Below are 72,089 nucleotides of genomic sequence, written 5' to 3'. Positions count from 1 at the left end.
CACGGCAGTTGCCTGGTCTGCTTTTTCCCACCTTCGGCAGGTCAGACAGCTTGCCCCCTGCCTCTCGACCCATGACCTAATGACAGCAGGGCTGGATCTAGGGTTGCTGGCACCCAGGGCAACCCAACTCTGGCCCCTTGTGCATGTGCAGAGCGCGCGCACTCCTGGTGCTGTGTGATGACATCACTTCCGTGACATCATCACACAGGGCAGAGTGTGCTACCTGTGCAGCAAGCCAGGTGTCCTGGCACGCCACGGATTTGGCGGAGGCAACACGGGGGGCTGGGAAGCTGCCCGCTCCATTCTCATGCCCTGCAGGACAGGGGGCGCACAGCAAGCCAGCCACCCCCTGTCCTGCGGGGCAGGCGAAAGCCTGCGTGGGGGGCTGGGAGGCTGCCCATGCTGCCGCCTGCGTGCTCCCGGCGGCTGGCAGCTGCACCCGGTGCCTCCTCCTTGGTGGCACTGGGAGCAGATTACCCCCCTGCCCCCCCTCGATCCAGCCCTGAATGACAGTGATCCATGCAGCCATCACTTCCAGGTTGGATTACTGTAAATTGCTCTATGCAGGGCTTCCCTTGGGTCTGATCCGGAAGTTACAGAGGATCCAAAATGCAGCTGCCCATGTCCTAACTGGCACCCCGTATGGGGCACATATCACTCCCATCTTGCAGCAGTTCAATGGGAATTCCATATCCAATTCAAGGTTTTGGTGTTGACCTATAAAGTTCTCAACGGACTGGGACCAGGGACAAGGTATAAATACAACCTGCACACACAGAAAATCCACAAAGCCAAGAGCAAAACACAGAGAACTGAAATTGCTGATAAATATAAAATATGCAAAGAAATGAATAATTCCCTTATCCCCTATCAAAATACTGTTGATAATAGACACATAATCCCCTCTCTAACAGTGCAATCCTAAAAAGAGTTACTCAATGGGCTTAGACTGGAGTAACTCTGCTTAGGGTTGCACTGTAAGTCTCTAAAGTGCAACCAGACTCAAATCTTGCTCTTCTACTGCAGACCAACACAAATCCCCACCTGAAATAATCCCCCCACTGCCCGGCACACACTCTGGTTATATTAGCAAATCCTTGCAGAGGAATATAATATTGACAGTTGGCATGTGTTCTAAAAATGCTGGGAAAAAGAACTGATGAGTGTGTGCAAGCAGACCAGGCCAGAAATATTAAAGACTGATTAGTTTGCAAGGATGCTTGTGTTTGGCTATATTCCCAACTGTTTTCATTAGCAAGTATTTTTGTTCCACACGTGAACCCTCTCATGGCTATTGTGTGTATTACAAGTTTATTCCCAAGATGCCTTCATTTCCCCCCCAGTCTTGTTAGCCACAAGAAATCCAGATAAAATAATTGACTGCCTGCATCAATATGACTGTGGAGGGATAATGGTAGCTGTCGGACTAAAGGTGACTCAGCAACTCTAGTCACTGAAATGGCAAAGTATAATCAACATAAAACAATTCAGACCTGGTGTGCCCAAGCAGTCCAGCCATTTCACAGGGCCAAGCTACAAGTGACGAATGACACTTGAACGGCAAGTGGATCGAGTGGAGGGCAAGTGAACAGGGAGAAACGCACTTGCTGTTCAAGTGTTATTCGTCACTCGTAGCTTGGCCCACAGTCTCTTCTGACTTTAATCAAGCCAGTTCCTTGGAGCTGAATGGACCTGCAGTTCTGTTTGCTCTTCCTGCGTGTGTCGTCTGTCCTCTTTCTTTCCAAGAGTTTCTTGTAGTTCCTAAAATATTGACGTATAGTTTCACAGTCCTTCTGAGGAAAGCTGCCTTCTACTTCAATCACTCTAGAAAGAATGTGATTTTTTTTTTCCTTAGATGGAATAACTTAGGTCTTTAGCCCCTTAGTGGAGGCAGGGTTGCCCTTAGAATGTCTGAAACACATCTTGGTACCAGCAAGAGAAGGAAAGTGTCTCCGTACCTTTAGAGGATATCCTGTGTTATATTATACATCAGGAAATTTTAACAGATATGCACAAGTTTTTGTCCACCCTAATTTTTAATAGTCTACTACAGCTACATTATAATGGGAAAAAAGATAAGTCCGATCATGTCTCTGCTAGCATCTTTTCTGATTAATTTTTTGTTCCAGGTAGCTTCAAGTTGGCTGAGGTGTACTCTTATCAGATATCCAGAGGAGTTAGCACTGTTACAGTGCAATCCTATGCAGAGTTACTCCAGTCTAAGCCCATTGAAGTCAATGGCCTTAGACTGGAGTAACTCTCCATAGGATTGCACTGTTAGTCTGTATCTGACAAAGAGAACTGTGATTCTCAAAAGCTTATGCTACAGTAAAGTTGGTTAGTCTTAAAGGTGCTACTGGACTCTTCTACTTTTCTTATGAGATATATTGATATTATTGAAGAAACTCAATATGCTTCTTATAGCTATTTATATAGTGAAGTGTCCAACCTCCATTGGTTTTCATTCTTTCTATTACATAATTTTATTGGGTCAAATTCTAGATCCGATCAACTGTGAAACCTGTTAACAGATACTATACTATACTATACTATACTATACTATACTATACTATACTATACTATACTATACTATACTATACTATACTATACTATACTATACTATACTATACTATACAAAAGGCTTTATAAACTTGTTATCACTCTGTATCAATGTGTATTGACAATCAATAACAAATTATTATTTGTTACAAGGTGGAATATAATCTTTAAAAGGTGAAATATCTAATAGTGAATGGAAGTTTACCTATGATTCCACTATTGCACAAGCAATTTACACCATTTTGAAAGAAAATTTCTACAAGGTTTTATGCATGTTGCATTTTATACTGCATGGTGCCTTCAAGTCATCACTAACTTATGGCGACCCCTAGTGGGATTTTCAAGGCAAGAGACCAACAGAAATGGGTTGCCATCACCTGCCTCTGCAACCCTGGTCTTCTTTGGAGGTCTCCCATCTAATTGCAAACCAGGTCCAACCTCACTTAGCTTCCAATTTCTGTCAAGATCGGGCTTGCCTGGGTTATCCAGGTCGTGGCTAATACTGGATAAGCTTGAGAAAATTTATTAAAAAAAACAAAATACACATCTTGAAAGAGATCAAAAGTATGACAGATAGAATCTAAAGACCTTAAAGTAATATTATGAGGACACCTGAGGAGTCATGTTTCTGCAAAACATCAATGAACAATTGCAGACTTACAACTGCTGCAAAGATAATTGCTAAAAATTGGCATGATATAAATTAAAGAATGGATTTAAAAGGTGTGGCAAATAGCTAAAATGTTCAAACTGAGTGTGTTCATTTAAAGGACAGTAGGCAAGGTAATCCTATCCCTGTTAACAAATAGAAACTTTTCATAGAATAATCAGTATTAAATCTTTTGTGACCAAGAGGTGCCATTAAGTCACGGCTGACTTATGGCGACCCCAGGAGGTTGTCAAGGCAAGAGGCCTTCAGAGGTGGTTCGCCATTGCTGTCCTCCAAGTAGTAACTCATGTCTTCCTTGGAGGTCTCCCATCCAAGTACTAACCAGGGCAGACTCTGCTTAGCTTCCATGATCTGCTAACCATGACCGTTTCCATACAGTCCGTCATTCCCACCCTTTTTCTGCTTTAGGTGTGTCTTTTGCTGAGTCGCTCTGACAACTCCTCCTCCACACACACTCCCCACACGTGCTTACCTTGAGCTGTGAGGTCACAGGACAGCTTCCAAACAGTCCCGAACAAAAGTGGTTTCGGAGGGGAGATCGGGCACTTTTGTCATTATAGCCTGAAATCACCTGCCTCCCTTTCATTTATTTTTTTTAACTTGGCACATGCGTGTTTGCGTTCAGCTTTTCGTGGAGGCTTCCATGACTGAACAGAAAGGGAAAGAGCTTCAAGGAAGGAACTAGGTGGTGATGGGTGGATTCTTCATATTCCAAAGAACAGAAAAAAGACGCTTTGTCAACCTGCAGAAGAAGAAAACACTAGAGAAACTAAGTACCCAGTAAACTTGCGGAAAAGGCAGTAATAAAACAGTATGCATACATTTTGCAAACGTAGACGTGAAGAAGCCTGCGGAAAAGCTGCCAAAGTTCTGTGGGTGCGCCGTGTGGAAATTGCCCGTGCCAGCGCTCAGTTTTTGCACACCCTCATTTTACTAGATAGTATACTACAGACGTGGGTAATTCTGAACAAAAAAAAATGTCTAAACATGTTCCCACTAGCATCCTTTCTATTTAATTTTTCAATCTAGATAGCCAATATAGATTAACGTTGGCTGAGGTACAATCTTACCAGATATACTGATATTATTGAAGAAGCGCGATCTGTTCTTATGACTCTTTACATAGTGAAATGCCAAACCTCCGTTGGTTTCAATACTTTCTATTGTATAATTTTATTGGACAGATTCAAGGCCCAGTCAGCTTATAGATTTCAAAAAGATAACTTAAAATATGAAAGACTCTATAATCAGGTTATCTGGTTTGTATCGATGTTTATCAAACATTGGTGGCAATTACCATTTGTTACAGGGTGGAATATAATCTTAAAAAATGCAATATCTGATAGTAAATAGAATCACTGCCGCACAGGCAATTTACACCAATTTGAAAGAAAATTTCTACAAGGTTTTATACACATAGTATAAGCTTGAGAAAATGTGTAAAAACAAACTACATATTTTAACTGGAATTGTGTTATCTAAAGACTCTCCTAAAGTAATATTAGGATATCTGAGGAATCAAGTTCCTGTAACATATCAACCAACAATTACAGACTTACTAAATGCTGGGAAGATGATAATCGCTTAAATTGGCAGGATACCAAAAATTCAACAATTAAAGTGTGGTTTTAAAAGGTATGGAAAATAGCTAAAATGTATGAACTGAGTGAGAGTGTTTATTTAAAGGATGGTAGACAAGGTAAACTGTATCTGTTAATGCATGGAACCCCTTTCCAGATTGCTGAAGATAGAATCTTAATTTACAGATTGACCTTTATAATGATTTAGGCAAACCGGATCTTGTCAGACCTCAGAAGATAAGCAGGGTTAGCCTTGGTTAGTAATTGGATGGGAGACCTCCAGCAAAGACCAGGCAATGGTAAACTACCTCTGTTGCTCTTGCCATGAAAACCCCACCAGGGGTCGCTGTAAATCAGCTGTGACTTGACAGCACCTTCGACCACCATTTTAATGTAATAGCTGAGAATGTGGACATAATATCTGTGATAGTAATTTAATAGTGGAGAATATGGATATTATATTTGTGGCAGCATGTGTATATAAATTTGCAAAAATATTGGCGTAAAAGTTATGTCACCATACCTTCTTGTAAATTTTGAGGTTTTTTTAAAAAGGAAAACTATATTTTTAAAAAAAAAATGTTTTCAATTTGCTCCTGAACCATACTCTAAAACAACTACCAAATGTGTTAAATAACAATGCGTAACATTCCACACTGGATTGTTTTTAGGACTACATTTTATAGGATGCTGCCCCTTTCCCCTGTGTGTTCTACATACCCCAACAAGCTCATCAGAAAGGAAATCCACTGAGTTGCATGGAAGACATCTAGAGCTGCTGACTTCCATGTGGTTGTTGCCCTGGATTGATGCAAAGAAACAGAAGACATGTCTTGAATTTGCCACGCAATGTCTTGATAAAGGGAAGAAAATAATACAGATGGGCAAGTCTTCCCTTGGATTCCTTTGAGACACTTCTAAATCGCCACTCAACTTTCCTCATGACCCTCTGCTCTAGAGCACAGCACTAGACTTCCCAGTTGCCCGCTGGTGGCAGGCAATCTTCCGGGGGTTTGATCTGTTGCCCGCCAATCGCTGGCAATCAGCAGGAGGTAGCAAACTCCCTGGTGATTTCCTGCTACTGGCGGGCTACCTGGGGAAGTGTGCACTGGGAAAGCTCCTGGCGGGGTCTGATGACATCACTTCTCAAAGCCACAGGCATACTCCGTCTCTTTGCTGGGGCCAATTTGGGCCCCAAACGGGCTGAATTGTCTCTGTGCAAAGCTTGGCAGCACATCCACAGCTAGTGTGATGATGTCAGTTCTGGGAAGTGATGTAATCGTGCCTTGTCAAGAGCTTTCGTGAGAAGACAACCCTCAGTAAGTCCCAGGTCCCCAGCCCTGCTAGGACGGTGTAGAGACCTAGGAACCCTACACATCACCCACTGGAACCAAAATACAAGTTTAGAAGTGTAATATAAACTGATGCAACTGCTGAAATGCATGAATGCTTGACTTTACTTCCAGCTTGGATCCAGAATAAACTCTCCAGAATCTTTCCGTTACTGATACCAAATATTCCTTGTGGAGGGAGACTGCTTCTTGTCTGGCGACTTTAAAAGCAAGGAATTCCTGCTAAATTCATCTGAACAACACATCATTTAACTACTTCCATTTTGTTTCTTTTATCAGCTTGCACAAAACGGCCCAACCTGATTCCCAGAGGCCAATAGGTCCCAAAGCCAGGCCTCCTTTCTTGGTTGTGTTTTCTCACTTAAATAGCAGGATGGGTGAGTGAAGGTGGAGCTATCTAGCAGTCACTGTATGATCTTTTAAAAAATATCTAAGCTTGCTGCACTAAGCCCCATTCGAAAATACTGACACCAGATGTTTCATTCTCGATGCTGATTTTGGGGGTGGAGGGGGACTGCTCTCCATAGGCCCCTTAATCTGGCAAATTGGGGCATGTAAACTGAGAAATCTCTCACAATGCCTCTGATCTTCTCAGTTGCCCTTTACAAAATGAGACACAGTTCTCCTCCAACATTTCAGAGACGAAAATGGCAATGCTCCCCCGTAAATGTTAACTGTCCTGATTTGCAAATCCAGCATTGCTACTTAATTATATGCAGAGATTCAGTGGTGAAGGATCCTCTCTACCAGGTCCCATAGGTCCTTTTTTAGGTGTTCAAAGCAACTGAAAGAACACACACTGGATTGTGATACCAGGTTCCACCCTCCAATTTACATGCGTTCGTTGCAGTATTTGTATAGTACCTATAAATTAGCAAATCTACACATTAGGGGTGTATGAATATGCCTCTGATCTTCTTGGGTGTTCTTTGCATTTCATCTCCAACATTTCAGAGCTCCATATGCACATTCCACTCCATATGCTCATGAGTTAGAGAGGCAAAACTTGGCACTGCGATCTCTATACCATATTCCCAGTCTAAATTATTCCTTCAAACTAAGATTTGTTCTAGATTGGAGCAACACTCTCATGGTACAGGCATGGTTTAGGGGTGTGCAAAACAAAACAAATGGACCAAAAATATGCCCGCAAATCACTGTTTTGTTTTGTTAAAGCAGCAAGCAGAACCATGAACCGAATCTGGGAAACCAAGTTATAACCCTTTGATTTTGGTCCGGTATGTCCCTTGCAATAGCAACAGGCAGGCAGAGGCTGGGCCAGTAGCATCCTGTTTTCCTTAACCAATCGGAACCCAAAAGGAGAGAGAGCCCTTGTGTTATGAATTAATCATGTTGGTGGGAAAGGAAATTGTACAGTATGTGTGAGTTCATCTATTATTTCCCGTTGATACCTCGGCAATGCAACTGTCTCCCTGCCTGTCAGTCTATGGAAGACAGGATACGTTGAAGGTGACTCCTGACCCTTGCAGCAAGAAATCCAAGCTCTCTTGAGTAAATAGCAAAATCAAAAAGAGTCCAGTAGCACCTTTAAGACTAACCAATTTTATTGTAGCATAAGCTTTCGAGAATCACGTTCTCTTCGTCAGATGCATGGTACAGAAACTGGTCAAATATAGAAGAGGAGGGGGGGGGAGGGGAGGAGAGAGAAGATGCAGTTAGGGGGGGAGGGGGAGGATGAAACCAAAACATTCCTTTGCTAGTAAATGTAAACATCTTCTTTTGGTGTGGGGGACAGTTGGCTTGGGTGAGGCTTCAAAGGAGTTTGCCATGTTAGTTTGCAGCAGTAAAACAGCTAGACCATCCAATTCCTATGTAGTATAAGCCTTCGATAACCACAGTTCTCCCCTTCAGATGCATCTGACAAAGAGAACTGTGGTCCCCAAAAGCCCACGCCAAGCACCACTGGGCTCCCCCAGAGCCCGCCTCTGTAAAGGAAATCTGTTACCTGTGATAATGTGATAATAACCATTCATAGTCCCTATTCAGTCCCAGCTTGACAGAGTCAAATTTGCATATGAATTCCAGTTCTGCAGCTTCCCGTTGGATTTTGTTTTTGAAAGGTTTCTGTTGAACTACAGCGACCTTTAAGTCTTTGATAGAATGTCCTGGTAGATTGAAGTGTTCTCCCACTGGTTTCTGGACATTTCCATTTCTAATGTCAGATTTGTGTCCATTTATTCTTTTGCATAGAGGTTGGCTGGTTTGTCCAATGTACAGAACAGAAGGACATAGTTGGCACATGAGGGCATATATCAGATTGGAGGATGAGCAGCTGTAAGAGCCAGAGACAGTGTAGTTGATGCCATTGGGTCCTGTAATTGTATTCCCTGGGTAGATATAGGGGCAGAGCTGGCATCTGGGTCTGTTGCAGGGCCTGGTACCTGTGCTGGTGACTCTGCTGGCCGATTCATGATTGTGGGTGAGAAGTCGTTTAAAGTTGGGGGGCTGTCTGTAGGCAAGGAAAGGTCTTCCACCCAGGGCTTCTGAGAGAGAGGTATCATTTTCCAGGATGGGTTGTAGCTCACTGATGATACGTTGGATGGGTTTGAGCTGGGAGCTATAGGTGACAACCAGTGGTGTTCTGTTGTTAGTTCCTTTAGGTTTGTCCTGGAGCAGACTGTTTCTGGGTACTAGTCTGGCCCTGTTGATTTGTTTCTTCAAACCAGCCAACCTCTATGGAGATAAGCTTCCCCAAGGCACGTTCGAAAGCCTAGCAAACACAACCTAGTGGTCAATGCAAAATGGCTGAGCTATCCAAGACCAAGGGAAACAGCCCCCACCTGTTCTGATTATTGTTTCTGGGGCCTCATCTGGCCAGAACTTAGCTGGGACATGGTGTGAGGAGTTGCAATCTAGCTCCGAGATAGGAACTAGAATTGCCAAGAGGCCTGGACATCCTATCCCTCTAACCAAGGTTTCATGTGTGGAAATGGGCAGTTGAAGCTTTTTCATGGCAGCAAAGTCAGTGACATCACTTGATAAATGGAGTGGTAGAGAGAGCCCTCAAGCCAGAGTTGACTTATGGTGATCCCTGGTAGAATTTTCGTGGCAAGAGTCTAATGAAGGTGGTTTGTCATTGCTGCTTCTGCAACCCTAGTCTTTGTTGGAGGTCTCCTATCCAATTACTAACCAAGACCGACCCTGCTTAGCTTTTGAGATCTGACAAGATCAGGCTCAACTGGGCCATCTAGGTAAGGGCCACTTGGGATGGACATTTTTCCCCCCTTCTCAAGCAGCTGGCAGTCCTAACTGAAGACCAGTTGCTCGTGGGCAAATATAAATAACAAGGAAAGGCCTTTGTGCCCAGCTTGTGAACGTCCCCTCGTTTTCTAACTCGCCTCATTGTGGGAAACCTAATGGTAGACTTGTTGGGTTTTTAGCATGTGTCACCCCTTCTGTTATGAAAGAGGTAAACTGACCTTTGTGTTTAGCTAGTGATAGTTAGTTTGCATAGGACCAATTAAAAAGAACAACATAGAGCTTAGATAGGCTATTTGTTATTTTCTGTCCATGTACCCTTTCCCCCTAATTTTGTAGTAAACTTCTTTATAGAAAAGATAAACACACCAGTGTCTGTGCAGCTTATTTCTGCTGTGTATTTTTATTCACTCTGTTACAATTTACCAACAAGACTAAGGGCCAAGCTACACATGACGAATGACACTTGAACGGCAAGTGGATTGAGTGGAGGGCAAGTGAACAGGAAGAAATACACTTGCTGTTCAAGTGTCATTCGTCATGTGTAGCTTGGCCCCAAGTTAAACCATTAGCCTAAGTTCGTGTAACCGCCCATCAGCATATCAGCCCAACTGGGTATATGCTGTAGGTGTGTGTTTGACCTCTCCTCTACCTTCCTTTTTGTCTTCTTCAAATATTGACACAAGTTGCTCACTACCCCAGTCCCTGATAACCCCTGGATTTGAGCCAACATTGGCTGTCACATTGTTTGATTGTTTTTCTCAAGGGTGCTAGGGTTGACGGAATTCTCTTGCTCTCTGCTTATCCTCAGCTAAGGAAATTTGGGCAGTTCAGCAACTGCACATTCTTCAGGAACCGTGCAAGGGATTGTGGGGGGAGAAAGTAATTAAACTGCAAGCTTTCCTCTCTGTCTTTTTCTTTTGGTCTTGTCTTTATTAAGAAACATTGCACACAGCTGTTTCGAGATCTTGTTTCTGTCTTCCAAGAATAAAAATTGGAAACCGTGAGGGTGAAATGACAGTTTGCCCAGGATTTCTGTGTAACAATTGAAAGCTTTGCAAGGTGAATGTTCAGTCTGCCTTCTGTGAATGTTCAGAGGACAAAGTTTACTTTTACAGGTGTGTATATGTGCCAGCAATTTGCAGCTGACTTATGGCGACTTTAGAAAGGGGATTTCAAGACAAGTGAAAAGCAGAGGTGCTTTGCTGTTGACTTCATCTGTAGAGTCTTCCTTGGTCATCACTAGAGGCGGGCACAAACCGAAATATGAACCAAAGTTTGTCACAACCCAGGCCAATTTGTGGTTTGCAAACTGGCGGCTCTTCAGAGCCCATTTGTGATGAACTGTCATGAACTTTAGGGCAGTTTGTTTGGTTCATTTTTTGGTTCATCGCCACAGACAGCCTGATGCCAATCAATCAGTTTCCTAGGCAATGGAGGAGGGGCTTTCTGCAGACCTTCTGCTGCCCTGGAAGTGATGTTTTCATGACCAGAAGTGACATTTTCACAAACCAAAAGAACCGGTTCACGAACCAGGGAAAGTTTGTGAAAGTTCATGGTTCATAGTTCATGAAACATGACAAACCACTAACTGTATGGTTCGAAACTTTCCCGGTTCGTGCCCACATCTACCCATTCAAGTACTGACCCGCTTAGTTTCCAAGAACTGATGGAAGTACAATATGATGAACTAGTACCATGTAGTCTGCTGCACAATATATGTGTTGGTTAGCACAGCTGTTTCAGTGTGTAAAGAGTGTCCAGCAGGGCTAGCTGTCTGCCCAGTATCCAAGCTGAAGACACCCACGCCGCAGAAACGGGAGGGCCTGTGCCAATATCAGACCACAGTTAAGTATTGTGTATAAAGGCAAGTAAAGGCCTCAGCCATAGGCCTGCCAGAACATTTCCATTTTACAGGTGCCACAAACCCACATCCAACTCAGGCTTAGGCTGACCTTCCCCTACCCTGAGGTAAAACTTCTCCTCTTTAAGCCTGTGAAGCTGTATACTGGGCTGGGAAGCCTCTGGTAGCGTGGTTGATGATAAGTTTCAACTTTCCTTCTTGTCCCACCCTTAAGAATTACTAAAAATGGTTACCCAGCCAAGTGTTAGTAGGGGACAGATCAGGGGGTTGCGCTTCCCTTTAGCAGAAACTGTCACACAAGGCTTGGGGAGGTTCAAAAGGTAACCGAAGGTTTATTTACAGTAGGTTAAAGTCAAAAGGCAGGTAGGCAGGTGTTTGAACTGAAGAAACAGAAAGGTTTTTGTACAGGAACTTCACTGGGGTGAGACACAAAACACTTGGTATAACACTAGGTTTCTGGCTTCTTTCAGAGGTTGACACTGCTTCACAGATGTTACACTTTATATACTCAGACACAAACACAGCACGACTTTCCCTCCTCTCCAGATTTAAGGGTGCTCCACTGAGACAAACCCTTCCTAGATACTGGGCAGGCGTTACAATTATGAGCTATAACCCTGTTCCTGGCACTGAAGGGGAGACTCCTCTCTACCCACTTCCTTGGCCCTCTATAATTCCCAGATCTCTTGAGTCTAAGTAGGAGTTAGTGCTGGTCTTCCCCACTTTAGTCTGAGGACTAACAGTGCTTCACAAACATTATTTCCTCTCACAGAGGGTTCTCTGGCTGACCCTCTCTGGTCTAAAGCCAGGCTCCAACTCCCTTTCACTCTCTTGTTTTCCCTCCAACTCCAACTGACATTTTCCCCATCATTCCATCCCCAACTGCCATTTCAGGCTAGCCCCATGGGGTGGGGGGGGGAGGAAACATGTCAATCATAGCTCACTGACTGGAAATCTCCATTTCTGAAGCTGAGTCCATCTCAACAGACCTCGTGGAATGGCAATATATCCCGCAGAGCTCAGATCTCCACTAGGAAAACATTCCACCAGGTCAGGGCCAATAAAGTCCTAGCCCTAGTTGCAGCCAGACAAATGTCCCTCGGGCCACATACACCTCAAATTCTAACTGTGAGACTGTTTATAATAGCGTCTATTTAGGCATCACATTGGACTATAGCTTAATTAAACCATGGTTTATAAACCGATTTATCTTGACATCAGAAGGCTGCCATCGATTTGGATCCAGCGTTGCGCAAATGGAAAAAGAAATCTACTTAGAGTAGTTCTGCTTGCAGAAGGCATTGCGCAGGATTGTGTGCAGTATCTCCTCATTCTGTCCCAGTTCGTTCATATACACAACATTGTGAGTGGGGGTGGGTGACAAGGGTTGCTAGCGAGACATCTCCTACCACAGAGACCTGGCAACCCTTTCTCACCTCCCTCATCGTTTGGTATTTCAGAATGTGGAATTATTTGGACCAGGCTGAGATGAGTAAATTTCTGACATTCTTGCCTAGCATCTTCTGCGCTAGCAGGCAGCATCTTTGCAAACGCTTCCCAGTAAGTGTGTGCCTCAGATGTGCTTCTCAGTCCCACAACCATTTCAGAGAACTGTGAAATGTTCTAATGGCCTCTGTAAATCACAGCCTAGCCAGAACGGGTCAGCAGGAAAACATCATCTAATGGAAATAAACAGCCTGCTAGGATGGAGATGTGGCTGTAAATGCAGCTCTATCTCTGCACAACACGCAGAATTCATCAACAGAGATTTTCTCCTCCCTCCCAAACTATTAAAAACATTCAGCTAAATAACCTTTGATTATTTATGCTGATTCATGCTGCTGATGTCTTTTCTACTTTCCTTCCATTGGATGGGAAAATAAAGTTAAAAGCCCATCAGTTACAGTTATTTATAAACTTTTCTCTAGGGTCATTCACTCTTTTAGCACAAACTATTTTCATGTCCAAGGGGTTGGGCTAAGGATTTTTAACAGAGAATTATTACCAAACTATAATCCTCCAGATTCTTTGGGAAATGTCACGGCAGTTAAACTGGTACAGAATCTGTATACCTGAGATGTGCAAATAAAGTTTACTTATTAACTAAAATATTTATAAGCCTTGCATGAAACCCCTGTCAAAAACTGGGATCCAAGATGGATGACAAATAACAGAATAAAAGCAATAATTTCCAGCACAGATGTATAACCCCCAAACACACATTCAAATAAAGTCTGCAAAATATAACTACCATGGGTCTCAGAGAGAATCATAAAATTTAGTGTGTATTTTATTTATTTTTTGGACTTCTGTACTGCCTCTCCACCATGTCTAGTGCTCAAGGCAGTTTACAACACAGTATCCCCAAGAACAAGCCCCAGTTTATGAACTTCACCGGGTCAAACTAGATGTGCAGGTTTTTAAATAGTTGTGTCCAGGTTCCCCCGACCCAACTTGGATTCTCTACAGCCAAACAGTATCTATGGGAAAAATGACTGTTAAAAAATAAAGGAGAGCCCAAAGGGCTTAAGAACGCCACTGCAGGCGAATGCCACCCCACAAGCCTTTTCCAATAAAAAGAATAGAATTCTCTTCATTGTTTGGAATTTACATCCCCAAAGTAATATTCTGCTTAACACCACCAAATAATAGTGAAAGGGACTTAAGAAAGGCCCAAGAGCTTCTTTAACATAGGGTTTCTAAGAGTAACTCTACATGAGACATCTGACACGTGAAGAACACGTGTCAGGAGATGCAATGTTAGCCTGGAAGGGTAGTTTAAAAAGACAGAGTCTGTGGCAGGGCAAAAGCTTTTCTATACACTGGAGCTGTGTGAAGGGGCTGTGAAATGCCAGAAGGGAAACTTCAGCCCATTAGAACCTCTCCAGGTCCAAGCTCAGCTCTGGAAGGCAGCTCCTGCCCATTTCCATTCCTGGCTGCCCTCTGGTTGTGTGATCTCACAGTTTTAGATGGGAGAGGTGAAACTGACAGAACCTTCCAGAAGGTGAAGATGAAATTAACAACCCTCTGAGAAGTGATCTCCACCAGCTCTGTTGTTTTAAACTACACTTCCCTGCTAACATTGCGTCTTCCTAGGTATCTCATATAGAAAGACACTAACTCTCCCCAAATTTCTGGAGATTTGGGGTGGATCCTGGAGATGTTGAAGTTTGAGGAAGGAAAGGAGCTCAGTAGAGATGTGATACCTTAGAGTATACATGGCAAAGCTGCTGTTTTCTCAAGGGGAACTGATCTCTGTGGTCTGCAGATCATTTTAACTCCAGCTCACACCCCCAAACCTGAGATCAAGTGCTGAATATTCAGTTCTGATCAGTGTTGCTATGTACAAAAATCAAAAGGTTGACATGGTTTGATTGAGGAAGGTCATCATGGGTGCGGATTGCTGAAAAATCCCTTTTGCTGTGTCTTGCACAGTGGAAACGGAAACACAGTGCGGTCAACTTGACTTAGCACTTGGCAATGACTTCCTTGTGTTTTTATTTGCACAAGAACTTTTATTTGAGCAGAAATGTTCCATACAATTGGATAAATGCTCACCTGCATTCACACTTGATACTATTACCTGTTTCCAGTCCAAGATTTTTTGGATCTCTTAAATGGGTCAGTTAAGGAGGGCTCATGAAATATGAACATGTGGCACTAGACTGAAATACAGTTTCAATTCAAGAAAGAAATAAGCCATACTAGAAACGGTGCAAGAATCCACACTTGTACACAGTTTATTTGTGTCTATGTAATTTAGAGATTTATACTCCACTTTTCTCTCCAGTGAAAAGCCAAAGGGGCTTATATCATTCTCCCGATCTCCATTTTATCCTGAGAACAACAACCTGAATGGTTAGAATGAGAGACAGTGACTGGCTCAAGGTCAACAAATGACTTCTCATGGCAGAATAAAGGTTCAAAACCAGTCCTCCCAGATCCAGCCCAATGCTCTAACCACTATACTACACTGTCGTGGTTTCTTTTACGGTAGGATCAGTCCTGCCACCAACATTTCTTTTTCAAAGATGGTTGAAATCCATTATATTTCCAACAGCTTTGAATATTGTCTCTTATGGAGCCGTCTTCATTGACAATCTGTGCTCACTGACCTTATTTCTTAAATATCTGTTTTAGTTTTTCTCTTCCCCGGGATGAGAAATAATTAACACCAGCAAGAACAATTTGTCCCTTAGTAAAGGAAGCACACATGGTGACTGCTGGCCATCTTTGAACCAGAGGGAAGCAGCAACGAATTCAATTGCTATGTGTTTGCAGCAGTCTCGGATATTCATTTTAGCCAAATGAGAAGGGACAGTTTCTTGGAAGGGGCGGATTTCATTTCCATGCAGCTTGTTTTGTAATTTGCAAAAAAACCCTCCACACCTGTAACTTCTCATGCCTCCCTGGAGCCGTAAATCTAACTCTGGCTGGAGAGCCACTGGAATTGCTATGTACAGTGTAAAACGGACCACCAGCAAAGTTTTAAACTCTGTTTTGTATTTCTGTTACCTGAAGAGCTCCTTGCAAGTGGAGGGGAATTAGCAGCAAGAAGTAAGGCTATGCAAGAGGGGTAACTGTGGGATAACTCCACCAATTTTTATGGGGTCCCTTCCCCAAGGTAGCAGATGAAGTGCGGTGCTTTTAAAGTCAAAGAGTAATTTTTATTGGCAGGAGAAAATACACACATGCACACACACACACAAGAGGCAACACACAAGCACACAGATTCCTAGTGGTGAAAGTGGAATAGATTTGAGGGATTTCAGGGTGATAATTACAGAAGCTGAATGATAAGTCCAGGTGGATAAATTGTCTTGAGCTTTGTTATCATTTGCAATTCTGCAGTCTCCCTTTCTAAGCTCAAAACAATGCATCCACCTGGACTGAATCAAGACAAAGGCTTCCTGGCTCATTAGCAATGCTGATTGCTCAACACCCACTACCCCTCTGCATACCCTACCTATCCAATCATGCCTGCTATTGTTATTCACTGCCTATTATCATTCAGCTTCTGTAATCATTCCACTTTCCACGGTATAAGAACAGATGGACTCGCATTCTAGCTGTATCTGAAGAAGTGAGCTGTGGCTCACGAAAGCTCATACCCTACCACAAATTTTGTTAGTCTTATAGGTGCTACTGGACTCTTGCTCTTTCCTACTGCTACAGACAGACTAACATGGCTACCCATTTTGATCTGCCTTTAGAAGGCGGTTACACAGATTCATGGAGCATAGAATATGGAGAGGTGCATCGGCAGCTACTAGCCATGGCAACTGAAGGCAGCTTCCGTCTACAAAGGCAGGAAAATTCTAAATCCCAGTGCTGGGACACGGCAGCAGCAAGGGAAGGTCTCGGCTTCTTCCGTGTGCTTGTTTGGTCCTCCGGGGCAACTGGCAACTGATTGGGAGCTTTGTGAAATTGAATGTTAGGCTAGATGGACCACTGGTCCGATCCAGCAGGGCTCTTCTGATGTTCTTATGAAATAACTGCTGGTGGGGAAAAAAAATCTCAGATGGAGCTGAGCAATGCAGTCGCCGGACTAGACTGGACCTGAATTTCCTACCAAGTGGAACAAATGAAATAATACCTTCCCACGGCTTAACCTTAACATGGGGCTAAGTGAAGAGCTCATAACAAGAAAGGGCAATTCTAACTCTTTAAAGGGGTTTGCAGTAGAAGGACACTGTGTACCTTGCTACAAGTTTTTACCAGTCTCATGTTGTGGTAGAGTCTGTGGATGAAATAAATGATCGGGGCTAATCTTTTTCTCACGTTCAAGGTAGCCTATCAGTTGCGAAGTCCTTTCACCCAAATCCCAGAATGGTTGCGATCGAAACTTTAAGAATACTGCTGCTGAAATCTCAGATTTCTTACCGCTTTGATAGGTTGCTTCATCTTGAAGCTTTTTTGCCAAAACATATTGCTTATGGGTAAACAAAGACAAAGATTAGCATGGATTGGCATCATGCCAAATATGGCAAATGGCTGCTAGATTTATTTCCTTCGTTGTTATGGGACATGAAAAGCTTACTTCAGCTTACATTTCTCCTCCATTTTATCCTCATAACAACCCTATGAGGTAGGTTAGGATGATAATGTGGGACAACAGTTGCCATCTAGGCCTGTCAACCAGCAAGAGACTGGAGGGGGAGCATGGGGAGACAGCGACCAGTGCTCATGTGGCATCACTTCTGGGAAAACCCTGGAAGTGATGTCATGCCTCTCTAGGAATCGCTAGAAACACTATGGTAAAACCATAGATTTTCCAGTGATCCCTACAGATGAAAGATATCACTTTCAGGTTTTCCCTGGAAGGGACATCATCCAGACAGCACTGTGGGCTATCCCCCACCCACATCGGGGAGGCAGACAAGCCTATGTATATATACATTTTCATGTCTGTAAGTAATTAGAAATAATTAGAAATAATTAGAAAGGGCTCATTTGGAGCCGGAACGCACAGGAACGGCATTCCGGAGGGTCTAAAAAGAGGTCACGATGGTTTTGGCCCCGCCCACGTGATTCCTTTCCCTCCGAGTGCAAGCAGAGTGGTGCTGGCCTGGGCTCCAAAGGAAGGCAAGGTGCTTGGATTAATTCTGCTGTGTTCTTTTGCTTTCATTTTTGACTGGGGGGGGGGAGAAAATGAATGCTGGGTGGTGCTGAGCTCCAATGGAACACAAGTTGCTTGGAATTCATGCCGCTTTATTTTCATTTGTGACTTGAGAGAGTGAGTGAGTGGGTGCAAGCAGGGCTGGCTCTCCAGAGGAGGATAAGCTGCTTTGAGTTCATTCTGCTTTAAGGAAATGCCTGGAGACTTTTGCGGGAAGGGGCTTGAAGGGTGGATGTTGCCTTCTGACACACTTCCGGTGATGCCAGGGGGTGTGGCATATGCTAATGAGTTATGCTAATAAGTTCCTGCAGTTCTTTTTCTAGGAAATGACCCCTGAGTAGAGATGGGCACGGACCGCATTACGGACCTAATTTTTCCACGGACTCACCCTGTTCGTGGTTCGCGAACACGCGGGCCGTGGGCTTGTGTTTTTCTCACGAAAGTGCCGAACATTGGGGCTTTCTGTCCGTGTGTCCGTTGCCCCTTAATGCCAGGATTCCCGCTCAAACAATTTCCTAGGCAACAGTGGAAACACCTTCCCCGTTTGGAACACACCAATCTTAGCTCAGGAAACCTTGATTGGCAGCTCTGTCAGCCAAACAGAGATCACCCTTTCTGTATAACAGACAACCTTGATTGGCAGCTCTGTCAGCCAAACAGATCACTCTTTCTGTATAACAGACAACACACGCAAAGCGTCGGCTCCATTCTCCTGGCGCGGGGACGCGAGTTAGTTCTAAGCTCAGCAACTGCTTGCTGTGGGGAATTTTTGTGTGCGTGTGTGTGTGTGAGAGAGAGCGCGGCTTGGGCTTCAGCTGCAAGAGAGCTTTCTCTTTTCTCCATTTCTCCTCCTTTCTATTCAGAGCACTTTAAAAAAAATCCTTTTACCGCGCTGATTTTTTCTGCGTTGGGAGTCCTTGGGTTCTTCTCGGGCTTAATCCCCCCTCCCCCCCCAAATCTCTTCCTTTTTTCTGGGTTTGCTGATGGGTTCTATTGTGCTGTGACACCACCCCACTCATAGACCCACAGTGGGTGCAAGGCAGCTTTGGGCGTTGTCTGCTTCAGTTCTTGCCATCTTTCCCGCACTTTTTTTTTTGGCTGCTGATGAGATGCAAGGGGAGGAAGACTGCTACTGGCCTCTGTGAAACACCTACTCTCTGGTGACCGGCAGCTCGCTTTGGGGGGGCTCTCTGCTTCATTCCTTTCAAAGCCTTTCACTCCCTCAATAGTGGGTGACTTGGGGGGACATTTCCAGCCTGGCTTTTGAGGTGCAGGGGGCAGACTGCTACTGGCCTCTGTGAAACACCTCCTCTCTGGGACCACTGGCAGCAGGTTTTGGGGGGCTCTGTCTGCTTGACTTCTTTCTAAGCCTTTTTCACTCCCTCAATAGTGGGTGACTTGGGGGGATATTTCCAGCCTGGCTTTTGAGGTGCAGGGGGCGATTGCTACTTGCCTCTGTGAAACACCTCCTCTCTGGGACCACTGGCAGCAGGTTTTGGGGGGCTCTGTCTGCTTCTTTCTAAGCCTTTTTCACTCCCTCAATAGTGGGTGACTTGGGGGGATATTTCCAGCCTGGCTTTTGAGGTGCAGGGGGCAGACTGCTACTGGCCTCTGTGAAACACCTACTCTCTGGTGACCAGCAGCTCGATTTGGGGGGGGCTCTCTGCTTCACTCCTTTCAAAGCTGAATGGATGTCCCTGGCATCCTCCTCCTTGTGACATGTTCTGTCCTTGGTATCCTCCACCTGACGACACATCCTGTCCCAGGTATCCTCCTGATGACAAGCCCTGTCCCTGGCGTCCTCCTCCTGATGACAAGCCCTATCCCTGGTATCCTCCTCCTAACGACAAGCCCTGTCCCTGGTATTCTCCTCTTGACCAGTTCTGCCCCTGGTATCCTCCTCCTGACAACACATCCTGTCCCTGGTGTCCTCCTTATGACGACAAGTTCTATCCCTGGTATCCTCCTCCTAACGACAAGTCCTGTCCCTGGTATCCTCCTCCTGGCGACACGTCCTGTCCCTGGCACCTTCTAAGTACCTCCTCTTGTTCTTTATAAACTCTACTGCTTCCATTACAATTTGTATGTTGAAGAAACAGTCTAAGGCACGACTGCTGTCCCTTTCTGGCGAGGCAGGAAGGTGGGTGAGGGCCGCTGCCGCCAAGTTTACGCTAAGCCGGAACTTCAGGTGTGGTCACCTGGTAGGTGTGGGATCAGGTTTCCCCTGGGTGAATGTGGCCTCCTTCCCCCACCCCCCTCGGTGGAAATACAAGCACACTGCATTTTGTCCTGTCGGGAACGGGGGGAAGCTCCCTCTCCCCCTCCTCGTGACAACACGTCCTGTCCCTGGTATCCTCCTCCTGATGACAAGCCCTGTCCCTGGTATCCTCCTCCTGATGACAAAGTCCTGTCTTCGTGGCCACCCTCTCTCCACTCACCCCCTACTGGGGCCAGTGAAGGGGGCCCCTGCAGGGAGGGGCAGCCGCCATCGAAACCCACCTCTCCGATGTGGCAGCTGCACTCTCGCCAGCCACTCGAACCCCAACTGGGGCCAGTGAAGGGGGCCCCCGCAGGGAGGGGTCGGCCGCCGCCAGCACCCACCTTCCTGTCTTCGCGGCCGCCCTCTCCCCACTCACCCCCAACCGGGGCCAGTGTAGGGGGCCCCCGCAGGGAGGGGCAGCCGCCGTGGAAACCCACCTCTCCATCGTGGTGGCCGCCCCCTCTTGCCCGCCACTCGAAGCCCAACCGGGGCCAGTGAAGGGGGCCCCCGCAGGGAGGGGTCGGCCGCCGCCAGCACCCACCTTCCTGTCTTCGCGGCTGCCCTCTCCCCACTCACCCCCAACCGGGGCCAGTGTAGGGGGCCCCCGCAGGGAGGGGCAGCCGCCGTGGAAACCCACCTCTCCGACGTGGTGGCCGCCTCCTCTGGGCCGGCCACTCGTACCCCAACCGGGGCAAGTGAAGGGGGGCCCTGCAGGGAGGGGCCGGCCGCCGCCAGAACCCACTTCCCTGTCTTGGCGGCAGCAAGCAAACACACAAGCCCTGTCCCTGGTGTCTTCCTCCTGACGACACGTCCTGTCCCTGGCACCTTCTAAGTACTCCTCTTATTCTTTATGAACTCTACTGCTTCCATTAGAATTTGTACGTTGAAGAAACAGTCTAAAGCACATGATGAGCTTCCTTGATTGACTGCATCACGTTCGGTGAAGTGGGTTTCGTCGGTGACCATCCTGCTCCCGCGAGCGCAAGGGCCCCTCTGAGGGTCAGTCCCCAAAGTCCGGTGACGAGGAGAGTGGCCCAGGTCAGAGCTCTGCCCCTAACCCAAGCAAGCAGACACACAAGGCCTTTCTGTGGCACCTTCTAAGTCCCTCCTCTTTTTCTTGATATGATTTCTGTCTTAACAAACCAGTGTAAGGCACATGATGACTGACTGAGCTTATACAAACATATATTATCCCCCTCCCAACTACAAGGCCTGTCCCTGGCACCTTCTAAGTACCTCCTCTTATTCTTTATGAACTCAATGACTTCCAGTATAATTTGTATGACAGAACAGGCTAAGGCACGACCGCTGTCCATCTCATCGTTTCTGGCGAGGCAGGAAGATGGGTGAGGTCGGCAGCTGCCGCCGAAATGTTCCTCGGGGGTGGGTCCCTGACTTCAGGATACTGGCCATTTGTGGTACTTCATGGTCCTCCCTCTCCTCCCGATGACACATCCAGTCCCTCCCTGAATCCTCCCAAGGGTGACACGCTCTGCCCCTTTCTGGAAATGCAGGAAGGTGTCAGGTCAGCTGCCTCCGAAGGATGCTAAGTCAGCAGTTGGCACTTCAGGTGCGGTCTCCCGATAGCGGGGGGGAATCAGGCCGCCCAAAGGGCAAATGTCAACTCTCCCCCAGTGACAGTACTGGCACACTCCCGTGGGACCAGACCACCCCGCACCACCTCCCTTCCTTTGCGGGGATTCCACCCCGCTCACCTTTGGCCCGGCGGCCGGGCACATGGGGGGTGCCGCCGGCGAGCGGCCAGACCCCCCGCCCCCTCAGGGGAGGCGGCTGGGCCCCGCCTCCCTGGGCCTGCTGGGCCCATTCTGCCCCGCTCTCCTTTGGCCCGGCGGCCGGGCACATGGGGGGTGCCGCCGGCGAGCGGCCAGACCCCCCGCTCCCTGCTATGCCCAGCAGCCGCTGCCAGCAGACACCTTCCTTCCTGGTGGGGAATACCACCCTTCTCCCCTCTTGCCCGCCACTCGAAGCCCAATCAGGGCCAGTGAAGGGGGCCCCCTCAGGGAGGGGGTGGCTGCCATCGAAACCCACCTCTCCCACATGGTGGCCGCCCTCTCGCCAGCCACTCGAACCCCAACCAGCATATCCTTCCTTTGACAACACTGCCACGTTCGGTGAAGTGGGTTTCGTCGGCGACTGTCCTGCTCCTGTGAGCGCAAGGGCCCCTCTGAGGGTCAATCCCCACAGTCCGGTGACAAGGAGGACAGTGGCCCAGGTCAGCTTGCTTGCTTGAAAGCAAGCAAGCTGACACACCACATCACTGAAATGGGACTCATTGTCCACTGCCCTAAGAGGCTCCTTCTGAACAGGGTAGCATGAGTTCCTTCCCTCAAGGTGTGGAAGACATCCTTTCCCTCCCTCGCGTGCCTTCCATTCCAGCAAGGGGCCTTTGAATTGCTGCATGATCTCCTGTTTTGGAGTTGGCTTTCGCTCAAGTCCATCCATTCATTTCCCATCATGGAGATGCCCCAGGAAGGGCATCTTTTGTTGATGCAGCCCCATGTAGGTGGGTTTTGTGTGCAGCCACCTCTCCTGGACAGGAGCACAAGTCTCCCTCCTTGCCCCAAGGGCGGGTAAGGGTCAGTCAGAATAGGGGAGGGGCAATTGTTTGTCTCTTTGGAAAAGTGCTAATTGAGGAGCGTTACATGAGAACCTTTGGTGGGGAAAGTCGCCTGAAGTGAAAATGTGTGGGAAAACCAGGCCTTTTCTGACCCGAACCGGTCCGTGGACCGGTTCGCGAACCGGGCCCGGTCCGTTAAAAGTTCATGGACCGTGGTCCGTGGAAGCCCACAAACCCCGGACCGGCGGTCCGTGGGAAAATGCCGGTCCGTGCCCACCTCTACCCCTGAGAATTACTATTGTTTCAATTCCAAATATTTAACCTTTAATTCTTCCTCTTTGAATTATGAATAACATCCTTAAGATGCCCCTTGCCTGCTTTAAGCATTGCAATGTGATCATGATATTGAAATGCAGATTTGTTTCAGACCCATCTGAGGGCCAAGCTACAAGTGACGAATGACACTTGAACAGCAAGTGGATTGAGTGGAGGGCAAGTGAACAGGGAGAAATACACTTGCCGTTCAAGTGTCATTCGTCACTTGTAGCTTGGCCCTCAGTCCCATCATGGTGGGAACGATCTTGAAAAAACCATCCTGAACCAGGGTTAGTGTAGGTTAGGCCAGCTCTGGGTAGGTCAACCTCTCATCTGCAGGGTGGACGCAGCTGCCAAGGACCTATAAGAGTGCAACTGGTTTGAAAATGGAAGCTAGCATGCCCTAACATGTTGTTTTTAGGGAGGAAAATTGGGCAAACCCACGAACTTAAGTGTAAAACTTTGACTGCATTATTACTCCCTTTAAACACAGAACCATGGCATGTGTAGACCCTTAGGAAGAAGTGTCAATGCCCCTGCAGTTTGACTTTGCTGCCATTAATGTGAGGTGGCCTTGAATTTCATGATGGTTTGGATGGAGAATGTAGGCAGAAGCACAGAGACAGAAATACTACAGTAAAACAACACTCATAGCCAGGGTTTTTTTTCTGGGAAAAGAGGTGGTGGAACTCAGTGATGGAACTCTGGACCACACAATGATGTCACTTTGGGTCAGCAGGAACAAGGGGGGAGTTTTTTAAAGTTTAAATCACTCTTGGCGAAAATGGTCACATGGCTGGTGGCCCCGCCCCCTGATCTCTAGACAGAGGGGAGTTTAGATTGCCCTCTGCGCCACATGGCGCAGAGGGCAATCTCAACTCCTCTCTGTCTGGAGATCAGGGGGCAGGGCCACCAGCCACGTGACCATTTTCAGGAGGTGCCGGAACTCCATTCCACCGCATTCCTGCTGAAGAAAAGCCCTGCTCATAACTTTCTAGTTTGAGCCAGAAAGTCCATCACTTTCCACCTAATCTCTGTTTGCTGTGTGGTGCCAGCCCCGTTTCCAGATGCAGATAAATCAAGCAATAAAAAGGCCGCATGGTCCCAAATTGGTCTTGATTGGTGGCTCGTGATGGAAACTTGACAATGCAAGGACACTATCTGGAATTATTGGTACTCCTCCTATGAACAAATTGACGTTCCAGGTCACACAGACAGCCTCGCCCCAGGCTCCTGCCTCTTGCAGACCTTCTTTGCGAGTTGGGCTGTTGGTTGGTGACGCTGTTGCCAAACTATCTATTTTATTCATCATACTTACTTTTCTCCTAGCATGGAAGATCCAAAGCAGCTAAAAATACACAGGAGAGGAAAAATCAAGAAAGGGAAAGCAATCTTCCAGTTCCTAAATGTCTCTCTGCCTGCTAGCTGACCTTTTTCTCAGTTCTAGACTCTAACCCTCAGGGTAAGAGCCAAAGGATAAGAGCTCTTTGCTTCTAGCCTGAGGCTTGCACCTCTGTATGCACCTGGGCCTTATATACACATGCAGAGAGGATAACAGAGAGATGCTATCTAGCCACTATGCCAAGCCTGTCTTGGTTTTCCACATGGCCCTTCTAAGTCGCCTCACCATACAGCATGGAGGGATTTTGTGTATTCTGCAATTCAAGTGCATAAAAGAGCACAGAATTTCGCATATGGTGTATAGTTTCCCATAGTGAATGTGTCATCTTTAACTTAACATACTGTGCAAGATTCTAGCCCTCTCGGTTACTTGAAACTATGCTGTGCTGTGTGCAGTTGCTAAAGTCAGTTTTATTTAATTTAGGCAATCTAGATTGCAGAACTCTTTTTTTCCTCCTTGGAACAGAGTTTGGGTTCCACTTAAAAGGATTTTGATTCTTTTAAAGGTACAGTGTAGACATAGTTCGGTCTATCTGCATCTTGCTAGACCCATACTGAGGTCTGCACTTGCATAGGTTGACCCGTCTTGCATTTCAGATACAAGGATGAACTGAAATGCCTTTCGTTGTTCGCATGTGTTTGATTCTTCAAATTCTGCAACCAGTGATCTCTTTTAAAGTGAATCGTCTTCAGAAGCCATCAGGTGCCCAAATCAAATTGTATTTGATGCCTCAAAATCTGCTCACTCTCAGTGTGAAAGTTTAACAAGATTATCCGCAATCCAAAAATAAAAGATAAAGAAACTGCTTCTTTTTTTGCTGTAGTTAAAAAAAAAAAATCCTCCCCTTTCTCCATCTTCCATTCATCTGTGTTGAGCAAGCAAGCATCACACATTTATATAAAAATCAAAATAATTAGATCATGTTTGCTCTGCCTGGTTTCTTTTCCCTTCTGTCGCACTTTAATTAAATCGTTACTATGAGAAATTTATCCTCTGGGCCATAGCTTGTGGATGTGCTTTAAATAAAGCTGTAAAGATGTTTTCCCAGATATGTGGAAGCTTTAATTATGATTTGCAACTTTTGCTGTTAACATCAAGATTATCTGGATTCTGCAATGAATTAAACAATCCACCTTTGAGGTGTACTTGTGGTTTCCCTTTTTCTCGTATCTAAAAAACAAGAAATGTGTTACTTTTACGGTATCAATTAGTATGCCCCAGGTATATTCACCTGTTATAACCAGAGATGGGCACGAACAGCAATACGAACAAAAAATAGCCACGAACAGCCCAATCTGCTGTTCGAGAACAAGCTGTTTGTGAGGCCTCATTCTAAATGAACAGGCGGTCGTTGCAAGACTGTTCGTCAAGCCAGACAGTTTGGCACCTGCAATCAATTCCCTTGGCAACGTAGGCAGGGATTGTCTGAACTTTGTCTGAACTCCTGCTGTTGCCCTGGAAACCCCAATCTAGGCCCTATTTAGCTTGATAGGCAGGTCTTCCTTCCAAGTGTGGAGCTCCAAATTTGTTACAAGAGAGCAAAGACCATGGGGGAGGGGGGGACTCCCAGCTCTGGCTAGTCTTTGCAGACAGTAGAGAGGGAGAGAAAGTTGCTGTTGGCATTTTGACAGAGAGACAGGGAGAGTGCATTGGAGCGTGAATTTTCTTTGTGTGTGGTGGGATATGGATTTACCCCTTCAGGTGCCAGGGCTGCTGCCAGCTCTGGGGCCAAGCTATTATTTATTATTGGTCCCTTTCTTGGTGCCTGCTCAGGTCAGGTTTCTGGGAGTGGTGCAGTAGGGATCTTGACCAAACTTGGATGATGGCTGGAGGAGAGCCTGCTGGCCCCCACGAACAATCAACCATGAACATGTTCGTGAACAGGGTCATATTCGTGGTTGTTCGTGAGTCCCTGTTCGTGGATGGCAACGAACAACGAACATCATGTTTGTTTGTTTTTTCTGTTCATGCCCATCTCTAGTTATAACTGTTCATCACTGCATGAATTGATTGAGTGTGAGTGAATCATTTGTGTGGATTGAGACCTGGGACAACCACTGCAAACATATCCAGTTCTGTTTATGTTACAAGTCTCAACAATAACGTGCTTGAAAATCAAAACTGCTGTGTGCTTTTTCTCTTGAGTCAGGTGCCTTGTGCCATCAAATTGCTGAGTTGTTCACAATTTAAAGCAAGCAGTTTTATATTTGCATCAGTACAAGAGGCATCATCCATCATCACAAAGATAGTCGCTGCAGGTGCATTTGAGAATGCACTGGATTGCTGGGGTTTGTGGGAACTGTAGTTTTTTAGCACTCCTGTTTGAGAGGTGGCAAATGTTAGAGTTCCTGTTAATCCCATCAAGGAGGCCAGCGAGTACAGGCAAAGAGTAATAATTGCAATCGCAATCGCAATCGTAATCATGATCATATTTGATTTATATACCCCCTTTCAGGACAACTTAACACCCACTCAGAGCAGTTTACAAAGTGTGTTATTATTATCCTCAAGACAATCACCCTGTGAGGTGGGTGGGGCTGAGAGCTTCTAAAAGCTGTGACTGACCCAAGGTCATCCAGCTGGCTTCAAGCAGAGGAGTGGGGAATCAAACCTGGCTCTCCAGATTAGAGTTCTGCTGCTCTTAACTACTACACCAAACTACACTGCACTGATTAACAGTGCAATCCTAAATAAAGTTACATGCTTGTAAGTCCATTGAAGTAAGGGTGTAACTAATAGGAGCCAGTTTGGCCCAACAAATGCTTAAAGAGCCATCATTCTTATCAGGTTATGTATGGATGTGCCATTAAGTTGCACCTGACTTACGGCAACTCCCATAATGAGATTTCAAGGCTAGTGATAGTAGTGAGAAGCAGAGGTGGTTTACCATTGCCTTCTTCTGCAAAGTCTTTCTTGGTGGTCCCTTGGTGGTACTTTAGCTTCTGAGATCTGATGAAATTGGCTGAGTTCCTTCTAGAAAGGTTGGATATATGGCTTGGGGGTCAAGAAAAAAGCTGAGAGAAACAAGCACAGACACATGTCTCTATTTGTCAATCTCTGCAGTTGTACGTATGTCATTTATAGTCTGTGTTTCTCACTGAGACTCAAGGCAGATTACACAGTATGAGATTAGTACAAGGACTAATTTTAATACAGTATCAAGGACATTTCCACAAACAATGCCATAGGGTAAACAGACACAAGTTTAAAAGACATAGCATTAGCAAGAATCCAATATAGAGTAGGAAAAAAAATACTGAAACAGAACATAATCAATTCTAGGTCTGACATTAGACAACATGGAGCACTGGTGGTACAAAGGAGTACATATTTAAAGCAACAGATAATATGTAAGGCAATATGGTGATGAAGTCTTCAGTCCATAACTCATTAGCGAAGCATCTGAGACCCCATCTGAAATACCCCCCCCAACTCACTTTTTTAAACAATAAAAAACTGTTTACTTGCAAGCATTAGAATAGAACAGAATGACTGGAAATGTCATACCCTAAGAAGTTATTGTAACGATCTAATAATATGCTAGGATAATAAGGGGAAAAATTTATTCAGGTAGCAAAAGTGTAAACACTGGTAAACAAATTCAACCATGTTACTGAAATGTATCTCTTTATCCCTCCTCCCATCTTTCATCTTCACTCATTCGTGCTCTTTGCCATTGGTTCAGTTATTCCTTTCATCTGAAGCTCCTTTTATCTCTGCATCAGAAGTCTAAAGTGTCCAATATGTTGCTCGTACATGGATGGGGAATGTCACTATAACAGCAATGGAGTCTGTTAGGCAGCATAGACAAGGCAAAGCCACCAAAGCCCATGCAACACATTCTGAACTGAACTAATTGAATGCTGAGCTGCATCTAGCATACTCGTTAATAGCATTGCTGTAACTAATCTGAACTGGGAAATTAATGACATTCAGTGACTCGCTGTCGCTGATGTCTTTCAACTCAACATGGGCAGAAGAAGAAAGAAGGAGATCAGGAATCTTGAGATGACAAGATAGTTTGGTGTAGTGGTTAAGAGCAGCAGGACTCTAATCTGGAAAACCAGGTTTGATTCCCCACTCCTCCGCTTAAAGCCAGCTGGGTGACCTTGGGTCAGCCACCGCTTCTCAGAGCTTTCTCAGCCCCACCCACCTCACAGAGTGTATGTTGTGGGGATAATAATAACACACTTTGTAAACCACTCTGAGTGGGCATTGAGTTGTTCTGAAGAGTGGTATATAAATCAAATATTATTATTGTTGTTATTGTTATTACTAGAGATGGGCACGAACCGGAAAAAAATCCAACCATGCGGTTTGTGGTTCATCACATTTCACAAACCACGAACTTTCATGAACCTGTCCCGGTTTGCAAATCGGTTTGTTTTGGTTCATGAAAATGTCACTTCGGGGCCAGCAAATCACCACTTCCGGGTCAGCAGAAGGTCTGCAGGAAGTCCTTTGCCTGTTGCCTAAGAAACTGATTGATTGGCACCAGGATGTCTACAGTGATGAACCAAAAAACAAACCAAACGAACCAGCCTAAAGTTTGTGGTGGTTTGTCAGAAATGGCTCTGATGAACCACTGGTTCACAAACCATGAACCGGCCTGGTTAGAGATGAATTTTGGTTCTTATTTTGGTTCATGCCCATCTCTAGTTATTACTAGGTCCCAGCACCAGACGGTTCTGCTGAACTGCTGCTTGATTTCTGTGCACAATCTTCCCTTTCTGCCAAGTCCTTTTTGAATCCCCAAGAAGCAAGGAATGCATCCTTGTCCCTGTATGGGTTGAGTACTTCCTTACTGGCAGATGAGTTTCTTGTGTGCTACATCCTGTCATTTTTACAACTGCTAAATTTTGTGTGAGAAAGCATCATTATTTTCCCCACCTTCTTTGGGAGCTCAATACCTCCCTGGCTAGAAGGTTACATGCATCCTGTTGATTTCACTGGCTCTCACTGCCCACAATCTTCTACATCTTTACCACATCTAATTTTTTCTTACTCACCCTGCAAAAACTTAACCGTTTGTTCAAAGGACAGGTTCACATGATAGAGGTGTTACAGCTGCTTCTTTGTGATGTCATTTCATATAATTCTTGTAGCATTAGAATAGTGACCTTGTGAAAGACTAATGATGAGAATACTTTCCATCACCCCCCCCACACACACACACACACCATGATCTCAAAGCTCCAACAGAGAAGTGCTCAATAGGGTGTGCACCAAGAAAGTTTCAGTTCCGCTGGGTTCCGGAATAATTCCATTCCATTACTAGTTCTGGATTGGCTGGTGTTGGCTCGGAACTGATCCTTTTTTTTTTTTTTGGTCCATTGCTCACATGTTGACTACATATGCGCAAATGCACACTGTTCTTTTTGGGGGTGGGGCGTGGGGGTGGGAAACAAGGCTCTGGAGCAGTTGTTGTTTTTCTTAACGATAAACAGCATCAGCCATTACTCCCCCTTGATCCACTGAGTTTTTCCTCAAGAACAACAATACATACACACAAAACAATAGACCCATAGAAGGCTAGTGTCGGTGGGTGGAGAAGTGGTAGCCGGGCGTTCCCAAATAGGAGACTGCTCCAACCATCGCAATCCAGCAATATTAAAAACAAGCTTGTTTTATGTTCACTTTTTCCTTTTTCTAAAGTGCCAATAACTCCATTCCCTTTGCATTCTGCTGGTTTCGTATTTCCACAATGAAGGCTGAATCCAAATAATTCCTTTTGATGCTCAGCGTTCCACTGCAAAATAGGGCATTCTCACTGCCAATCTTCTCCATCTCCCAAGTGCAGGGAGGCAGGCCGATTGATTGTCTGAACTCCCACCCCACCCCTATGTTTCACCCATAAGATTTTCCTTTTGCTGGGGGGCAGGCAGGATTGTTTTTGAAAGGGCAGAGTAGGAACATGTTTGGCATTTAACTCAGAAAAAGACAGAGCCCTGAAAGACTATGAAAGCAATCCTAAAAGGTCTACTCAGATGTAAGTCCCATGTTATTCAATAGTGCCTACTCCCAGAGAAGTGTCTTTCGAATTGCAGTCTTTGATTGAAACTGCCCTGCCAAATGTTTCCAAAGCTCATAGGAGGGTAGAAATCTCCCTTTACAAGGACTGGATTGGCAGGGAGGCAAAGAATGCCATTTTCTGGCTAGCTACAGGGTGGGAAGAGACACTCATGTACATTGGTCTCATCCCCCCTTCCTGCCAATAGAGTTAATTAATAATGTAAGGTCTCTCTATCCTTGGAAATGGATTCCTGATCTGTTCAGGTAAGCAAGCTGCCTGCCTGCTACTGGAAAGTACAAACCAAAATGAAACATACAAATTTTTTGGCAGGAGACTCTTGTTACGATTTAGCTTCCTGTTTTTGGTTCAGCGTTCCGGAATCTACTTTAACGAGCCAAACCAGCAAGTTCTGTGTGTAATTTCGGCTTTTTTTTAAAGCTCACCCCTAGTGCTGAACCTTCTTAGTACACATGTAACAAGCTATGACACAGTGTCGTGTTAGAATACAGTGTGTTCCTTTTCCATAACTTACTATAGTTTTGCATCCAGGATACGGAACTGGAGAGCAAACAACAGTCTGCCCTAGCTCTGCCCAATGACCTTGCTTGTATTATGAAGGTTAGTCATAAAATCCCATTGTTTGGGTCATTCTTCAGTAACAATTTAAGCTTCCTCTCTCTTGACTTTCTGCAAACTGTGTAAAACTGATTTATTCAGGAAGGCTTTCTTACACAGGTGATAGTGCTATGCTGTAAGGAAATGGCTCAGAGAGATGAGATGGTACAGGGATGGAGACTATAAGCTATATTACTGTGTACTGTCTCTTTATGTATGCACCTAATGGCTAGTTCTGCACTATTCAGCCCTGCTGGTCAGCAGCATAGCTGCTTTGGGCCAGGGGCTGCCTTTTGCCCCCCTTCCCGGAGAAGGAAGAGATGCAGCATGATATTCCTGACATCCAGAAATCTGAGGAGGGGGAGGAACCAAGCACTTGAGAGGCAGCTCAGCCCAAGCCTTCCTCAGCAGTTTGACTCATGCTAGGCCCAAACACCTGCCCTGCAGTAATGTAGGTTTAGCTGGTTGCTGGTTATTAGGGCCAGGTAGGAATTTTTTCTCCTTTCTCTGTTTGGCTGACAGAGTTCGGAGTTTTTTTTGTCTATCTTGCACTTCTTGCATGGGTTGTGGTAATTGGCTTTGTGGTGTGCCATAAACTGGTTTTTCTCAGCAGGATAGGATTTGGGAGAAATGGGCAGGCCGGTGAACACCCTTGGCACATTTCCATTTGAGGGGGAATCGGGGTCAGTCAGGATCGCTGGTATTGTTTGACGGCTGCCATCTGAGAGGGTATATTGCCATGTGGGACCTCTTGTACAAGTACGGCCAGTCATGTTTGATGGCAGGGGACTTATTAGGCTTGGTAGAGTTTCCATATGCCTGGTTGGCCGGGTCCCAACCATGCCTTGGATGGCTCACACCCAGGGTAGAAGGGCTTGCCTAGACAAGTCAGGGTGGTGGTCCAGGAGTGACCCCAGGGCCTGACCTGTACCGCTAGTTACACGCTTGCCGTATTATGTTTAATGTTATGTTGTTGCCAAAATAAAATGGCCCATTATTTCCCAACACTTGTGTCTGCCTCTTCATTCTGCCTGGGTGGGCAAAGTCATCTCAATCTCCTTATACTTTATTTCAGCATTGTTTTTGAGTTCTGTATTGGAAGCCTGCTTGTTTTCAAACTTCTGCTATCCTTATCCTATTGTATTGTTTATTGAATGTCCCAGCTAGTGTCCGTATTGACTTATACTAAGTAATCCACCTGGAGTCTCAGTGAGAAAGTTGGACTACAAATAACATTAAAAAGAAATAAGAAATAATCAACATTTTTATTAGAAAGATACGAAATGACAAAGGAATCTGTAGATAAATTTTCTTGCATGCGTGTGAACTTACGCTCCATTGTCTAAGCTTTTGCTCCACAACAGGCTTTTGAAAGTCAGACATCTCCTGCACATACCTGACACCATGCCTCTTTCGGCTGTCAGCCAAGCCCTGACAAAAACATCTCCAATGTTTTCGTCAAGTTTTAAAAACTGATGTGAATGGTACACTCCTAGCCTAGGGCGTGAAAGCAGCCAGGTTTCAGGAAGCTCCAACTCAAATTCTGCCTTGCATGAAAGCAACCTCTCGGATCATTAACTCCGGTCGCAGTGACCTGGACAAAGTACTGATAAGTTACAATTATATAATTAGAGCAGTCACATTTCTCTCCTTGAGCATAGCATAACAAATCTTTGATTTATGTTTATGACTACCTGAAAAATGTCCATATACACCTCTTCTTTCGTCATCTTTGGCAAAGGATTCCTTGCTGGCACGAAGGTAAGAAAAACTCACTGCTTTGGAGTCAGCATTCCAAAGAGCTGTTTGCTAATTTATTACATCCTTGACATGCACCTTGTTAATCCTGGGTCAAGGGAACCTGGGTGAAACTGCAGCACGTAACACAATTACAGTGAAATCCTAAGCAGAGTTACTCCAATCTAAGCCCACTGAAATCAATAGGCTTAGACTGGAGTGACTCTGCCTAGGATTTCACTGTTAGATAGTGTCAGGACACTTCCTGAATGGTCGGTTGGGTCTCCAGGCTGCCAGCTGAGACTACTGAGGCTCTGTCAAGATGTCGACCTAACTGAAAAGCTATTCTTCATCCAACCGACTCTTTGTTCTCTGTTGTCTCTCATCACTGTCAATTATTCATTCACATTATGTGCTAACATGGATATTCTCTGTTTTTAATTACTCGGTCAAAACTCATGATTTTGGTACAGTGGAAATGTCTTCCAAATAAGTGAGTATTCCTCTTTTTAAAAATCCCATACCATATACGGTTTCCCTTTTATTCTGCACCATTCGTTCACACTTCCTCTTTCGTGGGATAATCACAGGGGTGATCTTGCTCCATCAGGAATCATATAGTGGGAAGAACGAAATCCAAGTGAATTTTTAAATGACTGGGGGAAACTTAAGGAGTATCTTGAAAGTAAGTGGGATGTGAAAGGACAGTTGTGGTCTCTGGACAATTATTAAGCTCTATAGAGAATAAGTAAAAGCTTTACCTTTTATAATAGGGACAAGTATTTGAATAGAGATAATAATCAGAAATAAAGGGGTTATAGTGCTGTTGGGAGTCAAAAAGGGGAAAGGGGGAGGGGGAAGGGATGGGGGCATATATACTGATTTAAAGGGTAAATGTAGTTGTATTATGTATTATGGGAATGTATGTTAACCCATTCAATAAAAAATTGATTTTAATAAAAAAAGGAATCATATAGTGGGATAACATCATGACACCATGTCACCCACCTGATTTGGCTGTGTAATGAGGACATGTCAAGACAATCCAGAGTGAGGGCAATTTAAACATGTTCATAAGGGGCACTGAAAGGTGTCTGAAACAGGGAAGGGCAGTTGTTGTGAAAATAAATGATCACAAAATACCACGAGGTGTTCGGCTTAGGACGAGTGATAATGTAAGTGACGGAAGAATGCAATTAACTGGGCAGTCCTATGGGATGATGCCTGTTTGAATACTATTAACCTATTCTATCACATTTAGAATGTTTTAATAAACCATGGAGCACTCTTAAAAAGTGAAGAGCGGCTTCATCCTCTATAATTGCCAATGGCTAAATCCATGTTATCTTAAATTTTTGCACGATGCAAGTTCTTCTGGAAATCCTATGAGTTTTTGTTTTTGGTCTGTGTTGCTTTGAGAGCTTTTGGCGCATATGAGTCCCGTTCGAGTTTACTCATGTATCGGTCGTAAAACCAGAGAGGGAAATAGTGGAAGATGAAGAGGTATTTGTAAGCACTCTTGCCTGGAGTGTACAGACCCTGTGGCCTTACTGCCAGTAATGCATGCCACACATCTAAGAGGACAGGGGACAGATCAGGCCTGGAAGTAGTCGGTATGTGGGGTAGAATGTTCTTCAGAGCAAGGATATAATCTTCACCGTAATCTTCCTTCACATCTGGTGTGAGCTTCTCAAGAAGATTCTGTTCTAACTTACTCCACTGCTCGGGTGTTCCCTGGATCGCTGCAAGAATAATATACAATTTATTTATGAACATCTGGGCTTCTTCATGTTAGATTTCATACCATTCTAGCAAAGCTAGAAGATATAAGAAAAGAGGGGCAGAGTTTCTGGGTAACATTTTTTTCCAGATAATGGATTGACATTGGTATATCAAGACCAATATTGTCTACTGAGACTGGCAGTTTCAGGCAGAGGCCTTTCATATCACCTGCTACCTGATCTTTTAAATTGGAGATGCTTGGGACAGAACCTGAGGCCTTCTGCATGCAAAGTAGAGGCAATGCCCTCCCCTATGGAAGCTGTACTTCTCTCTCTCCAGCTAATAATGGATGGTCCAAAGGAGAGACCTTTGGGAATATTTGCTCAATGGATTTGCATGGGTTGTACTGGTATTCAAAAACGGTTCAACTTCTCTCAAATGTGCATCCTGTATTCCTTTTCAAAAACACAAATTCATGCTGATATAAGGGCATACATTTTTGTGATCTGTGTAGACACTCAATCATTCACACGTTCAGTTCAGATGCATGCAAATCCATTAAAAAAGACCGATTTCCATTGACCTCAGAATACTAATGTACATTTGACCATCGGAGCCGTGCTGAATAACTGATTCATGACACCGTCATATTGACAGTTTGCATTTTGTGACATGTGCAGATATTCAGCCATTCACATGACCAGTTCAGATGTGTGTAAATCCATTTTTTTTAAAAAAATCAATTACCATTGACTTAACAACAACAACAACAACAACAACAACAACAACAACAACAACAACAACAACAACAACAACAGTAGTTTGGATAATAGACATTGCAATTCCGGGGGGTGCCAGAGTTGAAGAAAAAGAACAAACAAAATGATTAAAAATAGATCTGGTGATAGAAACCACCTGGCTATGGAAGAAGAATGCAACAGTAATTCCCATTGTCATTGGGGCACTGGGAACTATTTCAAACAAATTTGCAACTTATATGGAAAAATTGCAGCTTTCTGACATAACACCTACAGAACTGCAAAAGACGGGATTACTTGGAAGAGCGTACATATTACATTGATATCTGGCTGATGCTTAGGTCTCTGGTGGAAACTTGTATCAGCTCAGCAAGACCAATCAATGATAACACGTGATCTTTATCTATTATTGATTGTGTTGCATGTAATTTGAATAATAATAATAATTCATCCAATTTCTAACCTGCCCTCCCTGCAAGCAGGCTCAGGGCGGCTTACAACAATATAGAAATACAGAATAAAACCATTCAAAAATATTAAAACCAGATCAGCAATAAATACATTTAAAACCCCAGTATGGCAGCTCCCTCCATTCTCCCAACCATAATACAAACCAAGGGGGAGAGGGGGTATGCGCTGATGCCAATACTGTGATTTCTCGTGTTTGTGGGATGTTATATAGCTCTCCCCATGCCCCCGAGGGGAGACCAGTTGGGAGGCATGTTCAGAACACCTAGACTGGCCTCAACCATATGCCTGGCAGAACATCTCTGTCTTCCCGGCCTGCTGAAAAGATATAAGGTCTTGGTGGGCCCGAGTGTCCTCCAACAGAGAGTTCCATCAGGTAGAGGCCAGGACTGAAAAGGTTCAGGCCCTTGTCATGGCCAGCCAAGCCTCCCTGGGGTCAGAGATCATCAGTAAGTTCTTATTAGCCGATCTTAGCACTCTCCGGGGTACATACAGGGAGAGGCGGTTCCTCAGGTATGCTGGTCCGAGTCCATTTAGGGTTTTGAAGGTTAGAACTAAAACCCTGACGCTGATCAGGAACTCAATGGAACTCCACTTCAGTATACTAATAAACATTCAATCAGGGCTTTTTTTCTGGGAAAAGAGGTGGTGGAACTCAGTGGGTTGCCCTTGGAGAAAAATGGTCACATGGCTGGTGGCCCCAACTCCTGATCTCGGAGGGTGGAGGGCAATCAAAACTCCCTCTATCTGGAGATCAGGGGGAGGGGTCACCAGCCATGTCACCATTTTCAAGAGGTTCCGGAACTCCGTTCCACCGCGTTCCAGCTGAAAAAAAGCCCCGCATTTGATCATCTGAGCTGTGCTGAATAACTGATTCATAATGATACTGTTAGAGTCTCATTTTCCATCTGTACTATCTTATGTTTATGTTTGTGAGCTTAGACTAAACATGCACACTATTAAGGAAGTCACCTGAGTGTACAGTCACACATTCAGGTACCAATTTGCCACAGCAAAATAAATGCTTTAGAAAACATAGTATGGGACAATACAATAATAATACAAAAAAATGAATATGCCAAGCATGATAGATCATTCTGGCAGCTGCATCACCATATACACATTCTATTTAACCTGATGCAAGAAGTCATCATAAATTGAAAGCGATCATGTCAATCAATTTGTCAGACAGCCTCTAATGAGCTATACTGTTTGAGGAGTTGTTTTTACATCTCAAGGGACCCCCTCCCCCTTTGCAACTGGTATTTATACAAAGAAAGCAAACCCTCGGGGCCAGCAAGGTGAATGGAAGGAGAAATTAAGGCCTCCGTCAAGGATGAGTGACAAGCTTTTATAAATGTCATCATATATACTGTATGGCTGAGGCAAAACTCCACCCGGAATCATAACCAGCGAGTCATTTCCGCACATCCCTATGGGTTTCTCTAACGGTCATTTGCCATTCCTGCTTGAGAACATTGGTCTCGAAGGAGATTCACCCACAGGTGTTGGAGAACGAAGCAAAATGTCAAGGACTTACAAGTTCTGAAGGCTGATGGATGAACAACAGCCACTTTAATACCCCATTTGGAAAGCTCCTGCCTCATTACTCCAGAAAACATGGACAGGGCTGCTTTGGATGCTCCATAAGCTGCAAACTTCGGCATCGGGATACCTCCTGCGGGAGCAATAGAGACAAGATCACATTTTGGACGCTTTCTTCTTGTTAGGCTGGTGATTGAAAGAAAGGTTATAGCATTGTTGAAGACGATATTGAGGTTAAAGATGAGGCGATGGGGAGGATTATTTCCTAGGACAAAAAAAAAGAAGACAAAAAGAATTCTTGCTAGTCCCAAAAAAGAGAAAGAAAAGAATTCTTGTTAACTGCAAGTGGTCAGTGCTGAAGCAACACCTGGGCCATTTCCACACATCTTACCTGCCTGAGGAACATCGTGTGAAAGACTCGGAAGACACCGTCTTCTCGTGCGAAATCGAGCCAAGAAGACACGATTTTGCACAAAACTCCTGGATAACAGCATCTTCCTGGCACAATTTCACGTGAGAAAACGGGGTCTTCCGGGTCTTTCGCACGATGTTTCACAGGCAGGTAAGACATGTGGAAAGAGATGCCTGAGGAACATCGTGTGAAAGACTCAGAAGACACCGTCTTCTCGTGCGAAATCGAGCCAAGAAGACACGATTTTGCACAAAACTCCTGGATAACAGCATCTTCCTGGCACAATTTCACGTGAGAAAACGGGGTCTTCCGGGTCTTTCGCACGATGTTTCGCAGGCAGGTAAGACGTGTGGAAACGGCCCTAATTTATTAGTTTATTTCCTCAATGGAACTACATTTTGGCTTATTTAATTAGGAAGAAAGCATGTGATTCAAAGAAGGAAATCCTATGCTTGGATTGTGAAAACAATTAACAAAGCAATCTTCAGTGAGTCTACTGAGAATCCTACTGAGGTTTATTCAGCAGGGCTTACTCTCATCAAAGAGCTCCTAGAGTTGCACACTGTAAATGTTTGTATTTTGTCCTGTTGCAATAACCGGGTGAATAAAAACTCCAGGAGTCTGAGCTTTAAAGGTTCCGTCATGCATGACGCTCACTCATTTCCAGTTATAAGAAGCATACAATCTCTTTCCATCTGTTTGCAAAATTTCTTAGTGTGAAGTAAGAACGGGCAATCTGCTCAGCTCAGAGCCAGACAAAGGACAGAAGGATCCCAGATCTCTGCCTGGGACTCACTGTATGTTTTTGAAGCAGAGGTATGAAGCTACCTTATTTTGAGAAAGACTCCTGGTATGTCTCCAGTGATTGGTGGCAATTCACCAAGGTATCATGCAAAAGCATTTTCAAACTATGTTGTATTTCAAGATGAAAGGGAGGAGGAGGGGGGAAAACACATTTGGAGGAAATGCCTGTTCAATTTGTAATACAGTCATGCATCAGGAGCTGGACAAATTTATATTCTGATCCAATTAATCACAGATTTTAATTTGAGAGAGGAGGAAAATATGAGCTTAGGGGAGAAATTACAAGTTGGACCATCCATGCAAGTATTTTCTTCCACCAACTATGTACTAGGCCCCATATCTGGTTGTGAGTGAAGGGCTAGTGTGCTATGAGCAATAACAGTTATCCATAAGCTCAAAGTATAGGCAAAGCTTTGTTTGTTATGTCTCTGTATGATTTACTGTTCATCTGTCCAAATAAATTCAGCAGCTGAGAGGAGCTTTCAATTCAACAGTTTTCTGCACTAAACATGATTGAATCCTTTTGGTCACTCCAAAACGTAGAAATGCTTTACATGCTACCAGGGCTGTTTTTCTGGGAAAAGAGGTGGTGGAACTCAGTGGTGGAACTCAAGAAAAGGGCATGCTCCTGGCATGGTGCAACAACATTACTCCCAGGAGTGGCATCATTGCACAAGCCCTGGGATTGCTCCCCCCTGGGCCGACTCAACCCGTTTGGGGGCCCTAATCAGCCCAGTGCGAAAGCCGGGAGTACTGTTGGGGCCTGTGTGATGACATCACTCCCAAAAGCGATGTCATCATATGGTGCCAGGAGATGCGGGCACTTTGTGTGAGCGCAAGACATCCCAAAAGGTAAATTCTGGATTCCTCCGGGCTTGTGCCAGCCCTGCTATCATTCCAGAAAGGCTTGGCAAGCCACGGTTACACATTATGAAAGGCTCTTTGCTGGTTATGCATTATGGAAGGCTCTATGCCAGTGGGCTTGATTCATTAACTCTTCTATAGCCCTATCCTTCTGCTACTTTAAAACCCAAAAAGTGTGATTAAGCAACCCTTCTATAGTCCTGTCAGGTCATTGCTATCTTCCATCTCAGGCTTTTCAGATGTAAGGCAGATAGCCATAGCCATAGGGCTTTTTCAGAGGTTGGTCCCAGACTATGGCATTCTTTTCCTCTTTCCACGCCCCTCGTCACATTGTTGGCTTTTTTTTTTTTTTTGGTTTCAAGCCAAGATCTTTGACCTTAGAAGTTTTTTTTTTTTACTGACATTCAATGCTCTTCTTTTGTCTCTACCCCCCCCCCATTAATTTGCTTTTGGTCTTATTACAGTTTTCAGTTTCAATAATCATTTCTAATTATTGCTGCTGTTATTGATGCTTATTTAGTTGGTAATTGGTCCACTTGGCTTTTCGTATATGTGTACATTATTTGATTTTTGTGTTATATTGTTATTTAGGTGTTACACTTTCATGAATGGTTTCAGGCAAATATTTCTAAGGAAGAAAAATTAACCCAAAGAACAAAGATGAATGATAATACTGGCAGAGAAAAGTCAAAACAGAGACTTCCCATTTCTCATCTCAGGTCTCGTTCTCATCTCAAGTCTGAGAAAGAGTAGAATGGACCACGCTAGTCTGCAGACCAGTTTGGAATTTTTCTTTGTATAAAAATTTTAAAAAAATCTCCTGCAACTTGAAAACGAGCGCAGCATATTTGACCCCCATCTCTGAACTTGCTGCATAGTTTCCTATTTGCATTTCCATTTGCCACCTCCTACGGCTCTCATGTGGTTCTCTGTTCCACTTTTGTAAGTCCAAAGTACTTCATGCAGAGGAGTTAGTTGCGTTAGTCTGTAGTAGCAAAATAGTAGAGTCCAGTAGCACCTTTAAGACTAACCAACTTTGCTGTAGCATAAGCTTCGAAAATCACAGTTCTCTTCGTCAGATGCAAGTACTGCAGACACTTTTGACAAACCCGTTTCCACCCCCCACCCCACCCCCAGTGAAAGTGATAAACACATATGCCATTTGGCTCAGAAGGCGGATGCCTGCCATGTCGGAACTAGAGCTCAAAGCAGCTGAAACCAGACGAGGGAACATTTTTTAACAAGTTTGCTATTGTCAAAGGCTTTCACGGCCGGAGAACGATGGTTGTTGTGGGTTTTCCGGGCTGTATTGCCGTGGTCTTGGCATTGTAGTTCCTGACGTTTCGCCAGCAGCTGTGGCTGGCATCTTCAGAGGTGTAGCACCAAAAGACTTTTGGTGCTTTTGGTGCTACACCTCTGAAGATGCCAGCCACAGCTGCTGGCGAAACGTCAGGAACTACAATGCCAAGACCACGGCAATACAGCCCGGAAAACCCACAACAACCAAGTTTGCTATTGCCTTGTCTTCATCAATCCCAATTGTCAGAAAAGAAACCAGGCAGCCTGATGACAAACCAGAACAAATGTCCTCAACTAGTTCAAACAACTCATGTTTCCATTATAACAAATGTTTTATAGAGAGGTGGGATGCTAAAGATGTGTATAGAAAACAGCACATTATGTATTCTCATAGTGTGGCTGTGTTATGGATGTAAAATATGACTCAGTTGGCAAGGGGCTAGTTTTTAAGAGACACATTCGGCAAAGAAGGCAATTGCTTTTTATTGGAGTCAGTGGGATGTTAAATTGAAAAGCAATCAATTCATTAACAATTCGTATATCCAAAAAAATCCTTTCTCATAAGTAATGACCTAGTTATGATAATATGATATTTCAGGTGGGAGTGGAAGCGCTGCCATAGCTAGCAGCATCTGACAATAGAGTTGGGCACCTGCCAAGACCCACAAACCAGCTGAGGGTCCACCCGTCCCTTTAATAATGGCCCTTATCCAGTTGGAAGGGCACATGCAGCTCACTCAAGTTAGTGTTCCACTCTACTTCCTCTAAGATGCCTCTTCTGCCAGCAAAGGTGAGATGACCCCAGAAAATCATGTTGTATCACTGAAAGCAGCAAGGATGCTCTCCCGTTTCCCAATGGGAGAGGAACCTGGAAGGACCAGTGGGACCGCAACTCAGAACCAAGCTACAAGTGACGCCTGACACAGGTTGGACACTTGTCAGCTTCCCTCAAGTTTTGATGGGAAATGTAGGCATCCTGGTCTTGCAGCTTACAGAAGTTTACAGAGCGGCAGTCTATGGGAGGGAGAACATGCAGTCGGGAGGGGAGTGCAGGCGTCGGGCTCTTGCTGGGCGCCCCCCTTCCCCTCCGCTGTGTGTGTGTAGGGGGGTTTCTGTAAACTTTAATTAAATGGAGAGCCAAGCTATAAGACCAGGACGCCTACATTTCCCACCAAAACTTGAGGTTAGCTGACAAGTGTCCAACCTGTGTCAGGCGTCACTTGTAGCTTGGCTCTCAGAAAATCTGAGATGATGCCAGAAGGGAGGGACACCCGAGTGAAGCAGAAGTGGAGTTATCCTCTCGTTGTGTTATCCTTTATGCTTTCCATTTTTGCAGCTTTCCCTGATCTGTACAATCTTTTCTGGCACTTTTACTTCACTTTCATCGATTGCATGCCGTTATGGACCATTTATGCACAACAGACATAAGAAAATAACAGTAAAAGCTGTGTCAATTGAATAGGAGGGAAATCGGTATGAGGAAACAGAAAATAAAGAGTCACCGGTTCAACTCGCACAAAGAAGCCAAAACAAAACGAGGATTTTTTTTTCTTCTCTAGGCAAAAGAGCAGGGCCATAAGATCCACTCTCATCCCTAGCTGTAAGATGAAAGAAAGTGCTGTTATCCACAGAGAACAAACAACTCACAAGCGTTATCCTTCCACCGGGCCTGTAAGATGGAGCTGTTCTGCCAGGCGTATGGATAAGGCTGAGCTGGGCCCCCACCGGCCGAACAGACAAGAACGAGTCCCTCCCTACTAGAAGCATCACCATCTAAACTTTTTAAGTAACTTTTAAAGTGACGGTTGGGTGGCAGTCTGATCGATCACCTCTGTGCTGCTTTTTTTGTACCTTTGTACTTTTAGATGTTTATTATATTGTTTGCTATTTTTGTTTTAAATTGTTATATGTAAGTTTTATTGTAATATTTTATGGAGTGTAATCCACCCTGAGCCTGCATGTGTGGGGAGGGCAGAACAGAAATGGAAACAAACAAACAAATAAATCTCTAAGTTTAAGAATTGCAGAATGTATCTCTTTGACTCACCTGCCATACTTGATATGTTAATTAGCCGTCCTTTGGATTTTCGGAGTAATGGCATAAATGCTTTTGACACTTCGACGGGACCAAAGAAATTTACCTCCATGCATCGCTTGTAGTTACTCATGGGAAGCAATTCAGCATCGGCAGGGAATCCCAGTATCCCAGCATTGTTGACGATGCCCCAAAGAGCTGGCCAGAGAAAAGAAGGAAGTGCATGAAACAAGTCATTGCCCTCCCCCGACACACACTTCAGTAAATCAACCTGGTATTTTACCAGTAAACTGACCCTTACCACACCTGTCTACTTATCTACCTGGTAGGTAAAGGTGTGCAAGCACCGAGTCATTACTGACCCATGAGGGGGATGTTGCATCACGACGTTTTCTTGGCAGCCTTTTCACGGGGGTGGTTTGCCATTGCCTTCCCCAGTCATCTACACTTTACCCCCAGGAAACTGGGTACTCATTTTACCAACCTCAGAAAGATGGAAGGCTGAATCAACCTTGAGCTGCCTATTTGAAACCGGCTTCCGCCAGGATCGAACTCCGGTTGTGAGCAGAGCTTGGGCTGCAGTACTGCAGCTTACCACTCTGCACCAGAGTGGTAAGCTGCACCATGGGGCTCTGCTGGACTTTCATAAATCAAAAATGTGAAGCATCAGCAAAACCCTAGTTCTTGGGAGATTTCCCCAGTGGAAAAACCCATCAGCATACATTCAGTGAATATTCACGGATAAAAGAGATTGTGAGACCCATTCCAATTTGGTAGCCATGGCAGCAAGGGCCAAGAAAGCAGCAATGAAGAGAGGAACTACATTTGCAACCAATGATTGATACAATCTGACATGCAGCAGCAATTGGAATCGGGCAGACATGCAAAAGAACTGAGTAAAACTGAGTTTTGTTTAAACTGCCCTCTTCACACGTTATGGAGTACAGACATTGGCACTGGCGTCCCCACCCTGTGATCAAATTGCAGGAATTGAGAAGAACACACAAATCAGGTATTCCATTTGATACAGGGTGGGGTACACGCCGTAATGTGTGGAGGACATCAAGGAATTGTCTTGTCAGGTTTTTGTCACTTTTTGATTCTAAAATGTAGGGCTCATTTCGAGGGGGAACACACAGGAACGCAGTTCCGGCAGTTCCCCAAAGAGGTCACAGGTCAGATGGCCCTGCCCACCTGACTCTCAGCCATTTAGGGTCCGTTTCAGCCTGGATCAGGGCCAAAACGGCCTGGATCGGGCCTCTGACGGGTGGTGGATCACTCTCCCACTCATCAGCAGCCTGATCCTGACCATTTTGGGCCCCTTTTCAGCCATTTTCAGCCCCTTTTTGCCATTTTGGGCCCAATTTCGGCCCTGAATGGCCAGGATTGGGTCCAAAACAGCCAGGATAGGTGATGTCAGGGGGTGTGGCATATGCAAATCAGTTATACCAATAACACACTTCCGGTGATGGCAAGAGGTGTGGCATATGCTAATGAGTTATGCTAATGAGGTCCTCCAGCTCTTTTTCTACGAAATGACCCCTGCTAAAATGTAAATATTGACAACCAAAGTTAATGGTTGTTGTGGGTTTTCCGGGCTGTATTGCCGTGGTCTTGGCATTGTAGTTCCTGACGTTTCGCCAGCAGCTGTGGCTGGCATCTTCAGAGGTGAAGACCACGGCAATACAGCCCGGAAAACCCACAACAACCATCGTTCTCCGGCCGTGAAAGCCTTCGACAATAAACCAAAGTTAAATTTCAGTATTAAAAAAAAACACAAATTGAGTTTATTTTGTTCCAGTATTGGAGATGGTGGTATATAATAACCATTGATTATTTTTCTTAAAGCTGAAACAGTAAATTCAATATGGGTTTTTTTTTATGAGTCACAAGAGCCCACAAAAATGCATGCGGTGCCATCCAAAGCAGTTACTCCATTCAAATGGGCTTAGAAGGGTGTAACTCTGCTAAGTTGGCAAAAATACACAAACGCACATACACGAGTACAAACAGAAAAAGGGTGGGAGTGGGAAGCATTTATTACAACTTGAGGCAATGCTAGAGATAGGTGTGTTTCATTATTATGTGGAGCAGAAATGATAAGAATGTCAAATTAAACAATTAAACAAGTAGAAAATTCCATCACGCTGGGCGTGGACCACTCTCAACCGTGATGAACTGGCAAAGCAAGATGAATCTGCGGGATTTGAGTCCACCTTAGAGACCAATAAGATTTTCATGGCATAAGCTTTTGAGAGCTGACTAAGGGCCAAGCTACAAGTGACAAATGACACTTGAACGGCAAGTGGATTGAGTGGAGTGCAAGCGAACAGGGAGAAATACACTTGCCGTTCAAGTGTCATTCGTCACTTGTAGCTTCGCCCTCAGCTACCCACCTAACCTGACCAAGCATGGCTACTCATCTATCTATTACTAAATCTAATAGCCAAGTGACTGGCCCTTGTATATCCACATACACAGCTGAAAAACTAGGCAAACCATACACAAGGCTGAGATTTGCAGGGGAAACCCCACCACAGATAGGCAGAAAAATGGCAATGTTGGAAAGTGTCCTCAAGTGATAGCTGACTTATAGGGACCCCTGCTTAGTTTTTCAAGGGAAGAGACTAACAGAGATGTTTTGCCATTGCCTGCCTCTGCATTGCAACTCTGGTCTTCCTCGGAGGTCTCTCATCCCATTGCTAACCAAGGCCAACCCTGCTTAGCTTTCAAGATCCAGCAAGATCGGGCTTGCCTGGATAGATCAAGGTAGGTGGAAAGATACAGTTTTGTAAAATAACCAATAGGAAATAAGGATGAGATGGTTAACATGGCCTGATGTAGACTGAGCATGCCCCAAAAGCCAAGGAATGTTGGAAGTTGCTCAGTTAAAGGGCCAAGCTACACATGACGAATGACACTTGAACGGCAAGTGTATTTCTCCCTGTTTACTTGCCCTCCACTCAATCCACTTGCCGTTCAAGTGTCATTCGTCATGTGTAGCTTGGCCCACAGAGGGTTAAAGGAGGAAAGGGAAAAAATTTAGGCTAAGTTCCTAAAGGTTTAGGCAATTGTGGAGGAGGAGATTTGATGGTCAGAGTGGAATTTCCAAACTGTCCTTCTCCTATCATTTCTTGGAAACCTCAACATGTAAAAAAAGGGAATATATTTTCTGTACTGAATCAAGGATTTCCAGGTAGGATTGTCAACAGCCTGAAGGGGAAAAAATGCTATCCCCTTTAAAAAGACTGTAAACGGAAATGAGCAGATGAAGATTTTCATTGCATGGAGGTAAATATCTTCACCTGACCAAAAAAGTTCCATTATACATCTATTAAAGGGACAAGATGTTCCCTTTTCTCCATACCTAAGTCGACCTTTATAGTGTTGAATTTATATATGAATTCCTGTTCCTTGAAAAAAATTGCAGCAATGGAGCAAGATGGGAAGAGGGAGTCAAAATTTTGCTCTAGAATGTATCCCACACAACTATAAAGGAAACACCAGAGATACCTGCATTTTTCAACTTTTTTTTTACTTCAAGAAAAGCTTCTTGTATTTGCTGAGAATCGGTGATGTCCAACTGCAGGACAGAAAGCCTTTCTGAACTGGCTCTCCTCAGCTCTTCTGCCCCGGGCCCTCTCTCGTTCAAAACGCCCGCAAACACAACGAATCCTGAGCGGTCCAGGAACTTGGCAAGCTCATGTCCAATCCCAGAGTCGCTTCCTGAAGAAACACAAATCAAAGACGCGTTAGACCAGATATTCTCCCCATCTGCCGTAGCAAGATTTCCTGACACAAGGGAGAGGAAAGAAATACCATTCGGCTTCCCTATCAAAAGGTACATCTGTGAGATGGGCTGACTCATTCCAAATCCAGACCAAGGCAACCAAATTGAAGAGAAATGGACCAGCAGCCTTTTAAAATCTCTCACAGAAGGAGTAGATTATGTCAGTACTTTCCTATATAGGTAGAAGGGATTTTGTGAGACTTGCAACCTTTTTGGTGAAGATGCAGGAACTGGATCTTGGACCGTGTATATGTGAAGCATGCGCTCTGCCATTGAGTTATGGTTCCTTATCTGAAATATTCCTGGCACGGTTTGTCTGTGAACTTCTCTGAGCTGAGCACAGTGTATTTGCTTTACCCTGAGTGCCCGTTATCTGGTTAGCTCATCATTTTCTTCTTTGACTGATAGCAGATTTTTAGGATCACAGGTAAATAACAACAACAGCAACAACAACATATACGCCCCTTCAGAACAACCTAATACTACTTACTAAGTATGGGTTACAAGAACTATTTACTGCAGTTCTTGTAACCCATACTTAGTAACATTTCATGAGTTTTTCTTTTCTGTTGTAAAAAAAGGAGAGACAAGAAAATAATAAGAACATAATAACATTTGATTTATATATCACCCTTCAGGATAACTTAATGCCCGCTCAGAGTGGTTTACAAAGTGTGTTGTTATTATCCTCATGGCAATCAACCTGTGAGGTGGGTGGGGCTGAGAGAGCTCTGACAGAGCTGTGACTGACCCAAGGCCACCCAGCCGGCTTCAAGCGGAGGAGTGGGGAATCAAACCTGGATCTCCAGAGTCCAGCTGCTCTTAACCACTATGCCAAACTGGTTAAAGAAAGACTTCCTCTGAGTACCTAGGATCTATGAACTTACAATGCACAGAATGGAACCTACAACCTTCTGCAGACAAATCTATTAATGAGGGCCGTAACCAGGGCTTTTTTTCAGCTGGAACACAGTGGAACGGAGTTCCGGCACCTCTTGAAAATGGTCACATGGCTGGTGGCCCCATCCCTTGATCTCCAGACAGAGGGGACTTTAGATAGCCCTCTGTGCCGCTCAGTGGTGGGGGCGGGGCCACCGGCCATGTGACCATTTTCACCGAGGGCGATTTAAGCTTTAAACCCCCCCCCCCTTGTTCCAGCTGACCCAAAGTGACGCCACTGTGCGGTCCTGAGTTCCACCACTGAGTTCCACCACCTCTTTTCCCAGAAAAAAAGCCCTGGCCACAACAAACATAAAAAATATATCACATATTTCCATCTTTCTGTAAAAGGTTAACCACATGCCGGTGCATATGCAAGACATATGTGGGAAAGGAGATGTAATGTTTCAAACACTGCTTAGCTAACATTCCCTCTCCACACAAGTTTTTATTCATATTTTAAAGAAAAAAGCTGGTGTATTTGTTTTATTTTTATTTACTTCCCAAATAGTGTGCTTTCTATAAAGGAATTGTCTTTTTCCTGCTTTGAAATGTTAACAGCATAAGAAGCTTAGTTCCCATTTGCAGAGGTAGATGTTTTAAACCTTTACTCCCTCTCCGCTCTGCTTGGTTCTGATCCAAAGCAGAGTAGCGCTTGCATGTTGCCTTTTGTCTCTGACAGATGCATGAAGATCTGCAATCTTTATTGTTTCTGTTTTGGCCCTGCACCATGGCTTCTTGGAAAGAGGTGTGTTACAAACGGCTTTTTAAAATATTGTTCCCATGTAACTCACTATAAGCTTTTTTTTATAAGGTTTTGATTGTGCTTCCAAAGAGCCTTCCAAACCTGTTTTTCTGGGGGTGGGGTGGGGACTGACAGCTTCTCCAATATTCAGAAGTGGAGAAAATTTCTATATCGTTATCTGATTTAGGTGAGGAGGTATCTTACAAAGTCTATTTGCAGTTGCGGCAAGAAAGTTACGAACAAAGGTGGTAACAGAAGCAGCTTTTTGACAGACAATTTGCTATTAAATAGCATCAGGGTTCTACCTGTTATAGATGTATTGATGTTTTGTAGTTTACGGAGTTTATGGACTGTATATTCATTGTGTGTTTTAAATTGTAAATTTGCTATGGACAATGGCTAATTGCAATAAACATATCGTAGATTAGTTTGTTTAAAATATTTTGCATCCCTAACATAGCAGCTATTCAATTAAAATGTACAAGAGAAATCACCCAATAAGCGAGAGAGACAAGCCTGGCTTAAGGATTTCTGGTGTCTTAAGTGATTTTGGAGCTCCTCAAATTCAATGTACAGAAAAGCAAGAAGTCTAGAATGAACTCCTGGAACATTCCAAAAGAACAATGTAAAAATAAAAAACAGCCAAGATCTCCAAAATTCCTCCTTGTTCTATCATGATTAGAGGCAGGCATGAACCAAAATACGAACAGAAGTTTGTCACAAACTGGGCCAGTTTGTAGTTCGTGAACCGGTAGTTTGTGGGAGCTCATTTCCCACGAACTGTGATGAATTTTAGCCCAGTTCGTTTGGTTCGTATTTCAGTTTGTCGCTGCAGACACAGCTTGGCACCAGTCAATCCATTTCCTAGGCAATGGAGAGGGGGGGATGGGTTCTCTGCAAACCTGCTGACCCAGAAGTGACATTTTCATGAACTGAATGAACCAGTTCGCAAACTGGGGCAAGTTTGTGAAAGTTCATGGTTTGTGAAATGCAATGAACCACAAACCGAATCATTTGGAATTTTCCCCGTTCGTGCCCATCTCTAATCATGATAGCTATAGAAAGACAGTGTCAACAGATATGGAGATTCTAGATTCTGGTTTAAACCAAACTTTCTTTCGAGCCAGCAGAGGAGGTTCTTCTTGCCTTTTTGCTGTAGCTCAATATCTCGTGCCAAAGCAATTGTCTAGGTTTGCCTAGTGGTTGAGCCAGCTCGGAAGCAAAGATAAAGTCACTCTGCAAAACTGAAGCTTCCAAACAGTCTTCAAAGAGCACTTTGCAAAGCTGCTCAACGGGGCACTCTGTTGGTTGTTGTGGGTTTTCCGGGCTGTATTGCCGTGGTCTTGGCATTGTAGTTCCTGACGTTTCGCCAGCAGCTGTGGCTGGCATCTTCAGAGGTGTAGCACCAAAAGATAGAGATCTCTCAGTGTCACAACCATCGTTCTCCGGCCGTGAAAGCCTTCGACAATACATGGGGCACTCTGTTATTTATTTGCTTGTTTTTATTTACTTCATTTAAGCTCCGCCTTTTCCCCAGTGGGCATCCAAAGCAGCTCACATCATGCTCCTCTCCTCTATTTTATCCTCCCGACAACCCTGTAAGGTAGGTTAGGCTGAGAGTGTGACTGGCCCCAAGTCACTTCGTGAGTTCCCATGGCAGAATGGGGATTCAATCCTTGGTCTCCCAGATTCTAGTCCAAAACTCTAACCACTACACCACGCTGGCGCTAATCAAACATCAAACACAAGCACTGAAGATGCCTGACAAGGAGTTCAGTTATAATGTAACCACACAGTTCAATCACAGTTAAGTTCAAGTTACGATTGGGCTTGCACTGAAGTTTGCAGAATTCTTAGTGCAGAATTTTACACGGATAGCCATGTTGGTCTGCAATACAAGAGCAGGATTTGAGTCCAGTGGCACCTTGGAGACCATCGAGATTTTCAGGGTATGAGGTTTTACGAGGATCTGAGTTCCTTAAGGAGCTCTAAAATAGTAAAGAGTCCAGTAGCACCTTTAAGACTAACCGACTTTATTGTAGCATAAGCTTTCGAGAACCACAGCTCTCTTTGTCAGATGAAAATTTTGTTGGTCTTGAAGGGTACCATTGGACTCAAATATTGGTGCAAAGTAAAACCCTCTGTAATCTTGACCAGCCTTCTTCTGGGATTCTGACTTTTGGCCAAAAGCCCTAAAAGTTAAACTGTTCCCACCCTCTTTATTTCTGCTGATCTTCATAGCATGTTTCCCCGCTAGATTCCTGGCCACCAAGGGAAGAACTCTGGATGGTAGTCTATGCTGAAAAGAGAGGCATAAAGAAGAGAGTATATTGGAACTATGTACTTTGCCCCACAGAACTGTTTCTAGATAGCGATATAACTGTAAGTTCTAGCAATATAACTGTGTGTTCTTTGGCTACACAGAAGAATGATTTATAGAAGCAGAGGTGAAGTAACTAAAGCTCATTGCCATTGCTTATGGAAAAGGGTGGCTCAAGGTTAATATAACAGAACTGCATTTAAAAAAAAATAATTGGATATGAATCGATAAATACATAGCATAACTAGACTAGCAAAATGCTACCTGAGATAGGCATTGTGTGCACGCGTGGTATAGTGGCTAAAGTGTCAAAGTAGAACCTGGGAGACCTATTTTCAAATTCCCCCTGCATTTTAATTCATGAGAGAATACACAGCCCTTCAGGTATGTTGGTCCTGAACCATATGGGCTTTAAATATCAACACAGAGGAGTAATGGGCAGCCACTAATTAGGTTAGGAAAATTTTGGTGACGTCACTGGAGTGCAGGCCAGCTAAACCTGCCCTCTGTCTGTCTTCTTAACCCAAATGTCTGAGTGGCAAGGTTTCTGTCTCTAAAGTATGCCTTCAGACAGAGGTCTGTATCAGGGCTTTTTTTCTGGGAAAAGAGGTGGTGGAACTCAGGACTGCACAATGGCGTCACTTTGGGTCAGCTGGAACAAGGGAGGAGTTTTTTAAAGTTTAAATCACCCTCGGCAGAAATGGTCACATGGCCGGTGGCCCCACCCCCTGATCTCCAGACAGAGGGGTGTTTAGATTGCCCTCTGCACCACTGGCGCGGAGGGCAATCTCAACTCCCCTCTGTCTGGAGATCAGGGGGCGGGGCCACCGGCCATGTGACCATTTTTAAGAGGTGCCGGAACTCCGTTCCACCGCGTTCCTGCTGGAAAAAAGCCTTGGTCTGCATGCCTCCTTTACCCCATAGGAAAAGCTACTGAGGATCAAGCCACTTTTAAGATTTCCTTCTTGGTTTTTCCCTAGAAAATGATAACATGTTTGGGGACTGGTTTTTATGTTGCCACCTACTGTGCTCAGTTGAGGAGGAGGTGGATGTGGAAAGAACGTAGCTTGTGGACGTAGACCATCTAGCAGCAAAGTTTATTGGACTGCCATGAACAAGCTACCTCTCTCTAAGCAAACTGTAAGAGATTAATACTTAATTAGCAGAGTTTACTGAAATGCACATTGGAATGAATGAGGACAGACACTCCAGTTTAGCTCTATAAAATGCTTTACTACATGAAGGATAAAAATAGCGTTACATTGGTAAAAAATAAGAAATTGCTAGCTGACTACATCTTGCTAGTAGAAAGTAGGCTTAAGACTGAGGACACACTGAAGCAAAGAACAATAAAGCTTCAGTATATATCTTCAATCAGAGAACCCTAATTCTACTTCATTAAGCTTAGAGGCCCCCCTTTCTTCTGGCAGGAATCCGTACAATATGATTGAAAAATGCATTCCATTCACAGACGAATTTACTACCAGGAAACAAAAAAATGCTATGAAAATGCTTAGTCAAATGTTTGAATCTCACAAAGGAGATGCATCATCAAAAAGGGGGATGTGTGAGTCAGGATGAGAAACTCAAAATCGTCTTCAATTATAATCTTTTTTGGCAGAGTTGCAAGTTTCTTGATGTGCACAGGAGCGTATGAGAACCTTGGATCTAGGATAAGGGCTGGGGCAGTAGTTTCTGCCTCGATTGTGGGAAATGTTTGTAGATGTCCAACTGTTTGAAAATCAGATAACAACAACAACAACAATATTAATCTTACTGGTCTTTTAAAATGGTTTCAACGGATTCTTGTTATTTATTTTAAAAGCACGTGTCACCACTCCTGCCAACTATGGCTGGCTTACCAAAGCTGACCTGCAGGCAACAAATAATTAAAAACTTAGCACACAAAATCAGGAGGGGAGGGAAGCCGCAATTTGCCCGTTAGAGAATCCCTTCTTATAAACTAGCTACTATATGCCTGCCGGGGCGGGGGGCGGAGGGAGAGACTCCTACAGAAAACAGACAGTGCGGCGGTGGTAATGGGGCTCTGAGCTTTCGGGGCGGGGCACTTTATGAGCCAGTGAACTGGCTCATAACAGGAGATATGGTCCTTTAAATTAGCTGGCACCAAATTGTGTTGGAATTTTAAGGTCAAAACCAGCACTTTGAATTGGGCCTGGAGGAGTACCTCCAGCCAATGTCGCTGCCAATATGTTCCCACCTGAGGGATCCTACTAATAAATGTGTCATCCTCTTTTGCACCCGCCGTAACTTCTGAATAGACTCCAAGGGCAGCCCCACTTGGGAAGTTAGCATAATCCTTCCTCTTCTTTTGGTCCTCGAAAGTAAACAACTGCATCGCACACATGGCAACATACTGAATACCAGCACAGTCCAGGCTCAAGCTGTTCTTCCGCAAGAAAACATGTTAATTGGCCAATTATACAACACTTATGTCCTATACAAAATTGATCTTATCTATGAGGTTAGTTGAGGAGAATTTAGAATCCTCCAGGCAATGGCAGTCTGCCCCACTGTCTCTCACACCTGAACAGTGCAAACTTACCACACGTTTTTTTCGAAACTGAAGCAGTTTGGAAAACTTTGGAAGAAAGTCTGGCTATAGGATAATAGCGCTAGGTGATAAGAGCCATTTCTATCAGTGGGCCAAACTGCCAGTGATGAATGACACAGGTTGGACACTTGTCAGCTTCCCTCAAGTTTTGATGGGAAATGGAGGCAGCTTGGCGGAATGTTGGACAAGTGGCAGTTGAAAAGTCCATTGGACAGCAGTCGGAGAGCCAAGCTGCAAGACCAGGATGCCTCCATTTCCCATCAAAACTTGAGGGAAGCTGACAAGTGTTCAACCTGTGTCATTCGTCACTTGTAGCTTGGCCCTGTGGCTCAACGGTGGACACAAACTTTGCATGTAGATGGATCAAGGTGTAATCCTTGGCATCACCAGTTAAAAGATCTCCATTAGACTGCTTAGAAGGTGCTGGGAAGGAGACTGCTTCATCTATGTCTTCATCTATGTCTACAACAGAAGACCTCGGACAGGAGACATTCCCCAGTCTTGGACCAAGAGAATGTTTGAACTGGAGAAGTTATACGCCGAACCATGGACCTGCTGGAGTGTCAAGAAATGTCAGCTCTTCAACGTAGGTTAAGCAGGGAAACAGTAGAAGGGTCAAGTGAGTTTCATGGTTGAGTAAGGAAGGATTTGAAAGTGGCTTTTGAGGCATGTAGGCCTTCTGTCCTACAGGACCTACCAGACTTTGGATAAGCTCCCAAATTGACCTGAGGTTAATGAAAAGCAACTGCTGTACAGAAATCAAGGAATTTATGAGTTCCGCATATCTGCAGAGTTATCTCTAGACAAACTGGTGCTGTTATACACTTTTACATGGCCTCTGGATAAAGGAAACCCAGTATATGATAGCTAAGCCAGGAAGCAAACATGGAAAATCTGTCTTCTGTGGTGTTAGGAGGCCATGGGATAGGTTGGCCAGTAAGAAATCACTGTCCTTTAATTCATTCCTTGTTCTCCGGATAAAATTCTCTGAGTAGCATTAACAAAGCTTTATTTATTACATCAATATTTTCTACCTCTATGTCTGTCAGAGAAATTAAATTCCTGTTCAGAGGGAAAGGAATGCAATGGAAGAGGGAGACAGTGGCCAACCACCTCTGCTCGTCTCTTGTCTTGAGACGAAACTTTATGGGGTTTCTATAAGCCAGTTGCGACTTCGTGTTCAAAGTCCATCAATGACATTACACCTGCCTGAAGAAGCCACACAAAGTGGCGTGGGAGCCAGTTTGGTACAGCGGTTAAGAGCGGTAGGACTCTAATCTGGAGATCCAGGTTTGATTCCCTAATCCTCTGCTAGAAGCTAGCTGGGTGACCTTGGGTCAGTCACTTAAGAGCAGCAGGACTCTTATCTGGAAAGCCAGGTTTGATCCCCCACTCCTCCGCTTGAAGCCAGCTGGGTGACCTTGGGTCAGTCACAGCTCTCTCAGCCCCACCCACCTAACAGGGTGATTGTCATGTGGATAATAACACACTTTGTAAACCACTCTGAGTAGGTGTTGTCCTGAAAGGCGGTATATAAATCAAATGCTGTTATTGTTATTATTGTGTCAGATTAGGTACAGAGACACTCAACTTCAAGTTCTCCTCAGCCACAAAGCTCTTTGGGTGATCTTTGGCTAGTCTCACTCAACCTAAGATGGTTATTGAGAGGATTAAAACATCGACTGAGGGGACAACCCTGAACTCCTTGGAGGAAGAACAGAATTAAACTCTCTGACACAGAAGCCAGCAGCCTCTAATTTTAGATGAATAGGGTATTTGCCAGTAGGCAATTCATTACTGAGTTCAGAGGCACTCTTGGTAACTGCTTCCTATATTTCCAGACAGGGCCAAACTACAAGTGACAAATGACACAGGTTGGATACTTGTCAGCTTCCCTCAAGTTTTGATGGGAAATGTAGGCAGCTTGGCAGAATGTTGGACAAGTGACAGTTGAAAAGTCCATTGGACAGCAGTCGGAGAGCCAAGCTGCAAGACCAGGACACCTACATTTCCCATCAAAACTTGAGGGAAGCTGACAAGTGTCCAACTAGTGTCAGGCGTCACTTGTAGTTTGGCCCTGAGTAAAGGATTCCAGGGCTGCCTCCCTGAGTCACTTAACCGATGTTAATTCAAGGTTTGCTTCCGAGTATCCTTAGCACAGCTCCCTGGTCTTGTCATGTCTGGATCTGTGTTTAATAGCCTATCAAAGTGCAATCCAACATTTGACCTTCTGGCTTACATGCCATGCCAGATTTTGGATAAGCTCCCCAATTGACCTGAGGTCAATGAAAAGTACCTGCGGGACAGAAATCAAGGAATTTATGAGTCGCACATATCTGCAGTGTTCTCTCTAGACAAACCGGTGTTGTTATACACTTTTGTGTAGCCTCTGGGTAAAGGAAACCCACTATATATGATGGATAACTTAGGAAGCAAACATGTAAAATTTGATTTGTGTGGTTTTAGGATGCCATGGGATAGACAGGCCAGTAAGAAATCACTTTAATTCATTCCTTGTTCTCTGGACGAAGTTCTCTGAATAGCCCCAAGCTTTATTTATTACATCTATAATTTCTGTTTCTCTGTCTGTCTGTCCCTAATGAGATCAATACACCATTAGATGGGCTACTCCAGTTGTCTTCATTCAGCTCATGGGACCTTCATCTCCTGGGTCGTAAGTAGAATTTCCAGGTCCCTGTAGTCTCCCGCCGGGGAATTGGGAGCCAGTACTTACCCTGGCTTCTTTTTCCCATGCGTGTGCACTCCCGGCTCAAGTGATGACATCACTTCTGCGAGTGACATCATCAGGCAGGGTCAAAGGGTGCCCTTGTTGCCGCTGCCTGCTCTCACGGCGACAGTGGCCACTCGCTCTCGCCATGACTGTGGCCCACTGTCATTTGGCGCACAGGGGCCATGGCGGTGAGAGGCAGCAGCGGCGAGAGGCAGCAGTGGCAGTGAGAGGCGGCAGCAGGGGTGGCAGCGAGAGGCAGCAGTGGCAGCGAGAGGCGGCAGCAGGGGTGGCGGCCTGCTCCTGCCGCTGCCACCTGCTTTCACAGTGTGGGAGTGCGCCCTCTGCCCAGGGACGCACCCTCTGCCCAGGGACGCTGCCTGGGGAGGGGGCACCCCAGGGAGCGCACCCCCCACCAGCCAAATAAGTGGGTGCAGGGGGAAGAGTGGGATCTGGGGATCCCTCGCCCCTGGTGGGGGAATCGTAACCCCAGTCGCAAGCCACCATTTTGTTGTAGATTTGAGAAGGTCCATGAAGAGGATCATGTGAAAGGTGGCCCACCGATTAGGCCGCTCAAGGATATTGCCAGAGGGGCAGGGGAGCCGGAGCGGCAAGTGGTGTCCTTGGTACCAGCCCTGCTGCCGAGGGCCTCCTCGCCTGGCCTGTCTTCCCTGCCCCTTCCAGTGCCACTATGATGCAGGCAGGGAAGAAGAAGAGCAGGCCACCAGGACCCCCGCCCAACTGGCTCACAGCACAGCGGTGCCTCTTTTTGCACTCGCGTATGTGCACATCCAGCTTGGGTGCGGCAACCAAAGGTGCATCCAGGTCTGCACACACCTGGCTCAGCAGACTAACAATGTTTCACATCCATAGAAAGGAGATAATCAGCAGAATATTTGATTGCCAATGAACAGAGAGATTTGGGACTTGTTCTCACAATGGTTTCTTCTAGTAGTTTCCTAAGATGGTTCAAAAGCTTTTGTTCTCGTGTCTGTAGAAGGCCAGTACAAATAAGGTCATCTTTCCCTTTTTTTCCTGTGCACATCCAGGCTGGGGAGGTAAGGGGGCTCCTGGCTAGAGGAGGAGGCACCTGGCTAGTGGCCAGCCTAGGATACTGTGCTATCGAAGACCCTGCGCTCTTGCATAGAGCACATGCCTCTCTTTGTATGCATGTTGAGAAAAGCAGCAGGTTAAACCACTGCGCTATTACACTGTCCAGGAAAATCCAGGTTGTGTATCATTACAATAGCACAAAAAAATACAGTTTAATGTGAGTTTAGTCTCTGACATTCCCAAAGGAGGGAATCCATTTTTGAGCAATGTCAGATTGTAAGTGAATTTTCCTTTTCTAATTCTTGGCAGTTGGGCTCCTCTAGTTTTACAGCTGGTTCATCAGCTAACAGGTATCATGCTAAGAAAATGTTTGAATGCCATTCCAGGTCTCCTTTGCATGTTTAGTCACAAGAAGGATAGCATGTTTGAAAGGGGCAGTTGTTAAGTATGTGTCAAAGGTACAAATCTTGCCCGTATAAAAGGGACCAAATTCCTGTCTTGCAGGTGTGGAGCCTTTGGCATGTATTACTTAGCAAATTTATTATTTTGTTGTTATTATTTGCAATTCCCCTGGCTTGGATAGTCCAGGCAAGCACAATCTCGTCTCCAAAGCTAAGCAGGGTTAGTAATTGGTTGGTAATTGGACTGGCCTTGATTATTATTGGATGGGAGATCTACAAAGAAGATGCGGGTTGCAGAGACAGGCCACAGCAAACCACCTCTGTGAGCCTCTTTCCATGAAAACCTCAGAGGTCAGCTATGATTTGACGTCACCAACCCATTTGCCACCCAAAATCAGTGGCTTGCTTGGAATTCATTCAGAATGAGAGAGAGAGAAAAAGATAGAGAGAATATTTTATGAACAATGAGAAGAGACAATTTAATTAGGGTAATTTTTCAAAGGTAGAACTGCCTAGAGCACATCTTGCGCAATAGAGATTAACTCTGAGTCTGGGCAAGGTTTAAAGCCTGCGGTATTCATCCAAATCTCTCTTCCCTCCCTTTCTCTGCCCGTCACTTCTGCACAACCTGGACAGAACTGAGCTGTGGAGACACAGCAAGAGGGACATGCTATAGACATGATTTTATGGCTTGCCTGTCTGTTTTTGGTACAGACCTCCTTAAGAACACCAGCCAACTCAAATTCAACTATTTTCTGAGCCTCTCTGCTTGGTTTACAACTGCCTGTGACTACAACCTTTGGAACGGAAAGAAACACACTCACACACATCACTCGCATGAGAAGTAGCAAGCTGCATTGCAACCTGATGTACCTTGACTTGATACCTAATGTAGAAAATGGAACATATCTCAGGGCCAAGCTACACATGACGAATGACACTTGAACGGCAAGTGGATTGAGTGGAGGGCAAGTGAACAGGGAGAAATACACTTGCCATTCAAGTGTCATTCGTCATGTGTAGCTTGGCCCTTAGAAGTCTTCCTGGATGAAGAATTGTCATGTCTTCCAGTCCTCTTTGTAAACAGCCATTAAATTTTAGAAACCGCTGATGTTTTCCTTTTTCCCACCCCCCCACCCCCCAGAATAGCAGCGTTCTTCTTTCTTTGGCAAGAAACCAGGCAGGCAGATAAGATAACCCATTTACGGCACACACTCGCACCCGTTCATTCTTGCACATGGCTTGCTACACCTTCTGGAGACAGGTGTGCTTTATTATGACAGGTGCTTTGATTAAAGCAGCGCACACATAAATTACTTTCTGTCCCACTCATTTTGTCTCTGAAAAAGGCAAAACCGAAATTTCTGTTCCCATAAACTGTTCGCAAAAAAAATAAGAAGTCCTGATAAGGACCCCAGTCAAATGTCACCTAATAGCTGATGTCCACAGTATGACTATGATGAGAAAAACCTGCTATAATTTCTGCTTGAAGCACAGAGAATTTAAATACCTCACCCTGCAAAGCTTAGCCCCACTCCCTGAGAAGTTTCACAAAAGGATAGAGCAGAAAAATTCATGCCAATAAAAGAAAGATAAAAGCACAAACAATTGGAACACCAACAATTCTGTATCAGAGAAAATCTACTCATGTAAAGTTTCACAGGAACATTCCATGTTACCAAATGGGTTTTCCAGCATGCTGTCCTTACCTGTGATGAGCACGGCTTTTTGGTCCACAGGTAGCATTGCTGAAGCAGGTATATAAAAACAGTAAAGGAGGCATGCCAGAGAGAAGACAGCCAAGCCCAGCAAACTTCGCAGCGTGGCAAAACACAGGATCTCCAGAACAAAAAGCATGAAGAGACCACACCAGAAAGGCATCTCTTTCTCCACGTGCTTCTTTTTAGCTCGGTAAAAGATTGCTCCTCCAAAAACCAGAGTCACACCCAAGTAGATCAACAGTGAATTGCCGGCTTCCGAGAGGTTCATGGCCATGATCGTAGACGAAAGATCGACAAGGCTGCACACAGAGAGATGTACGCGCACACGTGCTGCAAAAAACACGCACACCACCGGAACCAACCCCCAGCAGTGTACAAAAGCTATGTGTTGCTATCAGACAGCATATCTTATGTAAGGGAGGAGGTAGAGGGTACGGAGGAGTGGGCTGAAGATGAGGGTGGAGAGATCTCTTCAGGGTTCGCAATAATGCCGCTGAACCAAAAAGAAAATTCTTTTGCACAGACTGGCTCATCTGAGCTGCTTCGTAGACAGCATAAAATCTGATGGTACCTTCCCCTTCACCTTTTCATTTCTTTACTGCAAGAGGGCTCCACCTTCTTAGCCTGGATAATGATTGACAGATGTGGACACGAAGATGCAAGCTGGGCCCTCGGGGATCTTAGAACAGCTACATAATTTACAGAGTTTGAGATGATGTTCTTAAGAGGAGGAGACAGGAGGCGTTTTTCCACAACGGAGAAAAAAAGAGTCTTTCCCCCCCCTGCTACCCTTTTCCCCTTCCAATTGAACTGGCTATTACACTAAAAAGAGTCTACTATAGATTTGCAGAGGAGTTAGCCGTGTTAGTCTGTAGTAGCAAAATCAAAAAGAGTCCAGTAGCACCTTTAAGACTAATCTGACCTTTAAGACTCATCTGACGAAGAGAACTGTGATTCTCGAAAGCTTATGCTACAATAAAGTTGGTTAGTCTTAAAGGTGCTACTGGACTCAGATTTTACTATAGATTTGATTCATACAAAGCAATGAATCTTCCAAAGTTTAGTCGGATGGATCCTAGGAGAAATGTGGGAGAATGCCCTGTCAGTGAAAAGTAAAGGGTTCCCTGAACAGAGAAATCCGTTCCCTAGTGCAAACCCCCACTTCCATCATGACCTTGATAGATGTGCTTACACAAGGCATTCTTGTTGCATCTCTAATATGGGAACAAGAAGCCTGGCCAACTGTAACAGGATTGTTGTGACAAATGCTGACACGTTATCTGGGAAGTTCTTTGGAAGCTCTCGCGAAGTGGCTGTCGTTTCAAAGAAATCTGATGGGTGTTCCGTCGGGTACGAGATCAATGTTGCGAAAGAGAACTAACTTTCCACGTTCCCCCCCCCCCCCCCGCGAGCTGTCAGCAACTTTGCTGCTGTATATCTTCTGGCATCTTTATAGACTTGCCAGATGAATTCTTTTGATACTAATTCACAAGTCATTTTAGTATTTTGAAGCCTTGAGCTATTGGTATGCATAGATATGCTAAGCGGGTTGTGGGAGAGGCTGAAACTCAGAGGTAGCATGCATGTGGTCCCAACTCCCAAGTAAAACCCCGGACCTGTCTAGTTGAGGTATCTTGGGTCATTGGGAGAGACTTTTCCTGCTACCCTGGACAACTGCAGGTACTCACAGCAATCAATGTTAGCAGTGTGTGTTTGCATAAGACAGCTTCCTATGTTCAATTTTTTTATTTCACCTACTATGCAGTTTTGAAGTTTCTTTTGCTCTTAATTTTTGTTTGTTTGCACCAATGATTTCCCCTTTTTTCATGGCAGAATTGGAACAGAAACAAGCAAACCACTCTGAAGTATTTGTTAGCTGAATACATTTACCCTCATTGCCTATTTTTCTTTAATTAAGGGAAACACCAAAGTTAAACAAGCCAACCCACCTTGTGTGTGTGTGTACTAGCTTGATACCCGTGCTTCACTACAGTATTTAATGACTTTAAATCCAGTTATAATACCTACGGGTATGTAACATTTTTTGGTTTGTGTGTGTGTGTGTGTGTGTGTTTTTGAATTGGCAAAAGACTGGGAGGTACATTTTACTTCAGGACACATTTAATAACTCCCAATAGCAACTGCATACTGTTTAGAATGTTGGGGAGAGGACCAATCAGGCCGCATATGCAAATGACCTTGAAAGGCTGGCCCAATCAGGGAAGAGTGGCTGAGCTGGCATTGGGTGGGGGTGCAAGCAGGCAGCAGCCTGCCAGCCACACATGGAAGTTGTATCCCTTTGGAAAAACATGTTTTACCCATTTCCACCCCTTTAGGGAACAAATTTCTTAAAATCCCTTCTTAGTGGGTGTTTACATCATGAAAAGAATGTCCTCCGCTGGGAGATTGAGGGGGCCTGGCAACCCTAGTGGTAACACAGCAATGATCCTTGTGCAGTGGAGGCAGCTGCTACCAAGCCAATGTTTTTTCAATATCGACACAACCAATCAAATGACCAATGGCCAATCAGAAGCTTTGCTGGGCAAAAGCCCCTCCTGGCCTCACTCAAAGCCAAGCTCCAAGTGACGCCTGACACAGGTTGGACACTTGTCAGCTTCCCTCAATTTTTGATGGGAAATGTAGGCAACCTGGTCTTGCAGCTGTAATGGAGAACCAAGCTGTAAAACCAGGACGCCTACATTTCCCATCAAAACTTGAGGTAAGCTGACAAGTGTCCAACCCGTGTAAGGCGTCACTTGTAGCTTAGCTCTCATTTTCTAAAAACACTTGGCAGACACATGGAAAGGTATTACCGGGTGCCATGACATCCATGTTGGAGGACTCCTGCCTTTGAGGAATAGCATATCTTTATCAGTCCATTCAGAAGAACATTTTCCTGGGAGTAAGCCCCGCTAAAAACACCTGAGTAGGAGTCTGACTAGACCTGCTCCATAGGGGTGCCAACCTCCAGGTGGTAGTGGCTGGAGATCTCCCAGAATTATAACTGAGGGCCAAGCTACAAGTGACGAATGACACTTGAATGGCAAGTGTATTTCTCCCTGTTCACTTGCCCTCCACTCAATCCACTTGCCAGGCAAGTGTCTTTCGTCATGTGTAGCTTGGCCCTGAGATCACAGATCAGTACCTCTGGAGAAAATGGCCGCCAAGATCAGTACCTTTGGAGAAAATAGCTGCTTTGGAAGGTGGACTCTATGGCATTATACCCCACTGAGGTTCCTCCTCTCCTCTCTCTAACCTCATGCTCTCCAGGGTCTGTCTCCCAAATCCCCAGGAATTTCCTAACTGGAGCTGGCAACTCTACTGCTCAAGACTGTTGTCTAAATGTCCAGCTTTTAAAAAATCTGTTGGACCTTTCTGTTGCAGCGTTTCATTAATACACAACGAAATAGATACACTCTAGTGTGTTAGCTCTAGAAAAGGGTTACTACTTATTGGGGTTGAAAGGGTATATTTGGAGAGAAAATAAAGAATAGCTTACTCAGCTCTTACAGCCCTTACATCTTGATGGTCTAACTGGAACTGAACAAATAGCAGTTAATCCCTATGTGAAGGAATTCTAATTGCACCCCAATAAACTGGTCAGCCAATAATTAATCCAAGATCCCTTCATTAAGTATAATACTTCCCCTTTCCCTGGAGGGAACTTTACTGGACAACTAAGTGGTTCTATGCAAACTAGTTATCTAGCTAAACAAATAGTATAACAATTTTACTCATTCACAACTGAATGACACTTGCAAAAATCACAACAAAATATCTAGTTTTCCCTTCTGAAGAGCATAAAACTGCCTGGATCGAGGTTCCAGGATTTCACCTTCCCTGAACAATATGCCTCCTAAGTCTGTTTAACGCAAAACCCAGATTTTAGGAAAAGTGAGGACAGAGCTTGACCGTGGCTACTCACTGGTGAATAAAATGCATTCTACACACACATTCTTCCGCACAGTTGCATCTAGGCGGTTTGCCATTTGCAACTAAAGCCAGATAGCAGGGCACACGTTTTTCTCCTCCTCCCCCGCTTACTACCTAGGGAAATTCTCAACTGCAAATTCGAGGAGGCAAACCCAAAACAGTCTAATAAATCTCACTCAGCTTGTCTGCTCACCGTTCTCACCTGCCACCGCTGACATTAAGGAGAAGGAAAATCAAGAAAGAAGAAAAGGTATAAAAGGTTACAGAAAAGGCCAATGGTGATGAACCCAGACACCGAGAGGGTAACTGACACCGGAGAAAAGATATGGAGCCATCCTGCAGTTTCTCCCACCAATTATTTCGGAGGCAATACGGGGGGAAAGTGCGTGCTTTTCCTTACCTTCTTGGAAACTGTTGAATTTGTCAAGAAATACGACTGTATTTCTCAAGACATGAATAAAGAGCAATCGTTTCTCACTGTTAATCTAAACAAGGGAGATTGCAGCAGCAATTCCTGCTTTGGGGAATGAATGGTTACCGTGTTTCACTTGCATATACATGAATTGTACATACAACTGCCGCAGCCTTCTGAGCCTGCTCTTTAGACTGCTGTTCCCCCTCCTTTTTAGCAATGTATATTATTATCTAACTTCCACTTGAAAGCATGAGATGGACTCAGGCCCATCAAAGCTCTGGTCATAATAAATCTGGGAGTCTTCAAGGTGCTACAGGATTCCTAAATCATCTTGCTGCAGCAGATTAATGTAGGTAAGGATTAAACTACACAACCATCTTTTTTTCTCAACTTGGCTAAAATCAGCCAGGGGGAGTCTAATTCCAATACTCCCCCTTTTCTAGCACCATAGCCCCAAACCACATTGTTTCTTCTCCACAGATACTTTTATGTGGCTAAATCTCTATGACCGGAGAGCTAATCCCAGATCCTCTGCATTAGATGTCATTTGATTATAACCCTCTGGAATTTCACTAGAAGAACACACAGGGTGGAAATACACATTACTAAGTACCTAGGGACACTCAAGGGCAGGATTGTATGTGTAGTCCTCAATTCACGTGCAAGCTGTTCTTGCTCGGCGCACATGAATGCCACGTTCACAGGAGCTCCCTTTGTGTGATTGCATCTGCAAATGGTTCCAGAGGGCAAAGCATTAATTCAGCTGTTTTCGCTGCAAGAACAGGTACTGCAGAGGGCAAAGCATTAATTCAGCTGTTTTCGCTGCAAGAACAGGTACTGCAGGTTCCTTTTACATGTCAATTTGCATTTCTTTAAGGTGTGAGAAAGTGTCAAGATCTGCATTTCAATGACTAGATGTGGGGGAAACTGGGATACTTTTAGCAATTGAGGAGGAACTGATATCGAATGGGTGAATGTACTCAAGCAGACCAAACTGACATGTGACTGTACGAGAGAGTACATGGGAAGTCGGAGGGGGATATGTGAAATGAGGTTCACTTGAGCATCTTTAGGTACTTAGAAATGTGTATTTCCACCCACAGTGTGGAGGTCTTTCACATTGCTTACTACATGTTGCTGGAGATGTTAGATACTGAAGCTTGGACCTTCTTCATGCCAAACAGACACCCTACCTCACCCTCAAGTGTCAATGTTTCTTTGAGAAGGAGAATGAAGAAGGACATTTAGACTGTAAAGCCTTTACTTCTGAAATAGATTTTCAGTATATGAATCATTTCTCTGTCTGCCGCTCAGTGGACAAACCAGTTGCTCATTTGAGACATGATTCAAACAAAACATTTCAGAGGACAGCCCCCCCTTTCTGAATTCCACCACTCACTCGGCATCTTTAGCCTGCTGAAATTATTCCACAGCAGACAAAAAGTCCTGACCCAAAGAAGTCTCTCTAAGGATGCAAAAACTCTTTCATGTTGCAAAAGGGAGGTTTTCCTCCTTGGATTAATAGACAGTGGTTGCTTTAAAGCACTTTGGATGATATTTATCATGTCTTTTACTGAGATTGCTCTGACCTGGATGATCTAGCCTGATCTAGTCAGATCTCAGAAACAAAGCGGGGTCAGCCCAAGTTAGTACTTCAATGGGAGGCCACCAAGGAAGTCTATGGTCACAATATAGATACCCACATGGAGCGGAAATCCATCAACCTCATGAAAAAAGTAACATGGGTACAAATTATATTATTTTTCGGTATCTGGACAAGGAAGCTTTGACTCTCAAAAGCTTATATCTTGGAAACCTTGTTGGTCTTGAAGGGTCGGCTGGACCCAAACCGGTGGGGGGCTGGGGTTTTTGGGCCGTATAAAGGGCCCTGCTGCTTGCAAGCAGCAGGTCCCTTTAAACTATCAGCTGGCAGGCGGCAAGGGGGGAACCTCGGGGAAATGGCCATTTAAACGGTCCCTTTCTCAATATGACCCAAACGTGCCCAAACCAGTAACCAGTTCATGGAAGTTCGTAGAAAGGAGCTTCCACGATCCGTGGTTCACGAACCACGAACTGGCTTGGTTCGTGCATTTTTTTGGGTCATAATTGGATTCGTGCCCACCTCTAACCTTGAGCCAGTTAATCACTCTGTCTACAAACCGACAGTGAAAAGCAAAAGCACCAAATTGCTAACAAAAAAAGAATCCATTCATATAAAAAGAGTCCATTCATATAAAAAGAGTCCATTCATATCAAAATCATCTCAGCCCCCATATGAATCACAGTGTGAACTGTAACAACTGTTCCTTCTGTCCCCCCCCCTCCCATGTACAATTGGCAGGGGTGTGTTGCGTAAATCACCGTCTGGGGGCTCTGTTTTATGAAAAATTGTTGTGGTCTTACTTTGATTTGAAAATGCATTTTTTTACTTGCTACAACCTACTCTGAGCCCGCTCGTGGGGAGGGCAGGCTAGATGCTTAACAAAATAAATAAATAAATAAATAAATAAATACATAAATAAATAAATGTGAAAAGATACCTTGTCCTGTTAGGGACAAACTAGATGGGTCTTATTTGATGTCCGTACAGCCACACAACAATTGTAGGGAACGGCTATTAAAAATAATGAAGAGCATATTTGGGCTCCAACTAACATCATAGGGGAGGAAAGTTTCCAGACATTTTCCACACAAAACCAGCCTGATGGGGGGAGTGGGGCAGTTATTTTCCTTCTTTTTTTGCTGCTCCATCTGGACAAAGCAAAAATAGGAAAATAACTCTCTCACGCACACTTTTTCAGAGTAGAAAATGGCTGAGAGGAGGAAGACATGAGCCCTCCTTCCCCGCACAGAGGCATTCAGGACCCAAATGAGAGCTTCTTTTTAAACTAGCCATGCCCTGAAACTGCTGTGTGGCTGTGAGAAACCCGAGTTAAGTCCAGGAAATATAGGTATAGGAACAGAGCTGGAAGGAAACCCCAAGGGTAATTTCGTCCAACCCCCTGCACAATGCAGGGAATTCACAGCTACCTTCCCCTCCCTTTCACTCCCCCACTGATCACTGCTCTGTTCCCAAAGGAAGGCAAAAAACTTCCAAGATCCCCGAGCAACTGGGCCTGGAGGAAAATTCCTTCCTGTAAGAAAATTCCTTCCTGACTGCACATTTAAATGGAGAGGGTAGCCCAAAGCACTGCATATAGCAACAACAACAACAACAACGTATTGTCGAAGGCTTTCACGGCCGGAGAACGATGGTTGTTGTGGGTTTTCCGGGCTGTGTTGCCTTGGTCTTGGAAGACCACGGCAACACAGCCCGGAAAACCCACAACAACCAACAACAACAACATTCAATTTATATACCGCCATTCAGGACAACTTAATGCTCACCCAAAGCAGTTTACAAAGAGCGTGTTATCCTCACGACAATTAGCCTGTGAGGCGAGTGGGGCTGAGAGAGATCTGAGAGAGCCATGATGGACCCAAAGTCACCCAGCTGGCTTCAAACGAAGGAGCAAGGAATCAAACCCAGTTCTCCAGATTAGAGTCCCACTGCTCTTAACCACTACACCAAATAGTGTTCTGTTAATGTACGGGGGCTTTGAGTTCACCTTTCAAGCAAAAGTCGCCTGAATTTCTCAAGTGCCTTCCAAAATATGGAGGACTGACTTCTAGTTTGAATTATTTTATATAAGGGATAAATGTTACCTATGTTGTTTCGTTACCTAAGAGTGTGACTACAAGTGACTTTCTTCACGTGGAGAACACTAGATTTTTCTCTCAAGGTTACCTGGGAAGTGAAGTCCGAGTGGTCCTTCCCCTCTCTGTTAGAATCGCTGCCTGAAGAGCCACAAGAGGGCTTCGTTTGGGGGCGGGCAGCTGCTACTTTCTCCCAGGGTGTCCTGCAGGCTGCCTGCTTCCAGGGAGCTGCTCTGGAGAAAGCAGCCGCGTTGGTGATGCTTCAGCCGCAACGACAGCAGAAAAATCTGCAGCAGATCCTTCCACTGTCGCTGCGGCTGAAGCTTCACCGATGCGGCCGCTTTCTCCAGAGCAGCTCCCCGGGAACAGGCAGCCTGCAGGACGCTCTGGGAGAAAGTAGCAGCTGCCTGCCCCCAAACGAAGCCCTCTTGTGGCTCTTCAGGCAGCGATTCTAACAGAGAGGGGAAGGACCACTCGGACTTCACTTCCCAGGTAACCTTGCGAGAAAAATCTAGTGTTCTCGACGTGAATAAAGTCACTTGTAGCTTTGTTCTGAGACAAGGGGTTTTTTTTTTGCTTGCGGGTTTTTTGGGGGGGGGGCAATTCTTCAGGCTCAGTCCCATTGCATTAGTTTACTTTATTAAGAATCGTTGCTGCCAAGAGTAAATTGTTTTATCATATTTTTGTACTCTGCTTGCCAATTGACTGAATAGGCTTTCTCATTACCTGTAATGTGCCCAGCCTCACTGCATTATACTCTTTTACCTGTTTCAGTTGGGTAGCCATGTTTGTCTACAGTAGAACCTTAAGATTCATGTTCAGTAGCAACTTAAAGACCAACAAGAAATTCAGGTATGAGCTTCCGAGAGTCAAAGCCCCCTTTGTCAGATACCTGCATGGAGTGGAAATCCATCAACCTCACGAAAAAACGTGCACAGGTACAGATCTTTCAGTATCTGGTGAAGGAAGCTTTCACTCTCAAAAGCTTATATCCTGGAAATCTTATTCGTCTTTATGGTGCTAGCCGGCTCAAATCTTGCTCTTCTTTTTTCTTTGTAATTTGCTTACCGATTGACCAAATTCTTCTTATCATATTTGTAATCCACCTTGAGTCTCAAAGGCGGGCTATAAAGGGAGAAAACAACAACAATAATAATCCCACAAGATGCTAACACTGAAAGAAGATAATTGCTAAACTTTATAAATTGTTGTTGAAATGGTATACAGAAGATGAAGTGGTTAAGACACAAATGGTGAAGTGGGCTTTGAATTTCAACAGAGATCACAATAGAAGAATGGGAATTTTTGTGGAAAAATACCATGAAAATATCTACATGTGTTAATTTAAAAGAGAATGGATATAAGATAATGTACAGATGGTACTTAACACCAAAAAAATTAGCAAATATGAGTAACGTTATGTCAAATAAATGTTGGAAATGTAAACAACATGAAGGCTCTTTTTACCATATGTGGTGGACTTGTGATAAAGCTAAACAATATTGGTCTAAAATACATGCCGAAATGCTGAAAATTATAAAAGGTAATTTACCGAAAAGCCCTGAATTGTTTCTACTTGGACTTAAAATGGAAAAAATGAGATTAACAGATAGGATTCTAATTTGGTATATGACGGTGGCTGCAAGATTACTTTATGTGCAATATTGGAAGCAAGAGGAAATACCAGAGATCGAAGATTGGATACAAAAACTGCTACACATGGTGGAGATGGACAAACTAACTAGAAAGCTGAAAGAACAAAATGCAAATGAAATTTTAAAGGATTGGGAAAAATTTAAAGAATATTTGGAAAATGGATGGGATGTAAAAGACAATTGTGGTCGATGGATAACTGTTGATGTCTTTAGGACAGAGATTAGAGTGTGTGAAAAAAGAACTTTACCTTGAAGAATTAGAAAAATTAGAGGTACTGGAATAGAGCAATATATTAAGATTTACATAGGTTTTAGTGCTGTGGGGGGGTCAAAGGTAAGGGGGGAAGAGGGTGGGAAATGATGACTGGATAAATGTAAGACAATCTGTAAGAGGGGGAAACTAAATGAATGTTTTTAATGAAATTTGTAATACCTATTTCACTCTACCCAATAAAATTTTCTTAAAAAAAAAAAGATGCTATCACTGAAAGGAAATATAAACCCCTTCCTTCGCAGCTGTGGCAGGGCTTCCTATTTATGATCAGTATATGCGTGAATCCTGGTACTGATGTATACAAAGAGATACAGGAGAAATCCACAAGTCATATTGCAAAGAAACTTTGAGCACACAGTCAAAATACTTCACAGCATCCTGCCAGCCCTCCCAGTTAGCTGTATTTAAAAAAATCTCTCTCCCTATGGAACTTGATTTATGGGCTCATTGAGCTACCTGCCCTGAAGGAATCCAGGGTGAACCAAAAATAATGACTGATAGATATCTGCAACTAACTGGAGCAATCTCCGCCATGTAAATCCAGCTGTGCACAAACGGTTAAAGACCATGCAATGTACAGATCAAAGAGATGTATTTGCCTTAAAAATTCCTTTCCCTATGGAGCACAGGTCACGCCATGAATCTGGAATGTTGACAATCAAAAGAAACTTAATTTCTTTGCAAACGATCAAAGACGGTGCCTCTCCCAATTTCGGCAAGAACAACCAAAGGATTCATTTCCTGAAAGCTGAAGATACAAGGAGGAATTGTTTGATATATGTGCAGGGGCCCATTCGGTTCTTAGTATCTTTATGAACTACTTGAAGTTATGCAGACAGAGGACCGAAGCAAAGGAAGACTTCCCATCAAGCCATCTGTTTTGCAGCTCAGAGCACTTGGATTTAATTAGACCATCACCAAGATGTAAGATGCATGGGAAATATCACTCAAGAGCATGTAACTCTAAGTTTCAAAACACTGACACCCAAATTATAGCTTCAAAATTGTGCAAGAATAGAACAAATGTTCCCTGTAACTAGCAGTTCATATGTTGGATAAGTCTTTCCCAAAACAACTTTACCTACAAAAAGTTCACCCTACCCGATTCTAAACAAGATGTTTTTCCTCATCTGCCATGCAAGAAATAAAAGATCAATTTTCCATGTGTATTCCATATAGGCCAAACTGTACATAAAGTGTGAGGTTCATGATTAGTAGGAATATTACGATTCTCTAATCTGAGGGTCTGGGACTCACCCTTAGTCTGGGAATAAAAGTCTTAACCATTACGTCCAAGAGATCCTTGTATCTTGGAATGATACATCTCACACCCCATAATATAGAATCCAATGAAATATCTAGCTCAGATAAAGCATAAAGGTGGACTATTTTGGAACCAGAACGTTCTAAATGAAATGCTTTGCTTTTTCCAGGGTTGCCAACCTCCAGGCAAGGCCTGGTGATCTTCTGGCATTACAGCTGCTCTCCAGATGACAAAAGATCTGTTCCCTTGAAGAAAAATGGCTCCCTCTATGGCATTATGCCCTCAATAAGCACTGAGGTTCCTCCCCGTGCCAAATCCCTCCCCTCTTCAGGATCCATCCCTAAATCTCCAAGAATTTCCCAACTTAGAGTTGAGAGCTTAATTTCTTCTGTGATTTTTTAGTAAAGTACAACGTTTGGGATTAGAATTTTTTTTTTAAAATTGTGGTTTCAGATCTGGGCCTGTTGAGTGAAATGTTTAATGTGATTGAGTAATATTCCAGTGGGGCGTTGCAGGCCGAGGTTGAAATTTCTTAAGTTTTTTTTCCATTCTCATGAATTTCATGGCTGTTCTTTTCAAAGGGGAAGGGGAGAGGGGACCAATCGGAGGCTCTGGGGCAGCTGTTTCTGCACTGAATGCCACCAATATTGCACAGAACACACCCCAACCTCTAATCTAACCCCCCCTCCAAATTTTCAAGCAGATTGAACAAAGGAAGCTCACAGAACCACGGGCTGTGTTGCTTCCAAGAGCTAGGCTGGAGGCAGAGGACATCTATGGAAGAGGAGGAGCTGACCAGGAGTCCCTCTTCCATGGGAAAGACGTGTGGCCGACACCATTTCCAACCAGCAACAGCAAGGGCAGGGTGCTTACCCGCCTGCCCTCCCTTGAGTTTCAGGGCAGTTGGAGTGGTTTGGCATTTTTAAGGACTGGATCCAAGGGGGTGAGCAGTGCATAACGGGGGCCTCACCCCTGTGGTCTAAGGGCCATCCAGCAGCTGTTGGCAGCAGAACATCACTTGCCATCCCGCAGTGGCCAGTGGGCTTGCTGGGGCACAACGCATCGAACAGCGAAGGGCCTTTTGATGCTGGAGATCTGCCGTCCTGTGCCTTGCTAATGCTCCAAGGGCTGACATCAAGAAAGTTGTGGCCATTTCAACCCAACGAGATATGTCTGTGAATCATTCGATGAGGCCTCCATCAACACACAGCCCATAGTATTCAAAGGGAGCTGGCTGTACAGACTCAAAAGTAGATCCCTCTCTGCACAGCCACATTTTGTCCTCTCTACTAATTTCTAAAATGGCCATCAAACATCAGCCAGTAGGAAAGCTCCAGCTGGCAAGCAGCATTTTAAAAAAAACAAAGCCTTATCTGCATTCATTTCACTTCCTTACTCTTACAATGACTCGCAATAATTCTTTTATAACTTTCCACTGAGACTCTTCCCCCCACACTTAATGGTTGTAGTTCATGGTTTATTTCCTTCCAGAAAGTGAGGTAAGCTTTCTTGCAAAACCTTCCACCAAGCCTTTACTGCATTTTCATTCTTACTTTGTGGGGGCTGGAGTCATTGTTTTTCAACCGAATGTCACGAAAATTGCAGGAGCATGTCTTCTACCTGCTCTGCAAAGAACTTCCCTGAACAAGCCCCCCCCCCCACATACACACAGCCATTGTAATGTTATTATTCCTTATGGAGGAATTCCGACGGATCTGGAGTTGGTATTTTTTCAACTAAACACCACTAAAATTGCAGTGGAGTATCTTCTTCCTGTCCTTCAAAAATTCCCCATGTTTCAAGCAAATTGGGTAGAGAGTTTGAATTCTATGGGCCCCTGAACAAGCTCCCCCCTGCCAGCCATTGTAATTGTACATACATTATTTCCTA

General features: G+C 44.5%; 1 protein-coding gene across 1 annotated transcript; it reads right to left on the bottom strand.

The window, feature by feature from the left end:
* Nucleotides 1-32,329: 32,329 nt before the first annotated feature.
* HSD17B2 (hydroxysteroid 17-beta dehydrogenase 2) lies at nucleotides 32,330-59,498 on the bottom strand. The gene is made up of 5 exons (XM_055000191.1): nucleotides 58,951-59,498; nucleotides 46,204-46,416; nucleotides 42,703-42,888; nucleotides 37,272-37,409; nucleotides 32,330-34,525 (listed from the first exon to the last, which is right to left on the bottom strand). The coding sequence occupies exons 1-5, from the start codon at nucleotides 59,234-59,236 to the stop codon at nucleotides 34,167-34,169; spliced, it is 1,182 nt and encodes a 393-aa protein (XP_054856166.1). The 5' UTR covers nucleotides 59,237-59,498; the 3' UTR covers nucleotides 32,330-34,166.
* Between the last annotated feature and the right edge of the window lie 12,591 nt (nucleotides 59,499-72,089).

This window comes from Eublepharis macularius, chromosome 16, assembly GCF_028583425.1.
Source record: "Eublepharis macularius isolate TG4126 chromosome 16, MPM_Emac_v1.0, whole genome shotgun sequence".
In the NCBI taxonomy this organism is placed as follows: Eukaryota; Metazoa; Chordata; class Lepidosauria; order Squamata; family Eublepharidae; genus Eublepharis; species Eublepharis macularius.
The sequence above is the reverse complement of the archived record's forward strand: the minus strand, read 5'-3'. Positions and strand labels throughout refer to the sequence as shown.

What these genes read in the sequence shown, in the direction of transcription:
- HSD17B2 (XM_055000191.1), bottom strand. Translation starts at nt 59,236, where the DNA reads ATGGCCATGAACCTCTCGGAAGCCGGCAATTCACTGTTGATCTACTTG. An exon ending in AAAAAAGTTGAAAAATGCAG is followed by an intron (nt 42,889 to 46,203) that starts GTATCTCTGGTG and finishes TTCTCTGGCCAG; the next exon opens with CTCTTTGGGGCATCGTCAAC. An exon ending in TAACATATCAAGTATGGCAG is followed by an intron (nt 37,410 to 42,702) that starts GTGAGTCAAAGA and finishes TTGCTCCCGCAG; the next exon opens with GAGGTATCCCGATGCCGAAG.